Genomic DNA, 72,089 nt, shown 5'->3' on the forward strand with positions numbered 1-72,089 from the left:
TAGCCAATGACATATTCTTCTTAGGAAGGAGAGAAACTTTCCTGGATGGAAATAATGTCTTGAAAAAGCATAGCCTGGACTTTTGCTTCTGCGGTTAGCTTTTCTGTTTTTCCTTACCTTTGAAATACCATGTATTTGGAATTGCATAAAAGACTCTGTATTTTTAATGTCTTTAGAATGGCATTTTGTGTTCAAGTATTTTTATTTGGTTTTGATTCATTTATTCTCAACTGTCATTCTAATTATTTTGAATAAAGTCCATTATAATAGTTTACTTGTTCCAGAAGAAAAGGATTAGCTTTATATTTTATTTGGAAAATAAATACCCAGTATCTCCATGGAGAGCCAACAACTTATTAAAGACTTATTTTACTAGAGTAGGAAATTATCTTAAGACCAACTGGACTAAAACAAGACTGGAAAATACAAGGATCAAAGAAGATTCTAAACATTGAAAGTGTAAGAATGAAAATGTAAAATTAATCCAAATGACCTGGAATTTTTAAAAAGAAGAAAAGCTTTAGTTAGAATAATAAAATATAAGCAATATTCCCAGAGATGACTATGGGAATTTTGCCTGTCTACATGGTGACAATAATCCTTTTGAAACCAATAAGAGATTTTAGACCACCTAACCCTTGACTCACTTATGTGTTTTGTTTTTTTATGTACATTTTTTACTGTCAATTGATATCATCTCATGTTCTTGCCCCTTTCTGCACAGCTTTTACATTTTTCAGGTCTAAATGGTTTGGTGTTGAGGCAAAAAATACAATTTAGGAAACTGATGAAATTGCCAGTACTAAAAGAGTGGAGCAACTTTGCATTATCAAAAAGCTTCATGAGGCTGGGCAAGGTGGCTCATGCCTGTAATCCCAGCATTTTGGGAGGCCAAGGTGGGAGGATTGCTCAAGCCCAGGAAACCATCTTGGGTAATACAGTAAGATCCTGTTTCTACAAAAAATAAATAATAATTTTTTAAAAATTAGCTAGGCATGGTGGTGTGCACCTGTACCCAGCTGCTCAGAAGACTGAGATGGGAGATGGCTTGAGCCTGGAAGTTGAAGCTGCAGTGAGCCATGATTGTGCCACTGCACTCCAGCCTGGGCAACAGTGGAATCTGTCTCAAAAAAAATCTTCATGGTTATTATATATTTCATATCATGCCATATAGCTGCTTAGCCTAGTTGATTTGGCCAGTGGTTCTCAAAGTCTGTTCCTAAGATTAGCATTGCCTGGGACCTTGTTAGAAATGTAAATTATCTGGCCCCACCCTAGACCAACTGAATTAAGTCATTGATGTGGGGCCTCACCATCTGATTTAGTAAATCCCCCATCTAAAAAGGATGCATGCTAATGTTTCAGAGCCACTAGATTAGCTGTAGGGCCAATAAACCCAAGTTAACAGGCTCAATAGCTGTGTGAACCAGTTAGCATAGCTTTATCTCAACATCACTAACTATACTATACTGTAACTATAAGTTACAGACTGAATTGCTTCCAGCCAAAATTTATATGTTGAAGTTCTAATCCCAAATCCTCCAAATGTGGCTGTTTTTGGAAGTAGGATCTTTATAGAGATACTTATTAAATAAAGCCACTAGACTAAACCCTAATCGAGTGACTGGTGTTCTTGTACAAAGAGGAGATTGAGACATAGACACACACAGAGGAAAGACCATATAAAGTCACAGGGAGAAGATAATTATCTACAAGACAAAGAGACAGGCCTCCAAAGAAACCAAACCTGCCCACACTTTGGTCTTAGACTTCTAGCCCCCAGAACTGTAAGGAAATAAATTTCTGTTCTAATCCACCTAGTCTGCATTACTTTGTTATGGCATCCCTAGCAACCCAATACAGCTACTAACTACCCCCACTTAGCCATCTGGAAACTCAATGGTGTTGGTCATAGCAGACATCTGGCAAAAAGGGAAAATGGTATTGCATAAAATTATGTTCTTTACTAGAAAAACCTATGATAGGTCTTAAGGTCAATGTTGAATACTAAGGGTAGTATTATTTTTATTATTTTATGGTCTTTCTAGTGTTTCCCAATCTGAGTAAATAACAGAGGCCAGATGAGATAAATTCAATATTTCAAAAAGACTAATGGAAACTTGTTGGAGGCCGAAAGAATGAGGGTCGTGATCAGCTCAGTATACCACTGGAGGCTATATGAGTAAACAGCAAACTGTTCTCATAAATGCAGAATGTTGGCAAACTGTCAAACTGCGTCTGCCACCCAGAGGGAGTGCTGAGGGCAGTCACGCCTCAGGTGCAAGTGTTGCTTGTGATTAGGCACATCTGAAGCCTGTTAGCAATAATGTGAACAAGTGATCAACCAAGCAGCTGGCCAACCGTTACCTCATCCTCCCTGCTCTTTCTACCCAATAAATACAGAGCGCCATGGAAGCTCAAGGCCTTTGCTCACTAGAAGCAAGGAGCCCCCTGACCCCTTCTTTAAAACAGATTCTTTTGTCTTAAGTTTTCATTACTGCATTCATCCTCTTTCATTCAGTCCAGTAGTAACTGTCACAAGTGGCGTTCGTCCTCCTTTGTTCAGTCCCGTAGTGACTATCACAAAAACCTACCTCATATGATTTGGATTTGAGTCCCTGCCCAAATCTCATGTTGAATTTAATCCCCAGTGTTGGAGGAGCTTGATGAGAGGTGATTGGATCTTCAGGGTAGATTTTCTCCTTGCTGTTCTCATGATAGTGAGTTCTCATGACACCTGGTTATTTAAAAGTGTGTAGCAACTCGCCCTTCTTTTTCTTCCTCCTGCTCCGGCCATGTAGGACATGCCTGCTTCCCTTTCACCATGACTGTAAGTTTCCTGAGGCCTCCCCAGTCATGCTTTCCATATAGCCTGTGAAACTCTGAGCCAATTAAACCTCTTTATACATTACCCAGTCTCCAGTAGTTCTTTATAGCAATGTGAGAATGGACTAATACACTACCTAAAGTAAGATTTCAAGAATGTAGCTTAAAAACTATTGGGGTGTCTAATGGCTATACATTTATGGGAAAACAAAATTTCTAACTCACATGAGACACAAAAAAATAAATTCCATAAAATCTAGAAAATCTAAAGATAAAACTCTAATTGTAGAAAATGACAATGGGGATATATTTATAATCTTTGTGGACAGAAATGTTTTCTAAACAGGAAACAAATCAAAGAATCTACAAAAGATGTCTCCCTTAAAACTTTGTAAAATTTTGTAAAACTCTTACATGGCAAAAAACCAACAAAACACCCTCACTGCAGAATGAAACAGCAGCCTGGAAAAAAAAATTGTAACATATAATGTATTAGTTCGTTTTCACGCTGCTGATAAGGACATACCCGAGATTGGGCAATTTACAAAAGAAAGAGATTTATTGGACTTACAGTTCCACGTGGCTGGGGAGGCCTCACAATCGTGGTGGAAGGAAAGGATAACAGCAGGCAAGGAGAGCTTGTGCAGGGAAATTCCCGTTTTTAAATCCATCAGATCTCCTGAGACTTATGCATCATCATGAGAAAAGCATGGGAAAGACCTGCCCCCATGATTTAATTACCTCCCACTGGGTTCCTCCCACAACATGTGGGAATTCAAGATGAGATTTGGGTGGGGACACAGCCAAACAATATTATATATAAAAAATAAAAGGTCAATATCCTTAATATACATAGTCTTACTGCAAGTCAAAAAAAAACATTAAAAATGGAAAAAAGTCAAGAACAGGAATTCACAGAAGTGGTATAAATGGCTTACCAATGTATGAAAAGATGCCTCAATTTTATTAGCAATGGAGTATACAAGTAACATAAAGTACGGTTTAAATATGATTTAATTTTAGTCTATTAAACTGGTAAAAATAGATTGCTAAAATACACAATGGGTAATACCAAGAAGCAAGCGTTGTTTCTTAGAAGAGAATGGGAGTACACAGTACATATTTTAGCAGTACATATCGACGTTGAAAATGAGCATGTCTAATCTGGTGATTCTGCAAACTGCAAAAATAGAAATACAAGAACATATATATTGAAATAGCATTTTTTGAAAGAGGGGGCTGGGTACAGTGGCTCATGCCTATAATCCCAGCAATTTGGGAGGCTGAGGGGGGCAGATCACTTGAGGTCAGGAGTTCAAGATCAGCCTGGCCAATATGGTGAAACCTCGTCTCTACTAAAAATACAAAAAAACTAGGTGGGCATGGTGGCGGACAACTGTAATCTTAGCTACTGAGGCAGGAGAATCGCTTGAACCCAGGAGATGGAGGTTGCAGTGAGCCGAGATCACAACATTGCACTCCAGCCTGGGTGAGTGAGACTCCATCTCAAAAAAAAAAAAAAAAAGAAAAAGAAAAGAAAAAAGGAAATAACTGGAAACAAATGAAAATTGTTATTTAAATTATGATACATTCATATTATGTAATACTATTGATATGATTTTGCTGTGTCCCCACCCAAATCTCATCTTGAATTGTAACTCCCACAGTTCCCATGTGTTCTGGAAGGAACCCGGTGGGAGGGTGATTGAATTATGGGGGCAGGTCTTTCCATGCCACTCATGAGTGAATGGGTCTCCCCAGATCTGATGGTTTTAAAAATTGGAATTTCCCTGCACAAGCTCTTTCTTTGCCTGTTGCCATCCATGTAAGATGTGACTTGCTCCTTCTTGCCTTCCTCCATGATTGTGAGGCCTCCACAGCCGTGTAGAACAGTAAGTTCATTAAACCTTTTTTTCTTCTCAGTCTCAGGTATGTCTTTATCAGCAGCATGAAAAGGGACTAATACAACTATCTAGCTGTTGAAAAGAATACTTTTATGTACCGACATGGACTATTGAAATAAAAATTTTCAGTACAACAGTATGTCTAGCATGGCCTCACTTTCTAAAACTAAAATTATTTAACTATATACTAGTACAAGATTACCTCATTTAATGTAGAGCTTAGCACTACAACAACACAATGCATTTTGTTAATTTGGGGTTTTACAAATCAGGCATTGAAAATAATTCAAGTTAAATATGAAACACTAAGGTTGAGTTTAGATCCTTGTTAAAATTTAAAGTGCACTTCAAATTTAAGATATAGTTCCTTCAGATTTCAGTAATCTGCCTCTTCTTTATTATAAGATAAATATAAAGTGAAATGTTCATAATTTTCTCATGAACCATCTAGATTGTTTACTGAAAATATACTTTAGCAAATATGAGACTAATAGCATAAAAACCTTCAAATGACTTTCTCATAATCACATGTCATATCTTCATCATATTGCTTTCAGTTTATATTTATGCAGGACAGAAAGACAGCTCTACCAAAAATCCTGTGCAATAACTTTCAGTTGAAGCTTAGAACAGAACATTTGGTTTATATGAACCTACATCTCAAGATTGCTAAGATTTAATTTTACCAAGTTTCTGACTTACTTCATGCACTGTCATGTTTGAGTTCAAAATGAAGGCACTGTTCCCACTTGGAGAAAAAGAAAAGAAAAGAAGTGTACAGTTTTATCTTGTTCCAGTGCGATTATACTTCAGGTTTTCCAATAATTTGATAGAACTCAGTGAATTACCTTTATATCAAGGTAAATGTATGCTATTATAGGGAAATTAAAAGTGCAAAGGCAAAACACATTTTAGTCATTTTCATTTATTAGAAAGGCAACCATTTCAGACAATACTGCAACAATGCTTGGTATTACACAGAAATGTTTCAATTGCCTGAATTTTTAAGAACCAAGATTTCCCTCTTTCTATTATATAGTCCTTTTGGTCACCTAAAATTTCTTTTAGTTCATTTATTCTACCTCATCTTTACAGACTACAAGACCATGCTTGTCAGTACTTACAAAGAGTGAGTCCTAAATGTTTTTATGCCATGATGTTCCTAAATGTTAAAAACAACTTTTAAAAATGGTTTCTGTTTAAATGCTATTAGGAAGACAAGAATGAAATTTTTTTTTTACCTAATGTGGAAACCATTAGTGCTGTCTACAAAGTAGTTTCCGTTTTCCTAACGTATCATAATATTGCGCTTAGCTGCCCCCTGGGAAGTTAGTAAAGCCACATTATTTATGTTAGCTGGAGAAGTGTATGCAAATGTGTGTTGCCTCCAGATGGAAATTCTAACAGCCTGTGTGTGATTCACCATGCTCTGTAGCGTGAGGAATAGCCACATATAATGGTGGCTGTTTTGTCACCTGAGTTTTCTGAGTGATTACAGCAGCAGAGCTCCCCTTCAGAGTGGACAGGAACCATGTGTGAGATACAAACCTTTGTGAAGTTTATGGCGCTGTAATTTGGAGGTTGTTTCTTATTGCAGACATATCAAGGCTTTTCTGAATGATATATCTAAACCTGGAGGCTTGGGAAATAATCAGATTTCTATCTAAATTATGACTTGCCTAGGTAAGTTGAGACACAGGTAAAAGAGAAGATATCACAGAAAAGTGGGCAGGGTGGGAGAGCAAAAGGTAATAATGGAAAATAAGTTGAAATTCTTCCCATCCGGTAGCAAATAAAACGGGAGTTTAGGTTCAAGCGTTTCAAGTTTTATATGGTCCTCCTAAAAATAATCACTCTTGAAAAACATTAGTCCAACTTTATTATAAAATTACTTGTTTGAAGTTTTAAGCTAGTCAAAGCACTAAAATTACATGAGTTGCATACCAAAGCAAACAACAAAATATACATATCACTATTTAATCTCTACACAATCCAACAAGTATGAAGAGCACAACATACATTTATTCACATAACAAAGAAAAACATGTTTCATCTACTATTAAAATGTGCCAGTAATAAGTTGAAGTCCAACATTATTTACCAGGTGGTAAAATCTTTGACACCTAGATTAAGAAGTAATAAAATGTATATTCCCAGCGTTTATATTTGACCCAAAACAGTTATTTAATTTGGAGCAATGATGGTATACAGGTGAAGCTAGCAATAGTTTTAACAAAAAGTACACTCTATATTTAACAAGTGCTCTTATTTGGGTTCTACACTCAGAGTAGGCACAAAACAAAAGCAGATTTCTCAAGTCCAAAAGTGTGCAAACAAGAAACATTTATCACATAACACAAATATCTCTACATATGTGTGTATTAACTTTCAGGTATTTTTCATTTTAGCTATATAGATAATTAGAAGCAACTTTCTGCCTCTAGGGAAAAAAAAAATTAAGGGCACATTTCTTTCACCTAGTTAAACCCATCAGCAAAAGGTCTGATGTTTTGGATGTACCCATAGCTAATTGTGGATCAGCATTATCTATCTTTGTACTCATTGTCATAAAAACCTATGTGTGATATTTTTGCTTTTGTCTCATCTTTTTAGAAAAATTCACTAATACCTGTAAAAATCCTGACATGTTTAGGTTATTTGCCCAGAATAATATAATTACCGAGAAATCATGTTTAAATAGTATTTGAAGTTGCTTGGATAATGCCTTACCCAGTTCAAAAGGAAATTCAGTAATTCTGAAGATTAGTTATGAGTTTTGAAATAGAGCTGAAAACACTCAAATTGGTAAATTTATTGAAACTATTTGTACTATTTATTTTACTATTTATTTCCAGAAACCTGAACAAATACACTTCTACTTTGACCGTTTATATGAAAGTTATTGGTAGATGTTCCAGTCAATTATTCATTATACAGTAAATCGCCAAGCTACATGCAACACGTATAATAACAGAAATAAAACTCTGAAGTCAGATGTGCACATTGTTGCATTTGTTTTCTATAATTTTGTTTTACTCAGAAGAAAAACTTAAAATAATGAAAACACATTCATTTATTTTTTTTTTAATTTTTGATGTCTACTTCTTGGGTTAACACCATTTTTAAGACCAATTTGGTTACCCAAACCTATGCTCAGATAACATAGATAACTCTCCTAAGATATGTACACTTCTCTCTCACTCCTCAAAGCCTCGCATGCCCATACATTCTCACTCATGGCCATGTTGCAAGATCTCCTCAAGTCAGTACACATGGCCAGGGTGACATCATGGCAATACAGCAAGAATTCTGCCATTTATTTAGAAGCTTCAAGGAGAAGGATCCTGGAGCCCCTGAATGAGAGTTTCTTCTCCATGCCTCTCCCCAGTCAAAATACATGGAAATATTCATAGAAGCATTGTACCTAGCATGAAGAGGAAGGATGGAGAATGGTTCCTTATATCTCTGTTCACAAGACATCAACACTCTTAAGTAACTGTATGAAATACATTCTCCTCTGAAAGCAAATAAACCATCTGAAAGGTCTTCTGGGCTTTAAGACTTCTTGAAACAAATGAGAGCATTTATGTAATGTAGTAACAGTCACTAATTGCAGCAGCTTTTTTTTAAAGCATATGCGCTATAGAAATATATATCACACATATTCATACGTGTATATACATACATACACTCATATATACTACAAAAACCTATAACCGTCAGTTTAAATTAAAACTGCACAAAACTTTGCAATTCTGTGTTCATTTTGCACCAAGAGGTTCTTGTCTGTAGTTCAACCTGGCAAGTATTTATCGATCATCTACTATGTGCTCTAGAAATGAGAATAACCTAAATTTGTGTTATTATTTACTGGCCTTAAAATAAGAATATCATGTGCCAATATGTTTGTGTTTCTCTTCTTTAAACTTACTGAAAAATTATTGCCTTTAAATCTTCAATGAGGCTATTTGCTTAATTCCTTTTAATTTACTTATGGGAATTTACAAAAAAATCACTAAAAGTTAACATGACTTCCAATGTAAATTACCAATCAAAAGCAGATATTTATGAGCGTAATAATTTAAGTCTCATTGAATTACACAGATTTCCTAGAGAATCTGAAATCAGCCTAACAGGGAAGATTAATTTTTAAATGAATCCAAGTTAATGAAAGCAAAGTACTGTTATACAGAAATGCATTTCCCTATTACAAAGCAGGACTACCTACCCTAATTTCTGATAGACCTAGGACAATTTGAATGAGTACCGAAATTCTTTTGGTTGAATTATACAAACAAGCAAAGAAAAAGTCTCAATTATTGGAAAATTTGGGGAGAGATTATTATCTCTTCATCTCCTAGTTAATTGTTATAATAATCCCCAAGTGGTTGGCAAATTGCCAGTCTTCCCCTCTTAGTACTGGTAGCACGGGCTAGAGAATATTCCATCTTACGAATTTAATGAACCTGCTCTCAACAGAATTTTCTGGTGTCTATGTGTATATGTGTGTAAAGAAGAAACACACTAGCTGCAGGTAGTCTTTGAATATTATATATTGATTATGTTTCTTTTGTTCTCTGACACAAATAATGGCTCAAGGTAAAGCACCTTTTGCCAATATTCTTTGCACCTATCACTGGCATGTAGCTTCTGTTTGTTTGCATTATCCATGGTAGAGTTTTGAAACTGCTGTAATTCTAGTTGCCCATCAATGTGCTGAGACAGAGCCTTTGTTTCTCTAAAAATTATTTATTGTACAATCACGCACAAAATTTTCAGAGAAAAAAATGATTATTTGAAAATTGCTAATATATGACATGAAAAAACACTTCTAACAACAATCGACCTTAATAATAATAAATGTAGGTAGTCCTATTTGTCAAATATGACAAGAATGGACCCATTCTAGATAGGATTGCAAGATCAGGCAACCTGTCTGCCAGACCTGGAATATGCAGAGGTTGTTATAACAAACCGTCATGCATTCCGGGTGTGATGACCATGCATGTATTAATTGAGGCTACACAATGAGGGGCAAAATAGGCCAGATCAAAAAATAAGAGTGCTTTATTTTATTGAGCCTAGTTTATAAGGATTAGCTACAGAGCGGTGATCTCAAAATAACCATTTCACTATGCAGGCCGCATGAAGATATTCTCTGGCAAATAGGCCAAGTAAAGGCATTAGACCTCAACAGATGATTCACTCAAAGCATAAATAAGACAGATAAGCTCAAAATTGCTTTCAGTGTGACTCCTATGGCATTACTTCATTGTGTCTACTTCCCACTGGCAAAAACAAGTGAAAAATGTACAATTATCCTGTTTACTTGACAAATTTCAAAACCTGAATCTGACAATTATATCTTCAAACTACATGATGAAGTCTGAATTTTCCAGTTAGGCTACAGTTATTTAACTAACTGAAATATTGCCAAACATGTCTTAATTTTTTTCTAGCCCCACACAGACTTACTGTCCTATTAAACTAGGTGCTTGCTGATTTCTCTACAACTGGTGACTCAGAAATAGCAGCAACCTTTAAGGAATTTTTAATGGAGCTAAGCTCCCAGATATGTAAGCTGATGACATGCACTCCGCAGCATCGACTGGCAAGCTTGTAGAGATTCTTGAGGACAGCCTTCCGTAGAAGAATATATACCCAAGGATCTAAGATTTGATTCCATGTTGCCATTCGGAGAGCAAAAAGTGTTGTTTCACAGGTTTCTAGAGAATGATTTCCATTTATTCCAATGTTGGCCATTGTCACCTAGAAAAGAAGAAAACAGGGAAATTAGTTGATGCAGCCTTTTTTTCAATCCTATAATTTTTAAAAAATTAGCTATGCTAGATGACATTCACTTCACTTTCCACAGAGTGATGCTATTGTGCAAAATACTGACAGAAAGAAATGAATGATAGCAGAAACACTGATGGAGACAACTGAATCATTTTAATTCAAATTGACATTAGAACTACAAAAATGGTAACTTCTATAGTAAGTCAAATATGCATAAACAGAATCACCTAAGGGAGAACAAACATTGATATCAGTAACTGACCTTCTCATACTTCTGAGAATAGTAAACGCAAAGCCAACACACATTTGTTTTATTTCAATGAAGTATTTTTTAAAAAATAAATTATAGATAAGCTAACAAATAGTTTTACAAAATGAATTTAGAGCATCTGATATTAATTTGCAAATGGTATATGACAAATGTTACTTTGCGATTTTCTGCTTGTTAACTACAAGGATACCATTCTCTTCAATTTTCTATTTCCCTTTCTACATCTCTTAGCCCTAGTCTTAACTTGGCTAAAACATTCCAAAAAGTATGCAATGGAATTTTCTAAGGATCTTGAGGAAAGGAGTTTCTCTCTACACTACAGTTGTGACTTAAGTGTAACAATGTATTTTGTGATTTCATGTGTCCATTTCCTGACCACCCATGATTTTGAAGAGATCATTTCATGGAATCAGTTCTATAAATTGTCCCGGCTACGTGTTAGAACTAAGCAAATCACTGATCCCAGCTTTGACTTCCAAACAAACAGTTGTGGAACAAATAAGGTGGCTTTGAAAACATCTTGGATGTACAAACAAATAAGAAATAAGTAAACAAAAGGTAAAACTGAAAAGTGAAGCTTGGGCCATTGTGCCACCATTAAAAGATGATGTAACAAAGACCAAAACACAAATACAAAGAAAATCAAGACCCATTACTAGAAAGAAATATATATCTTAATTTGACCCGATGATACCAATGGTTGAAGAATAAATGTTCTTTATCAAAACCTTCATTGTCTACACAATAAGGTACAAACTCCTCAGCTAGCTCCTAGATGATGCATCTGAAGTCTACTTCTGTAATCTCATCTCCCCTGCAAATTCCCTGATACAACCACTGTGAAGCCTCATCTTTCCCAGATGCACCACGCCCTTCTGAGCTTTTGTTTGTGTAACTCCTTTTGTTCTGAGTTACATGGTGCACGCTTCTCTGATTCTCCTATCTCCTCTACGAACAGCAGTGTGGTCACCAGACGTGGAAAGGCATGGAGTCCTCTTCTGAGGGAGCCCAGTGCCCAGGCTTCTTCCCAGAACACTAGGGCACTGCCCAAGCACTCATCATTACTCTCTCCCCACCTTTAACCCCTAACCCCAGCCTTGGAAAGAGGTTATTCCCCAGCCTGACTTGGGAGAAGCACTAATCATTCAGCCACCAATAAATGTGGGGAGAGTATTTCTGTAAAAGAAATATCATTTATCATTAGTATATTAGTAATAACAAATACATTCATAATATTGATAATTCAGGACCACCTAAGTATCCAACAGAAGATAAATTATAGTACTTTCACATAATTGAGATATATGCAGACTTTAATGTTTGTGATTCGGTGTTAACTTTTTAAAAAGCAAATTGCCAAACTGCATTGATTGTGCGATTCCATTTTTGAAAAAAACCCAAATACGTAATTTTGTGCATAGAAAAAACCCTGGAGTGTATGTCATTGTTTTCGTTGGTTAACTCTAGACAGCAGAACTACAGAGACTTTTGATTTCCTCATTTTGTTTGTCTCAAATTCACTAATTTTTTAGATAGATCATGCATTGCTTTTATAAATTATGTTTTTTCCCTAAGAAATTTGTGGAAATATACTATTTTACTAAAGAATCAAAACTAATGTGGATTATTTGTGTACATCTCTATGGATGTGAGTAGGGCAGCACTGAAGTTACCACAGAATCTCCTAGAAAACTGAAGCCCTGATAAGGCTGGCAAGAGGCATGTGGGAGCTGGGGTCAGAACAAGGATGTCTGCAAGTTGATTTGACAAAGGCAGTCGGAAGTCATTTTCTCTGGTCTCTGGCAACAGTCTCCTGACAAGCATTGAGAACATTATTTTCTGTCTAGTCCACCTGCACTTGTATTCCAGACACTTATGTACAGAGTCTCATCATACACATAGCCTTTCATACAGTTTCCAAGAGCTACCCAGTACATGGAACTAAAGGAATATGGGTTATTTTCTAAAATCTCTTCCTGTGAACCTTGGTACATTACAGTTGTATATCTTTGTTGATGATTAGAATTCTGAGAAGTAGACCAGACAAAGTATTTGAATATTCTATGAAAAAATTAATCAATTCACCTGATAACTGTAAAACACTGGACACTAAGATAAGAGAAAGAATGAGATCAAAGAAGCATGGAGGAAGGAGAGTATATGTTCATTGCCAGGTTGCAAAGAATAAAATAGGTTGGTAATACAATGAATCTCCATTCATTTGGGCCACCTAAAACAATTCTATCAACTGTTAAGGTCGCCAAAGTTAATGAATCTGCCAGGCTACTTTACTCATAGATAATAGAGCCCATGTTTGCTAAGGTTTTATTCTGGATGTTATTGCATCATCTCTCCCTCATGTCTGTACATCTGTTGGCCAGAGTCAGGGCTCTGTGGCTGTTTGCTATTCAAAGCAATGGTAAATTCGATAATTACCCTTCCGTTCCTCTGCATATTCATAAAGATAAATAAATCCAGCAGCAAGTAGTTTTGAGTGTCTACTGTATCTGGGCATTCTGCTAGATGGCGCTACCACCAAGACCCAAGTTAATGCGAGTAAAACAGAAATGTAACTGAAGGGATTCTGAGAACAGAAGGAAACAAAATGGGCTCCATTTATTATGCACACAGAGGACTGTCTACATCACCTGTCATGAGAAGACAGAATCACAAATCTTACACAGTGCAGGAAAATGTTATCTAGTCCAGACTTCTATGCACAGCAGAAATTACTTAGGGATGTCATTAAGTATGTGAGAAGAAAGTCTCAGCACTACTCAGGAAAAAATCTTTTCCATTTGAGCTGTATGAGTTGTAGAATGTTTTCTGTTACCAGGAGCTGAAATTTACTCAACATATTTTAATTTTGCTTTCTAGAGCATCATGGGATAATCAACCCATTTACTAAATGTCAGCCTTTCACATATCTTAAAATAATACTAGTCTTACAGTTCTTCAACTGCTTTTCATACAAAATGGTTTGCAAACCCCTACCTCTTATACTCTAGTTTCTCAATCTTTCTTTAAGAAAATACACTGGACAGAAATAAACTAACTCTATATATGGTCCAGTAACTACAAAGCTTAATGGAGCATCATTTCCTTTTGGACAAACTACTCCTATCTGTGCCTCCAGGACTACATTAGCTACTTTCTCCTTTGCATATTCCCTTGTGAATTGATCCTAGTTCATAGTATATTGCAAGAAATAACCTCTTACTTAACATTTTTACTCAGTGAATATGTAGAGTAAGACAGACTTCACTTTTCCCTGCTTATTTTTCAAATTATTCAAATACTTAGAAACTACGGATATATAAATATACATATATATGCAGAGTTACAATGACATATCTGTGACTCGATATTAATGAATTTACTAGCCAGGCATGGTGGCACATGCCTGTAGTCCCGGCTACTCAGGAGGCTGAGGCACGAGAATCGCTTGAACCTGAGAAGCAGAGGTTGCAGCGAGCAAAGATCACACACCACTGCACTCCAGCCTGGGTAACAGAGTGAGACTCTGTCTCAAAAAACAAAAAGGTATATATATGTGTGTGTATATATACACACACACACATATATACACACACATATATATACACACACACATATATATACACACATACATATATATACACACACATATATATACACACACACATATATACACATATATATACACATATATATACATATATATGTATATATCTATAAATGAATTTACTTGATGGCATAAACTTCCAGTTCTGGAGCCTCAGATGTCACCGTCTGAGCCAGCACCCACGTATAAGTTGTTTGATCCACTTTCATGTTGCCTCTCCACCCACACCTTCTTCCTCTGTCCTTTCTCGTTGAGTGTCTTATCGCTTTAAAAGCAAACATCATATTATAGACTCCTAAGTGGTTTTCCAGTCTCTAGTTATTTGTTTTTCTTATTACTTTTTTTTACTCTAGTTATAAAATATTTCACAAATGCCAAAAACATGCCGTGTTCCCTGCCCTTCCGTCACTAAAAATTACCTATCTAAATCCTCCTATCCTTGTCCCATCGTCTGCAGAAAACCTTTCTTGATCTCTCTGTAGGTGAGTAATGTCTCGTTCTATACAGCCATTAGGTGTGACACCACTCCTTTAACATTGATAAACATAATATCAGTATAATATGTAGAACATACTGAAATGAGATAATGTCAGTATGTGTATAATAGTCCCTTGTGTCTTGAGGGTAGGAGCTATGTCTTTAACTTTCTCCAATCCTACTCCTCCACTTTGTACAACATTAGGAAGAGACTCCTACAGTTGAGTTGGGGAAGACAAGAAGAAGAAACAGACAATTACAAGCACAGGAGTTAGGAGGGTTAGACAGAAAGCAGGCCAGGCAACCTCGGGTCCAAAGAGTCAAGTTGGATTTAAGGTAAAAAAATAAATAAATACATAAAATAAAAGGAAAGAAAACTTATATGAACTTTTGTTTCAAGGAATTCCTCAGACTCTCTGTGATCTTTAACTTCTAGTCTGCCCAAAAGTTTCTAATTACTCAAGATAAGAAATCCTAGTAAAGTTAAAGTGAGTTTTAACTTTTTTAATTGTTATGGTGATAAACCTTACATCTCCCCATAAGCCTTTGCTGTTCTTAAGGAAGGGCCACAATTGAAGGTCACTGGGGCAGGTGAAGAGAAGGAGGCAGGGATGTAGAGACTCCTACCTGGGCCAGATCCCAGAAGGGTTTGGGAACCGGGATGGAGGTGGTGGGATTCAAGGTGCTACAACAGAGACGTCTCTGTCTTAGAGGACTTCCTCTTGTTTAAAGAAACTCTGCCATCCCTGCATCTTCTGCATAATAAGTTGTTAATAGGTTGTTATGCAATCTTGTTAAATCAAACTCACTGACTAATCAATTAGTTCGATTCAACTTTAAAGAAGCTTTGACCCACCTACTGCTGGCCATCAAATATACCTGTCAGTATCTCAAACCTCCAGCCACAGGGGTGGTGCAAGAAGACCAGGTCCCCTGGGGTGGCTTAGGCACAGTAGGGATCATGGAATTTCTTTACCCCAAAGTGTCTTTAAGGAAGGAGGAAAGGGAAGGAAAAAGTCGCGTTAACACTTTATATATTTTAATCCATTTCATCCTCCTAAAACCCCCAGAGGTGGTTGCTATCTTTCTGATATTGCCAAAAAGAAAGCCAAGTCACAGACATGTTAACTTGCCCAAGTTCACACTGCTGGTAAGTGGCAAAGGCAAAATTTCAGCCCAAGTCTATCTGGATTCCAAGTCTGTCTTCCACTACACCATTCCCGGTAATGACGCCAGTGGTGCTATGTTACGTTTATGATTAAGATGATAAAAAAATAGCTAACATTTGAGTACTTACTATGTTTCAGGCACTTAATATTTTACATCTATTATCTCATTTAATCCTGCTAACACCTCTGAGAGAAGCAGTATTATCTCTACTTTAAGATGAAGCTGAGGTACAGAGAGGTTAACTTGCCCTAGGTCAAGCCTAACAAAAATGTGGTGGAGTCAAGATTTGAATAGTTGGAGATGATGACTAAGGATTTGTGTGTTAGCCTCCATGGCACTAGGAGAGCTCATTTTTAATTCTCTATGATTCTAGTTCCATCTGCCTATGTCTAGTTGTCTTTCAAGCTGATTCTAGCATGCTCTCATCCAATATTTCTAAAATTATATTTTTACTAGCATCTTTTTAAAAAAGTAGGAACTGGTGCTAATAAATGTTTTGCTCCAAATCTCCTGTGCCCATAACAACAGATGCAACCAACAGGAAAATCAAATGAGTTAAACACCACATAACCAAGGTGTCCTTCAGAAGGATGGCTGTCAAAACAATGAATGTGCAGAGGACAGCTATCTGTTCCAGAATGAACATGTAATTGTAAAAAAGTATCACTAATAGATTCACTAATAGTGATAAATGGAATAAAACAATGCTCAGTACCTTTTATCTTCCTTCTTCTTATCTATCCCATGATGAATGGCATGATTTTCATTTCAGTAGTTCTTTTTCTCTCATTATTTAGACCAGCAGTCCCCAACCTTTTTGGCACCAGAGACCAGTTTCGTGGAAGACAATTTTTCCTTGGAGGTGGAGATGGTTTGGGGATGAAACTGTTCCACCTCAGATCATCAGGCATTAGATTCTCATAAGGAGCGTGCAATCTAAATCCCTCCCATGTGTTCACAATAGGATTTGTGCACCTATGAGAATCTAATGCCGCCACTGATCTGACAGGAGGCAGAAATCAGGTAGTAATGTTTGCTCACCTGCCACTCACCTCCTACTGTGCGGCCCAGTTCCTAAAAGGCCTGGGCCTGGGGGTTGGGGACCCCTGCTTTAGACTAATATTCAGATGTCCTTTTGGACCTTGTTTTTACTTTTTTAATTCAAACTTTTGTATTCACCCAAGAGTTATCCTTATTTTATCGTTTCTATTCCTTGGCAGTGGTGGAAATTAAAAAATCAGTAGGCAAATTCAAAGTCTTAGAAGAAGAAAACACATCTATAAAATCTTATGTTTGTATATATGCCTGGCTTTGGCACAAAAGGAATCTGAGGCATTTTGCTTCATGCTTGTAATATCATCATAAACTCCGGCTCATTCCAGATATGATTACCTACAGCAAACACACAATTACACTAAGAAATATTAGTTATGCTCCAAATATTGGTACTAATAGATGCATAAGACATTTTCATCCTAATAAAAAATGTTTACCTAAAAATATCAAGACTGAAGTCTTGAATCTATGAATTAAAGAAAAAAACTAGTCCAGTCATTAGTTGTAATATTGGAGGTACAATGATTCAGGAATAAATGGCTACTTTATTTGACCGCTGGCAACATTGTTTTAATAGCAAAAGCAGACTGTACCAGTTAGGTGTTTCAGTAAACCATCCCTCCTATAACACATTATGTTTTTTCCAGCAAGAAATTTCCAACTGGCCCATTTAATTTATTGTTACAGTAGTTTGGAAAGATTTTCCAAAGCATTCTCAAAGTTGTAGTACAATAATCAATTATTTAATGAGAATTTTTTTCTCATCTATCTACTTATTGAAATGTGTGTATAGGCTTTTTGTGCCTGGGCATCTATCTATCTATTATTGAAATGTGTGTGTTGGTTCGCTGTGCTACAGCCTCTATCTGCTTATTGAAACTGTGTGTGTTCACGGTCTCAGCATCCATCTACTTATTGAAATGTATGTGTTAGTCTTCTGTGCCTTGGCATCTACTTATTTACTGAAATTTGTGTGTGTTGCTTACTGTGCCTGGACATCTAACTATATATTAAAATGCATTTGCTGGTTCACTGTTTCGGGATCTACCTCTTTACTGAAATGTATGTGTTGGTTCCCTGTGCCTTGGCATCTATCTATTTTATTTGATGGGAATTTTTAATGAGAAGAGTGTCCTTTCAAAAATAAAAGATATCCATACATTTTAGAGAAAATTAGTCTTTGAAAAAGCCAATCTAAACCTACAGACAAAATGCAAAGACACTACAAGACCAACAAATTAAGGCACACGGAACACACAGAAAAGGACTGAGTCAAAATTAATAAAAAATGTCTATTTAACCCTAAAGCATAATATGAGTCTAGTTAAAGATAAAATCCATACATACTTCTGGTCGGGACAAAAAATCAGCCATTCCTGATAATCCAGTCAATTTCATTAAAATTAGTTCAGTTTAATGGTGGCACTTGAGTCAATCTGGTTGTTTGGTCCCAAGGATAAGGCAATTTGAGTGTTGTGGGTTTTTTTTGTTTTTTTTTTTTTGGTTAACTTTCTGAACTTACTTCTCTGGAGTTACACTTTTAATTTTTCTTCAGCATACCTAAGCAGCAAATTGAAATTCATCTTTCTTAGTTATAGGTCAATGTATACGCAAACATTCTCTAGGTAATAGCCTATGGCTTAAATCTCTGATCATATTTACTCTCTCCCATGTAATTTTCAGCTCTTCGAATACATTTCCTATCTCGTGGCCTAAAATATTAGTTACAAAGTTCAGTGCCAATCTGTCTCCTCTACAAAACAATCTAGTGCAATGGTTATACCCCACATAATTTTCTCCTGACAATTTTCTGTGTATTACTCATCCTTCAACTGTTTCGGAAGCATATGCTATGACTCCATTAAACCATCAACTCCATCGAGAAAAAGATTTTGTCTTCTGGACACCCTTATTCCCAGTGCCATGCTCAATACTTGGTACATACTGGCATTCAGTAAATACCGAGTGAAGGAATTAATTAATGAGAAGAAATGTTAGGATCCACGGAGGTCACAAACCATGACTCTTATTTCTCTCTGTGCTGGGCACATAGTGGCTGTCTATTTATTAACTGGCAAACAACCTTCTCTGTAATGCACAAAACTATACCAACTGCTTCAGCAGCCTCATCATCATCATAAATGAATAACCAACTTTCATCAAGTTCCTGATACTGTTATGTTCAACATGCAACAGAAAACAGATTTAATGTGTTGTAAGATTTGGGGAGAGAGGGAATCTTTTTTTCTCTCTCTCTTTTTAGCATAAGTATGTCACTAATGTATCTCTTTGGCATAATTTGGGTGATACAATTACAATTACACTTTTATGCTTCATTAATCATTACTTCCCTAAGATCTCAGAAGGCAGTCGTTTACTGGAATATTTGCATAACACTGATAATCAAAAAATTGCAGTAAGTCCTTTTGTTTAAGATACAGTCAAGAGAGGCCATCAATCATTGTCTAAAATTCAAACAAGTTTACTACTATATGAAAACTTGCTGCCTTTATGCCATTTAAACTTTTAAATGAAGACTCGCATTACTTTTTTAAATCACAAAAATCCAACTTTTAAATAAAAATAAATGTTACAATGCAGTATATAACCATTAGGTTGAGCTGATTTTCTTTCTGAGAAAAAGTACCAATCTCCAGATTTCTGACTAACAATCTTTTAAGAAGCATTTCATCTTACCTAAAAATTCATAGTAGTATGTATTATATTTGCTGCCATTGTAACTGAAGTCTATGTCTTGTGGTAATGTATACAAATAAAACCTTGAGAATGTGTCAAAGTGGTCCACTAGAGAGAAAATTTCAGCCTGCTGACTCTCATCTATCCCTAACAAAGCTACAAGGCCCTGCAAGATATGCCTTCTATAAAACAGATCGCCTCCTCTATCTATTTTATGGACAAGTCACAGTTAATTCTACAATCAGCACAGTTGTGTTCTAGCCCTTTTAATGAGTGACTGTAGCCCATCTTTGAAATGGCTCCTTGACTCACTATTGGACCCAAACCTTTGCTTCACCAAGGCACCTCATTCACAATACAGGTCAGTGTCTGTCTTGAGTATTTCCTTGTCACGCCACTGACAGGATTGCTCACTGTCTCACTTGTCACTTGCTAAACAATGATACATATGGTGACTCCTTTTTATTTGTTCATTCTTGAGAGCTATATTATGAAGAGCATTAAAAAAGGTTATTTGTCTTGGCTTCATTCCAATAAAATCACTGGTGTTCTCATCCTGCCCTCCAGGTTCAGGAAGATCTAAGAGAAAATGTTAGGAGACCTGGATGTCTGTGGCTATGGTGTTAAAACTGTATAGGTTCTCTCTACTCTGTCAATTTATACCTCCCATTTCAACCATTCCCTGCTGACGAATGACACCAAACATACAGCAAAAGGCAAGAGCACTAGAACATGCTTAGCAGGATCCAGTGATCTCATTTAACACTATCTCTAGAAATGCACCAAATCTCAGCTCTCAGTGTGTTGAACTTGATGCCACAGCAATCCCATACTCCACAGCCTCTCATAAAGAAAGCATTAATTATCTTCAGTTTTCTGTTGCTGAATAGGAGACCACTTTAAAATAAAGATCTAGCAATAATGTTTTAGTCCCGGTGAATAGCATAAATTGTGTATAATTCTTGCAGTGTTGGGCAGGACCTTTTTTTCACTTGTTTGTTTTTGTTTTTAAAGGCATACTGTAAGTCTAGTACAAACCAGTCTCAGCAATCAACCAAAATCAACTGTGTTTTCTTGGTATGATCATTATGTGAAGAATTAGTAATATAAGAATATGCTAATTCCAGAAGACTACTTCCAATTGGAACCGTTTCTAAGATTTTAAAACAAACAAAATATTCTGATACTACTTTTAAGTCTTACTGTGTAATAAAGAATTTGACTGGTCATTGTCCCTGGTTCCTGGAAGGGAGCCTCTAAGCCCTTGGAATTTCGTTAATGATAGGAGTGTCTTTATTAGTTCTGGTGGACACCTTGGACCATGTCTCAATTTCTGTTAATGAGGTGACTCATTGTGGAGCCCTAAATAATTTCAGGATGGGGACTGGCCATACTTGAAAGACCAACCATGTGATTAGAGGGTCAGGGCTTTGAACCACATGATATCAGCCTGACCTTCTAGAGACTGAGTTCAATCACATGATCAATTATTCAATCAATTATGCCTACATACTGAAACCTAATTAAAAACCCTGGATACCTACAATTCAGATGATCTTCCCTGGTTGATGATACCCATTAACATAGTAGGAGGTGAAACATCCTAAGGACATGGAAGCTCAGTGTTTGGGACCCCCCCAGACCTTGCCATAGGAGTCTGTTCTTTTGACTGGTCTTAATTTGTATCCCCTATAATAAAATTGTAAATATAGTACTACAAGTCATTCTAGTAAAACACCAAATTCAAGAGGATAGTGGGAAACCTGAATTTGTAGCCAGTTTGTCAGAAATGCAGGTGGCTGGGAATCTCCCAGGCTTGCAGATGTTGTCTGAAGTTAGGGCAGTCTTGTGGGGGACTCTGCTGTGTATCTATGATACTTGAACTAACTCCATGTAGTTAGTGCCAGAATTGCCCTGCTGGTTCCTTGTTACATCTTTGAGCATGGCAGTATGACAGAGGTTAAGTAGGGCGGGAAGTACTACAATAGTCTTGGGCTGCTTCAGTTTAGGCATCCTGATACTCATCTGGCACGTTGGGATTGGGGATGGGGTACCAGTTTCATACCATTAAGAAGCAGTTGGATGATTTATGTGAACTTTTGATTAAGCCAAGCTGGTTATCTTAGGTCAAATACATTAACAGTAAAACAAAAATCTTGCATTTATCCAAAGTGTAGAGCTTTAGATGAAGTTATTCCACATTTCTCTCTGATTGGTACAAGAAAAATATTTTATTAGAGAAAGATATAGAAGGTTAGAACTGGAAAGAATCTAAAAATTGTGTAGTCTAATTTGTTCATTTCACAGGAGAAAAAATAACCAAAGCAAGAGGGATAGATGATTTGCCCAAGATAATAGCCATTTAGTATCAGAGCTGGGACTGCATAAGATCTATAACATCTAAAATTACACTTTGATTCCCAAGCTGCTTTAGTTAGGACATTGTTCACTAGCTAAGGTGGATAAATTACAATCAGGTTGTATTGCCAGTGAGAAAGAAAACATGCAGGATATAATCAAATGTCTTGCCTCTCTTTTATTGGTCATTGAAATAGAACTTTCAATGTCTTTTTAAATTTTTTGCTGACTTGCATAACTAAACAGTTGGCCTGTGCAAATATTCATTCCATAAGCATTTATAAGGCATCTATTATAAATCAAATCTAGGTATTTTGTTCTGAAGTCACTTCAAGAACTAACAGAAGTCTAGTATCCTCTAGATAACATGTATTTATCCTCTTCCTCATTTTGTTGCTACCAAATGGATTACTCTTGCTCCAGTGCATTATGAAGCCAACAAACTCATCAAGCCCTATGTGTGTGCAGTTGTTGAGTATGGTGTGGAAGGGATGGAGGTTTAAAGAGGAAGGATGCATACGGGGACAGGTTCACACTCTTGAACAAGTGGCCTCATCATGTGATGTCGTTCTTTTCTAATGAGCTAATGAATATACTCAATAGTAGCGACTACACCAGCTGCCCAAAAGGCACCATTAAGATTAAGCAATCCACACATTGTTGTATTATGTAAGTTGCACTAGACCTTTGTGTTCCAAAGGAGTTACTGAAATTTCACTTCTTTATTTTCAGAAATCTAGTACTGAGATATTTGCTGGATTAGATGCTACTTTCAGACATGCTAGGCATATAGTTCCCAAGAGTTAGGAATGTATCATTCAACATTTAAACTAAGGAATCACCAGAGTATGTGAAAAACCCTTTGAGTCTTTTCTTTAAACAATGAAATGCAGACTGACCCCAACTAACAAACTTTTAAAATATCACTCATTTACAAGTTATCACTTAAACCACAGAATATGGTTCACCATAATAATGTGGCATCTCTTTATTATATAAGCTAGTTTAAAATATTGTGCTAGTTTAAAATATTATTTAAAAATTAGCTAAAATAAAATTCTGTTTCCGTGTTAATAATCCTTACCTAAAACTTTGTCATATCTGAGAGCTACATGTAGATCCTGTCCACCCTACCTGTGCCAGACTCCCTATTTCCTGGTTAGTCTAAAAGTATTTATACATGTTTTTCACGTTCTCCTTTCCCACAAAACTTATTCTTCAGCTCAGACTTCTTTTCATGACCACTTCCTCATGAGTTTTGACTTGAATTATTTCTCCTTTTTCTTCTACTGTCCCAACGTACTGACTACCTGTGACTCATTCTCTAAAGATATTATTCTATAATATAAAAAGTGTCTTTAAAAGTAAATGAGATTTCTGGGACTAAGAGGAAGGAAATGTGCAAATTAATTCAATCTTTCTATAGGACAATTTGGGCAATTTGGAAAAATATATCAGTAAGCCAGTTCTCCTTGAATCAATTCCATGTCTATGAATTTATTCTAAGGAATCAAATAAAAATAGTGTACAACAACCTACAAGTTGTTCATCTCAGTGTAGTTTATAAAATGAAAAAATATATAAGCAATCTCCAACAAGCAGGGATTTATAAAAAGAGATTACAGTACACCTACACAATGAAATACTTTGCAGCCATTAAAATGACGTCACCTAGGAATGCTTGCATATAAGGGAAAATAATTATAATGTAGTTAAGAAAATAAAGAAGATTACAAAGTAATAGTGTTTTAGTTTGGTTAACATAATAATAATTACATAGCTAAAACTTATTGCATAATTCCTACGTACTTTCTGACATAGATACCACTAATATTCCCATTTCAATAACAAGGAAAAGGAGACAAAAGGAAGTTAATTATCCTGAGTAAGGCCAAACAGATAGTAAAGATAAATTGGGTTCACAAAGTCAAACTGTTTTTTTAGAAAAAAGTAGATTTTGCAGGGGTGTCCAAGGCAGAGAATACAGTCATGGGTTCTTAGTTTCTGTTTCTTGTTGGGCCAGTAGAGCCCCCTTCCTCATCCCTCTTTTCTGCTTATCACTAGAGACAGAAACTGAAAACCATGGCTTCAGGCTGCTAAAAGCCTAAAACAAAACAAAATAGAACAACAATAACAAAATAAGTCTGGGTGGACAAGCTTTGATAGAGCCTCTCTAATACATGTTTATATGCTTTGAGAAAGGAGTAGAAGAATATGAACAAAAATATAACAGTACATAACAAAAGTTGAGTATGTACTTGTGTTAGGCAGAATTTCAAAAATGACCCCTTTAATATGCCCAACCTAGTCCCTGGAACCCGTGAATATAATGAGATATGATTCCCATGATTATGTTATATTATATGGCATGGCCGACCTTAAGATAGTGAGATTATCTAAGTGGACCTAATTTAATCACGTGAGTCCCTTTAAAGACAGAGAACTTTCTCTAGCTGGTAGCAAGAGAAGCCAGAGAGATTCCCAGTGTGAGAAGGATTCATTGCACATTTTCTGATTTGTGCAAAGAGGTGCCACAGGAGAAGGAATGCAAGCTGCCTGTAGGAGCAGAGGACAGCCCCGACCTGAGGGCCAGTCAGGAAACAAGGACCTCAGATCTACAGTCACAAGGAAATGGATTCTGCCTGAATGAACTCTGAAAATGATTCTTCCCCCAAGCCTGTAGGTAACAGCCCAACACTGCTCCTACCTTCATCTCAGACACTTGTTGAGACCCTGAGCAGAGAACTCAGTTGAATGCACCTAGACTTCTGACCTACAGAACTGTGAGATAAGATGAGTGCTGTTTCACGCTGCCAAGTTATAGGACTCTGTTATGCAGCAATAGAAAACTAATACAGTATTTATGAGTGATTTAAAGTTAGGAAACAGTGAAATTTATATATAGTAGATCAAAAACCTACAATGGCCATTACACTTACTGGAGAAAGTGTAGATGCATTTTAAAATCTGGAACAAGACAAGGGTGCCCACTATTACTACTACTGTTTAACATAGTATTGACAATGCTATAAGAAACAAAAAATGAAGTATAAGAATCAGGAGAAAAGAGATAAACTTTTGTTACTTAAAAAATGATTAGACTCAATAAACGATTGAAACCAATGAGTTCAACCTGTTGCTGAATATATGACCAACTTAGAAAAATCCAAGTCACTTCCCTATACTAACAATACCAACTATAGAATAAAATAAAACAATTATTTCTGTATTTTTCAAATTTTATATAATGAACACATATAACTTTGTTAGTAAGTACATGCCCCATCAATGGTCATAGTCAAAATATTTAGAACACTGTTATCGATCAATCAGAATGGCACAGGAGATAATCAAGTAGTTCAACCATATACGTATGTACCAGATGAATGAGAGCATCATACCTTATAATTGTCAAGTGATTATTATATTTCTCTTTTTGAAATCACTGAGAAGGGTAAACTTTAGCTACCCACTTTTGCCGAGGAGAATTTCTCTCAATAATTGTTTTTCCCATAGTCAGGGGAAAAGGAATGTAATTCCTTTGGAGTATAATTAAAGCAACAAGGCAAGATGGCTTACTTAAAAGATTGCAGTGAGCAAAAGTCACAGCTGATACAGAAGGTAGTGGAGTGTCTGTAGAGCTGGGGGATGGGAAATTAAGAGAGAGGAGCCAGCCGAGGCAGCCTGCATGTGACCGTACTATCCTACCTGAGCAGACAGGATTAAAAAGTGTAGCTCAGATTTCCTCCCCTGCATGAACTCAGAGTCGTTGCAAGCATGTGAATGCTGGGGGCCTTGCCATTACTTGCCTTCAAATTATGAAATGACAAGGTTAAAAGTCCCTCATGGAACTTGATTCTCACACCCCAAGTAACAAAAAACAGCAATTAAAGCATATATACCTACCTACTTAACAAGTACTTGACAAAGTCCACCACAGTGGTAGGTGAATTTTAACATAAAAAACAGCTTACTAGATCAAATTATTTTTACTTTGTAACACATTCAAGATAAGCAATGGAGACATGCTCTGTATACTTTAACCATGATCAATCCCAAACCGACGGCAAATCATCACCAAATTATACTAATGACTCACTCACATAACTAAGAAAGGTCTAAGTCATCCCAAGAGTAGATCTGAAAATGACCACCAAAGACTGTCCTTCTGCTCTTAGGAGATTGTCAGCAAAAGCTCCAGAAATGTCTTTATTACACTGCTGTAAAACTGCAGCTCCATTTCCACTATTCTCTTTCCAGTATATAAATTATCTTGTTTTTTCCATTAAGCTACCAAGTTTTGTGGTATTATTTCCAATGCCAGAAAGCCAAACCCATTCTCTGTGGTTATACGGAAGATATTGTATTCTTAAGAGGTTTCGCAAATAATACCACAAAAATGGCCTCACTTAAAAGAACACGACTTTTTAAAGAAATATGAGGAGATAAATACATACGATCAACAAGTATATATTTGTATTCAGGTAAATTGTTTCATAAGGAAGATGGGCTGAACTAACTTTCAGATTTCTCTGGTTGTTTAACCAGGGAAAGACACAAGACCCAAAACCCCCTATCTGAGAATGGCACAAACCCAAAATCCCAAAAGGTAATGGTGTCTGGTTGGCATCTTAGAGGAGAACTGACCTTATTAAACACATTCATGTTAGGAAGCACAGCATGAAAAGAAAGGGAGTGGTATAAACCTGAAATGACATTTACTACAAGTTTATGGAAAAGAAATCAGTGTGAAGAAAAGATGAGATAATTTAACCCATGGAAAAAAGAAAAAAGGAATTTATAAATCAACAATTAAGTCAAAAGAGAAGAGTTGCAATTTTAGAAGAGAATCCACTCTCATAATTGGTAGGTAAGAACCTACTCCACTAAGCCCAGAGACCACCAGACACCACAATATATATGAACTCAGGAGCCCTTTGGTCCCGAACTCTTTTAGTTGCTTGGCATAGATTAAACATAAATGAAGTTTCTTAGCAAAGCTGTTCCTTGGAAGGCCATGGGCACTTGTTCACAGGATTCTTTTGTAACAAAACTGGTTCTGTTCATGCCTCCCCAAACAAACTACAAATTCCTTTGAGGTTAGTATCCCATTTTAGTCATGTTTGTATCCCCTGTAGCACATGTGCACAGGCCCGTGGTAGGCACTCACTGAACGTTTTCATACGTTACTATTGAGTTTTACTGGAGTACCAAATGGAATCATGGCCGTAACAGTAACAATCACACAGCACCTTTCATTGGATGCTTACCAGATACTATGTGAAAACTAAGGTTACCTGATTAAATCAGTGATAGAGTCAAAAATATTATCTATATTTTACAGAGGTTATTATCTATTGTCTAATATCTATATTTTACTGAAGCTCACAAATATCCTTAATAATTTGCCAAAGGACACGTGGCTACTATGTTCAAACTCAGGTAGTGAGAAATTTCTGCATGCTACAATAGGCTATATGAACTTATTTAATTAGGAGGAGAGGTTCAAGTATAGACTTGGGAGATAAGCTTTTCACTCTCAGAGATGGTTTCAGTGTAGTCACATATTGTGGAGTAGCCACTGATGAAGATGCTTATTGATAGAGACAAAAATCAAGGTATCTTTGCATATAGTAAGTGCCTTATAAATATTTGATAGGCGATTTCAGGGCCAAATTAGGAAACCTAAACAGTTTCCCAAGTCAAGGAATTCTATTCAACTGGGAATGAACACTGATCCTCTCTTCCCAGTAACAGAAGCGGAACAGTAGTTAAGCACCTTACTCAGACAAGTCAGAATTCACTGAGGTTAGCTACGGTGGGGCTGTCTCTTTTACTCCCGAGAAAGATTTGCTTCTGCAGGGTACTCAGTTTTTTAAATATTTCAAGGCCTTAAGGAAAAGCTCTGCAAAATAAAATGATAATCCCTGCTCATGTTTTTACACATTTGAAATGATGGGAGCTGTGATATTAAAATCAATTGTGAAAAAAATGATTTTTTTAATTCCAGAATTAAACCCTAACTGAACCCCAAATAAGGGGTGTCTAAATTCCTAGTTCATGGTCTATCTAACGTGCAATACATGCTCTGCTATAAATGCGTGTGTGTGTGTGTGTGTGTCTTTTATACTGTAATGACAAATGCTGTAGTGGTGGAACCTTTCTCTTATGTATTAAAGTAATTACTAGGGCACTTCAAAACTGATTCTCTAGGGTCAAGAAATAGAACAATTTGTAACTAAAACATGGAGTTGCCTAATTTGTTGTGTGTATAAAGCTGTGCAAAACCAAAGCCAAAAAGAAATAATAAAAGAGTAATAAAAAGAGACAACTCCACCTCAAAAAAAGAAAAATGTAGATACATAACTTTATATTCTCAGCCAAATGAATGTCTATCAAAATGTTCTTTGCTAAACCAACAGAGAAGTTATATTGAGATTATTAACCAAGTAGAATAGATAAGATATAACCGCATGTTCTCACTCAGAGGTGGGAATTGAACAATGAGAATACATGGACACAGGAAGGGGGACATCACACTCCAGGGACTGTTGTGGGGTGGGGGGAGCGGGGAGGGATAGCATTAGGAGATATACCTAATGCTAAATGACGAGTTAATGGGTGCAGCACACCAACATGGCACATGGATACATATGTAACAAACCTGCACATTGTGCACATGTACCCTAAAACTTGAAGTATAATAATAATAAAATAAAATTAAAAAAGATATAACTAAATGTTTCCTTTATAATTTTTCCACAAAACATAATTGTGTTTTAAGCCATAAGGAAAATTATTTTGAAAGTATTTTCTTTTTTTTTAATTTATTCTACTTTAAGTTTTGGGATACATGTGCAGAATGTGCAAGTTTGTTACATAGGTGTGTACATGTGCCATGGTGGTTTGCTGCACCTATCACTCCGTCATCTAGGTTGAAAGCATTTTCTTTGTTATTTACAAACTAATCTTGGCATAATAGTAATTTATTATTTGCCTTACTTCCTAATATAAATTCCAGAAAAGTAATCACTTGTTACTCATGCATTAAATGAAATTTCTAACAAAAGAATTTTCCAAAATAAAACTTTCTGCTATATTCTATTCCATTATAATCCATTCTCTACAAAGCAGCCAAAATGATCTTTTTAAATCATGCATTAGATCACACCTTTCCCTTGTTAAAAACCCTTCCAATGGCTTCCAAAACAATTTTAATTGAAACTCACCATGGCTTCCAAAGTCCTAGACAATCTGACTCCTACCTTCTTCTGTGTCCTCAAATTCTACCACTTTCATCTATGCTCCCCTTGCTCCAGTGAATGACCTTTGCTTTGTTCCTCATTACAAGAAGCTCATCCCTGCTATTCGGTTTTTGTGCTGGATTTTCCCTCTGCTCAACCACCCTGCCCCAATAATTTCCCATGGCTGGCTCCTTTTTGTCACTCAGGACTAAGTTCATGGTAAGGATGTCCTTGAATATCTAATCTAAAATAGCCCCATTCCCACCCACAATCACAGCACTTATCAATCTTTGAAATCATCCTGTACATCTATTTTTTACTTATTATCTACCCCTTTCCAAACCGTCCTTACCCCACTTCGACCACCACCTTCAGAAGACTGTAACCCATAAGAGAAGGGATATTGCCTTGTCCAGCAACACAGCCAGCACCATAGCCCTAGCACCTAGAACAGTATCTTGCACATGGAAGGCACTGATAAAAGATTTTATTAAATAATTGAGTGAGTATTTCTAAACGCATTATGGTACATTTTATGGTATATTTTAAGTGCCTTGGTATGGTATTTATGGTAATATTTGAAGTGCCTTCATATAGTGAATTTTTACTAAAGACATTTATCTTTGGCTCTTTAAAAATCAAGAACTATGGTACCCTGCAGCTGCAAATATGCCTAGGTAAGACTGCAAACAGTAGTGTTCTCATAGAAAACACATCAGATTTTGCAAGACACTTAGGATAAACAGGCTGCTCAGTGAGAGATGAACACATTTTCAAGACAAAAGTTTGTTTTGTTGTCATCAAAATTCTGGAACTGGCTCCTTCTTGCACCCTCTGATTTTAATCAAAGCCTGAAGACTGGTTCCTTGCAACCCTCAGCAGTGACCTCTCTCTCCCCTGGATGTGGTTTTAACCTTTCAATGACAGAATAGGAGAGAAAAACGACTTCTCAAAGGAAAAAAAAAATTCTGTACAAATCTAGTTTATTTTTAATACTCATTGCCAACTAACATAGCTGTCCATTTTTAAAATTTTCAATTCTAAAATTTACTCAGATAAATTAAGACCGATTTAGGTTGGAGACAGAAAAAGATATGAGGCTGAGCGCATTGTCAATGCTCTGGAAGGGAGAAGAGAAGCAAAAATTACTTTTAAAACATTATTAAAGGCAGCCTTGTTTAGCAAATTTGTTTAAAGATTGCTCTCAATCAGTCCTGTGTCAGCATAACAACAGAGTACAAAAATAATCCTCCTTTTAAGGTTTACTTTTCTCTACATATCACGACCATCTCAACGTCTTTGTGTTTCTTCATGTCAGAGCTCTTCTCCATGAATATTGACTTAAATCTGAAGACATTTTAATTTTAACTAAAATTTCAAATATAATATATGGCCAATAATGTTGGGCAACTGCTCATAATGTTGTGTTATATGATTGCATCCCTTAGGTAAACCCTCTGAACATACATAGTCATAAATATTTTCCACATCTAAGGAAATCTACGTTCTACAAAATGTCATGAGGATTCAGTGAGTTAACATCTGTAAAGCACTTATAGTCTTGTGTGGCATATAGTAGGAGTTATGCATGTGTTTTCTTGTGTGTTTTTTTTTTTTTTTTTTTTTTTTTTTTTGAGACGGAGTCTCGCTCTGTTGCCCAGGCTGGAGTGCAGTGGCGCAATCTCGGCTCACTGCAAGCTCCGCCTCCCGGGTTCATGCCATTCTCCTGCCTCAGCCTCTCCGAGTAGCTGAGGCTACAGGCGCCCGCCACCACGCCCGGCTAGTTTTTTGTATTTTTTAGTAGAGACGGGGTTTCACCGTGGTCTCGATCTCCTGACCTCGTGATCCGCCCGCCTCGGCCTCCCAAAGTGCTGGGATTACAAGCATGAGCCACCGCACCCGGCCGCATGTGTTTTTTTAAAAAAAATTAATTGGTTCTTACACTACAGAAAAATTCTTAAGCAAGAACTTTAAATTTAAAACAATTATCACAATTACAGTTTTATAGTTACATTTCGAAAAACTTGACTCTTTTTACAAGGAATAACATTTTAAATACAAAATCCTTATGTGACATTCAAATGCAATTAATAACCACAGCTATTAAGATGTTGTTTCATTCACCAATTTTATTTGTAGTGAAAGGATTCTAAAGGATCCTAAAGGATGAGCTGCATTTTTCTTGAACTTTTCCAAGTAGTGTGTGAGGCAGCATAGGAAACAGAGTAGAAACATATGACATTCACTCTGTCACTGAGGAGCTTTCTAGCCACTTGAGAGATTAGTCACAAAACAAACAGCACAAAATCTATAATCATATAGAATGAGATGCTATATTTTATCTACAGAAAGAGAGATAAATACAAGGTAGAATAATCACAGCAGATTGCTTGGAGAATATTACATGTGTAAGTAAAGACAAAGAATGTCCAGAATTATAATTTCTCTAATAAAAAACCTCAGATTTGAATCAGTGTAATGTGCTATAGTAACGTAATTTTTTTAGAGAGATGATTTTTAGACACCAGCCACATGTACATTTGACTACACTTCATGTAAAGCCATGTAATTTTGGCATTTCATTTACAAAATAGTGGACTTTAAGAAAATTTGGAAGGAAAATGTCAGTTACTTAATCAGTATCCATATTTGAGTCTTCTGATTTTAATTATAAAATAATTAGTTAATAAATGGTATTTACCTGTTCCTAAAGTCGTGATAGCATGTTAATCCCCCTCCCCTCTTCAGGTTGGGTGGTATAGGCCAGTCATTGAGTAAGGAAACCTAAAACCAGTTTTCTCCCTCTACCCACCACAAAGAAGCCTCCTGACTGTTTCCCACACATTCCAGGGTGCTTCAATTGACAGAAAAATGAGATTAATTCCAAAAGAGAAAACTTTATCAGTATAGTTTAGATGTTTGTCCTCTCCAAATCTTATGTCGCAATGTGATCCCCATCGTGTTAGTCCATTTTTACACTGCTATAAAAAAAAAAATACCTGAGACTGTGTAATTTATAAAGAAAAGAGGTTTAATTGGCTCACAGTTTTGCAGGCTGTACAGGAAGCACGGCACTGGCATTTGTGTCTGGTAAAAGCCTAAGAAAGCTAACAATCATGGCAGCAAGTTAAGGGGGCGCAGGTGCATCACCTGGTGAGGAGGGGAGCAAGAAGGAGAAGGAGGAGGTCTCAGACTCTTTAAACAACCAGATCTCATATGAACTAACTGAGTGAGAACTCACTTATCACCAAGGCATTGGTGCTAAATCATTCACGAAGGATTCGCCCCCATAATTCAATCACCTTTCACCAGGCCCCACCTCCAACTTTAGGAATCACATTTCAACATGAAATTTGGAGGGGAGAAATATCCAAACTATGTCATTCCACCCCTGGGCCCCAAATATTATGTCCTTCTCACATTTCAAAATACAGTCATGCCTTCGCAATAGTCCTCCAAAGCATTAACTCGAAAGTCCCAAGTCCAAAGTCTCATCTGGAGATGAGTTTCTTTCACCTATAAAATTATGAAATAAAAGACAAGTTATTTAGTTCCAAGATACAAGGGTGTACAGACATTGGGTTTACATTCCCATTCCAAAAGGGAGAAATAGGCCAAAGTAAAGAGGCAACAGGCCCCACACAAATCCTAAACCCAGCAGCCAGTCATTAAATCTTAAAGCTCCTAAATGAATCTCCCTTAACTCCACATCCTGCATCCAGAGTACACTGATGCAAGGAGTGAGCTCCCAAGGGGAAAAATCCACCCCTGTGGCTTTGCAAGATGCAGCCACCGTGGCTGCTCACACAGGTTGGAGTTGAGAGCCTGTGGTATTTTCAGCCACGGGGTGCAAGCAAACAGTGGCTGTACCATTCTGGGGTCTAGGGGATGGTGGCCCCCTTCCCACAGCTCCACTAGGCAGTGCCTCTCTGGGGACTCTGTGTGGGAGCTCCAATTCAAAATTTTCCCTCTGCAATACCCAAGAAGAGACTCTCTTGGGGCTTCTGCCTGTGGATCCAGCCATCCCCTTACATCCTCTAAAATCTAGGCAGAAGCCACCAAACCTCCTTCACTTTTGCATTCTGTGTGCCTACAGGCTTAACACCATATGGAAGATGCTAAGGCCATAGGCTTGCACACTTGGCAGTGGCAGCCCAAGATCTGCCTGAGGCCCTTCGAGCCACAGGTGGAGCCAGGGCACCCTGGATATGGGAAACAGCATTGCAAGGCTGTGGAGGTCCTCCTAGGTCTCTGGGCCTGTGATGCGAGGGGCTGCCTCAAAGACTTCTGAAATGGCTTTCAGGCCTTTCTTCCATTGTCTTGGATATTAGCACATGGCTACTTTTTAATCATGCTAATATCTCCAGCAAGTGATTGCTCCACAGACTGCTTGGATTCTTTCTCTACCAGAGGACTAAACTGCAAATTTTCCAAACTTTTACACTCTGCTTCCCATTTAAATATAATTTCCAACTTTAAGTCATTCCTTTGCTTCTCTATCTGATCATAAGTTGTTAGAAGTAGCCACGCCATTTCTTAAATGCTTTGCTGCTTAGAGATTTCTTCTGCCAGATACCCTAGGCCATCACTCTTATATTCAAATTTCCACAGATCCCTGGGTCATGAACACAATGCAGCCAAGTTATTTGCTAGGGCATAACATGGATGACTTACACACCAGCTCCCATTAACTTCCTCATTTCCATCTGAAACCTCATCAGCTTGTCCTTGTTTGTCCATATTTCCATCAGCATTTTGGTCACAACCATGTAATCAGTCTCTAAGAAGTTTCTAACTTTCCCTCATCTTCCTGTGTTCTTCTGAGCCCTCCAAACTCTTCCAACCTCTGCCTGTTTCACAGTTCCAAAGCCACTTCCACATCTTAAGTTTGAATTTTTAGCAACCATGTAAAACAACCCAAGAAGTCCAAGAGAAAGGTGGCACCAATGCTGTGGTTACATTCTAATGTCAATTCATACCTGAGGGAGGTGTTTAAGATGAGAGTATTGATACACGTAAAACAGGTCATTCAGTCACCTTTACCACCAAATATAAAATGGCTTGCTAAATCAATGATGTGTAAATCCACATAAATGTAAAACTATATGAATAAGCAGGCCAGCTTTTATATTATGACCATTTAGTTTATACAGACAATCTAAACTGGGCAACTAGCAGAAAGTCAATAGCACACAATGGAAATTACTGCTAGATAGATTGCTGTCTTCTCTGCTATCCAGGAAAGCTAGATTTCAGTAACAAAAAAAGCCACCATTATAGAAACATTTAAAAATTAAGATGCATCAGAAACTATCTTTTCACCACAATGAATGCAAGCATAATGATACAGACATCAGTCGCTACTTTTTGTTGAAATTTGGAAATAAACTTTTATACTAGGAAATAAGAAACAAGACAGCACTCATACTGTTCTTTATATGCAATTCTAGTCCAGCATTTCCCCAAAAGATGCATTTCTAATATAAGCAGACACAAAGGATATGCTAGGTCGGAGAAATAGTCTCAGAAGTTTCTTCTTAATGCACAGGTACTGAGCAATTCCAAACCACAACTAGACTGGTCTGGATGAGGGTTACGCCAATTACAGGCGTTGATGACCACTATTGTCAGCATCATATTCCTGGTGCCAGGCAGAACGGGCCTACCTTCTATAGTGGAAATTTAGCTATACTCTTCCATCCACTGATTCCTTTCTGATTTAGCAGAACTGAAACCGCTACCAGAATACAGGCGGGAGAATGTAAATAGTAAAGTTACTCTCCACATTAAAATTTTTTTAATGTCAGAATTCTGGAGTCCAACCAAGAGGCACTGCAAGCATGAGACAGAATGAAAGAAAATCTCTGTTTGGTCTGTTCGAACATGATGGTCTATATTCCACTAATAAGAATGGCACTAAAAGTTCCTTAGACTATACCAAAATACCCACACATCTCACTAATTCAATTTTGAAAATCACCTCAGTAAAAACAATTGACTGTAACATTCATATCAGTATCTTGTAGCCAAAATAACTAAAATGAGAAAAATTATATTCTAGATTAATTTTCCACTTTAAGGCTTGCCTTTATAATTTATACAGAATATTATGAGAAATACACATTTTAAAGTAACAATGACCCCTCTGGGTTAAGAAGGTGATTTTACCTTTACATTTTGCATTCTTCCTGACCAAATTCCCATTGGAACAACTCAGTTAGAAACACCACATATACCCACCAATGCTGGAAAAGGCAGGCCGGACTGTTGTGAGTGGATCAGAGATAGAAGTCAGGGGAGAGTTTGAACCATACGAATTTCTCTGAGGTGCACAGCAGGGAGCTGGCACTTACTATGGGGACAGTGACATTCATTCCTAGGCTGTACTTGGAGCAGTAAAGGGGGTCATGACAGCTACACACTCCTAATGAAGGGCAAGATGATTCAAAAGAGAGCAGTGCCTCAGGTAACTTTGGACTACAGTAATACTCATGAATAGAAGCTGTTCAGCAAAACCATGAAGTTTCCAGCCACATACCAAAGGAAAAATAGTATTACTAAATTTCAAAATATAAAGGAGGCAATAAAAACAGAATACCAAATCCACCTAGGCAATTTTTGTAGAAAAGAATAAAAACATACATATGATGCATGAAAAGATAAGTATTATGAATAATAGATCAAGAAGCTCTGATATATTTGTAATAAGTATTTCATAAGGAAAAAACAAAGTAGCCAGAAGCACAAACAGAAAAAAAGAAAACAGAACATTTCTGTGAGGTTAAAAAAAATCAGGTTAAAAAAGTATCCTGAGTATAAGCAAAATGTAATAAAAGTATTCCCACACTGAAACAAATTCCAAAGATAATCCTATAAGTAACCACACAGGAAGGAAAAGACTTAAATTGGTTTCAAACTCCTTCTTTATAGAAGTAAATGAAGAAAACAAAATCGAATAAAGTCAGCAAGGCCTTTAAGGGAAAATAATTTTGATATAACAACTCAATAACCAGCAAAACTATTGACCAAGATAAGTACATTTTCAAACATTCTAGTTTGAAGGCAAGCCTCATCCTTATTCTTCACATTAAGAGTCTGATTTCATACTTCAGCAATCTAGAAATCAATCAAAATACCAAACATTAGAATGGAGACAATATGATCAAAAGGAAATTGCAGCAGTAACAAAGCCAATAAAACAAAATGTCAATCAAATCCTACATAATTTTTCAATTGTTTATAGTATGGTTATGAAACTTATTTTATTCAACATTTTAGAAATTTTCTTGAATACTCACTGTGTGACATGTCCTGTGTTAGGCTCTGCAATTACAATGATTAGCAAAGCAGACATCGACTATATCCCTATGGAACTTCCAAAAATGTCAAAAATAATTTTAGAAAATGGAGAGGCATGAACGTTTCTAAAAAATAACAATTCAAATCTAAAATCTAAATGTGGTATTTCATTCCAGTATGGCCAAATAAGCTCCGATGGAACCAAGCTTCACTCAACAGCTATAAACTCTGTGCCAAAAACAAAAACAAACACACTGCCTAAAGACACTGGAGAATAACAAAAAGCAGGCAAATTCTAGAGAATAATCAATTATTCTCTGGGAAAAAGGATGAGTTTCCTATTCCATAGTTTCTGGTCTGAAAACATACCCCAGTCTGTGCCGTGCAGAGTAGCTAAACTCTAATACTAAACCCACAGTCTTTCCAGCCTGAAGAACCAGAGGGCAGAGTTCTCCTGGAAACAAAAGAGCCAGAGAGGGGAAGCTCCAAATATTATATATAAATTCTGACAAAATCTTGGGCTGACCTTTGAACCATGCATGTTTAGGGTAGATTCCATGTAACCTAGTTAAGGATAAAATAATTTAACTGGTATTTGAGCTGCTGTTTGCAGTTTGAGTCTGGTCCAGTTCATTTCCTGTTAAAACAGAAATATTAACACTCTTCAGAGGAATACAACAGAATGCAGAGTCTCCCTAACATAACATTCACAATGCCCAAGATACAATTCAATAATGTTCAATAAACAAAGAAACAGGAAACTGTGACTTGCTCTCAAAAGAAAATAGAACCAACAGAGACTGACTCCAGGATACAGAAATGCTGGAATTAGCCCAAAAAACCTTTATATTCTTAGAATATTAAGATATTATATCTTATTCAAATATACTATTATATTTATTAGGTTATTATATTTTATTAGAATATACTCAGTATCCTTGAGAGTATACATTTAGTAGCAAATTTTTACTGAGAATTTACTTATTAAAAATAGAAAAAGATATAAAAATCAAACAAACCAATCACTAGGAATAAAACTAAAACTGTCAAAAAAAAAGTGCTGAAATAATGTCAAATCATCATAAAGCAACTAACAGCCAAATTACTTAAATTATTCTAGACCTGGAAAAATAAGAATTTCCCTACTGGTTTTTAAAACTGGAATAATTCTAATATTAAAAGTAAAAGAATAAAATAAAACAGGGAAATTACAGACCAGTATAACATTTTACACACAAAAATAAAAATAAAAGATTTTTTCCAAAAATAGATACAAATAGCCAACAAGCACATTAAAAGATGCTCAACATTAAGAAAATGTAACTCAAACTACAGTGAGTTACCATGACATCCACTAAAGCCATTATAATAAAATATAAATATAAATAAAAAGAGAAAATAAAAAGTGTTGGCAAAAACTGTAGAATAATTGGGACACTCACACGTTGCTGTTAGGAATGGAAAATGGTGCAGCTGCTGTGAAAAGGTTTGGTGGTTTCTCAAGAAGTTAAAAAGAATTACTATATTACCAACAATTCCACTCCTAGTTATATACCCAAAAGAATTGTAAACAGATGTTCAAAAACTTATACACAGACGTTCATAGTAGCATTATTATTCACAATAGCCAAAAGATGGAAATAGCCCAAATGTTCATTGACTTCTGAAAAGATAAACAAAATGTGGTATATTGATACAAATGAATTTATGCAGCTACAAAAAGGAAAGATGTACTGATTTTGCTCAGTATAGATGTAGATGAACCTTGAAAACCTTATGCTAACCGAAAGAAGCCAGACACAAAAGGTGACATATTGTAAGATTCCGTTTATGCAAAATAACCATAATAAACAAATCCAGAAAGAGAGAAATTAGTGGTTGCCACGGACTTTGGGGTGTGGGGAGTGACTACTGATGGATATAGGGTTTTCTTTTGGTGATAAAAAAATGTTCTGTACAAGATAGTGGTGACAGCTGCACAACATTGTGAATGTACCAAGTGTCAGGAATTGTACACTTTAAAATGGTTAAAATGGTAAATGTTATATTATGTAAATTTTCCCACAATAAATAACAAATGTATCAAGATCAGTGCTTTCTTATATACTTGTATATGTAAAAGAAAGTAATGATTATATTTACAGTAGAAACAAAAATTTTAAAAAGTTAGAATAGGCCAGGCGCCGTGGCTCACGCCTGTAATCCCAGCACTTTGGGGGGCCGAGGTGGGTGGATCACCTGAGGTCAGGGGTTTGAGACCAGCCTGGCCAACGTGGTGAAACCTCATCTCTACTAAAAATACAAAAATTAGCCAGGTGTGGTGGTGGGTGCCTGTAATCCCAGCTACTCAGGAGGCTGAGGCAGGAGAATCACTTGAACCTGGGAAGCAGAGGTTGCAGTGAGCCAAGGTCACGTCACTGCACTCCAGCCTGGACAACAAGAGCAAAACTCCATCTCAAAAAAAAAAAAAAAGTTAGAATAAAAGTGCTATAAAACTAATGCAACTAATTTGCCTCACTATTATGAGGAAAGTTACAAAATTTTTGTTCAAAACATGACTTTGATAAGATAGTGATCAAGATAAGAAACACTCTATATTAAAATTGATAAATTGTACCCAAGTCTAAATAAAATATAAAGATGATAATTGTACATAAAGCTAATACTAATTGTACATAAAGATCAATAGGATGAGATAAAGGATCCAAAAATATCCAAGCACATGTTAGAATGTTATATACAATAAAGGTAGGAATTTAAAACAGGTTGCAGGAAGAGCATTCAATAAATAATTTGAGGACAACTGGCTAACCATTCAATAGAAAATTCAGATCATTAACTTGTAAATTAAACCAAAATAAGTCATAAATGTATTAAAAACATAAATACAAATGATGAATGGGGAAAATTGCTAGAAGAAAAAAAGAGACAAATACTGATATCATCTCAGCCTGAGAAAAGCATTTTTTAAACATGAAACAAAGCAGTGACCACAAAAGAAATTATTAATTCACTACTTTTGTAAACTCAAATACTGAATTAAAAGGCAAACAATAAACCTGGAAAAACAACTGCTTTTATAACAGTTTATTTTATAAGTATTTTTATATATCAGAATTATCTGTTCTTTGCTATCCAAAGAGTTCTCGAAAATCATTTAGAAAAATACAAATACCTTCACATTCCCAAAAGGGATAATGCCCAACAACTGTAATAAAAAATGTTTAACTATTAATCAAAGAATTAAAATAATGTATTTTCCCCATTAGCTAGGTAAAAGGATAGATGCACTCAGAATACTAACAGTAGTTATCTTTGGATAGTGGGATTTGGAAGATTTTTTTTTAAACCTTAATGTATAGTTTGTTACAATTTTTTACAATAAAATTTTATAGCTAAAGAAAATGCTATATTTTTTTCAAATAGCTTGGGGAATATAATACATGAAATTTAATATTCCTCAATAAAGGAGAAGATGTCTGTGAAAATAAAAGAAGTTCTCATCTTTCCAACAGAGTTCCCAAAACATGAGAGTGCCTCTCTTCACCCTCATACCACCAGCTTTCTGCTGCCCTAATTGCCTTGTTTTCACCCTTGCATTCTGTTTCTCCTTCACTCATGTGACTTTTATTTTTCCTTCTATTTTCTGGTCCACAGCCACGGTCATAAATGCAAGAAGCAAAATAAAGGAATATGTAATAACAAAAACAACCAATATTGCTGCCACTGATGCTACAACAATGTTCTTGCTGTGTATTTAGTACTTACTAATTCACCTTTGTGATCAGAGGTTCCTTCAGTATTACTGAGCCATTACCTCCCTGACCTGCTCCAAAGCAAAGCCAGAAAAATATAAATAGCTATATTTACTCCACAGTAAAAGTGGAAAAAGTAGGCAGAGGAAGCATGTGGAGTTTGGAGAAGAGAATGCAAGGTCACAGACAAAATGAAGGAGATAGAAAGCGTGAGTCTTCGAATTTGTCTCAGGAATCTTTTCCCAGGTCATGTCTGTCTCTATCCTTTACCCTGCACCTGGAGAGACACCCACCAGTTTCCTCAGCAAAGTCTGCTGAAAGAATAAATCAATGAGTAAATTATTCATTAGTAAATGAAAACATAAATGAACTTTTTTGTTTTCTTTCTATTACTCATATTCACAGCAATTTAATTGTTTTTCTTTATTTCTAAAACTTCCTTGAATTCTTAGAAAATGTTAGGAGCTTCTGTAATGCTTCATTTCACCCAAAATTTATTTCTCTTCTACATCATCCTGAGTCACTTTCCTTATCAAAAGATAGTATAAAATGCTAATTTGAATTATTAAATTTTTATTATCTGACTTAATTTTTCTACTCATATTTTATTACTTGAAAAATTTTATTTTAATATTAACTTATTATAACCTGCTGTATTCTAATCCTGTTAAACCCTGACCCAAATACTAAAGAGTTTCTCTTCTCGTTTTCATACTTCTGTATCTCTGGGAATTATATGCATTATTTTCTCATTGGTTCTTACAGCTTACATTAATTGACTTTCGATTACATTTATTTCCAGTAATTTTTCTTTGTAAATGATAGCCCAGAGAAATTTTTTCCTTTTCATAAGTTGTCACAAATAATCTCATCCACAAACATTCGTAATAAAATACGTGCTATTCTGTTGTAACAAAAGATAGAATCGTTATATTTCAGTTTCCTGCGTATCTCTTCTCTTTTTATCTTATAAGTACTATTGTTTAAGGCCACAGACATTATGAACAGTTAAATTACAGTTATTATTATTCTAGTATCTAGAACAGTGCCTGACATATGTTAGATGCCCAATAAATATTTGTCAAATCAATAAACAAATAACTACTTCTGGATCACCAAATTAGAAGTGACAAATCCCTCTTATAATTCCCATTATCCATTTAATAATTTTAAAGTGTCTTTGATCATCTCATTGAGAAAATGATTAGTGGGCAACATTGTTATTTAATAGTAACAGCAACAACAATGAGAATAGTATAATAACTGAAGCATATGGTACTTGTTATATGTCAAACACTATTTTAAGTGCTTTACAAACATTATTTAATTCTCACAACCACCCTATGAAGTGGGTACTATTACTACTTATTTCACTTTATTTTACTTACTTTACTTTGCTTTATTACTACTTAATTATGAGGAAACAGAGGCACAGAGTGGCTACAGACACATGGCCAGGAAGTGAAAGAAACAGGACTTGAACGCAGATTCTTAAACCACTACACTATATTGCTTCTTCAAAGGCTAATATCTTACATCTGTTTTTTATTATTATTATACTTTAGGTTTTAGGGTACATGTGCACAATGTGCACGTTTGTTTGTCTTACATCTTTTGCTTCAACTAAATTATAAGTTCCTTGAGGAAAGATCTTTATCCTTTACTCCCTGGTACCACTCACAACTCTGATCTAATAATTAATACCTTACAAATTATCAGAATATTTAGGAGGTTAGCGGGCAACATCTTTACTTTTGATGAGATAGTGAAATAAGGACCTATAATTTGAAACTTGCAGTAGAAACGTTCAAGTTTTCTGAAGCTATGAGCTTCTTCTCTCTTCCTTTCTACTGCAACCAATCCTTCTTAATGGAAGAGAAAATGGAAAATATCTGAACTAAACATAGATGATTATTTTTCATTGGGATGGTGGGCAGCATTAATACCAATAAACTTTTTGAGTATTTTTGGATTTTGTTGTACATTTACTATGTGCCGATCACTCCGTGATGAGATTTTAGGGAAGTCAAATTATTTAATCTGATAGTACATCTGAGTTTACAATTATTATAATCACGGATATGCACAATTGTCTTAGAGTAACTCTAAGGTCATAGCTAAGGAGTGGTGAGGCTGAGATTCACGTTCCCCGCCTATACTCTGAATAACTACACTATTCTCAAAGGAAGCCTTGACTTGGGACTATGCACAAAAAGCTAAAATAATTCATTTCACATAATCCAATTTTCTCTGTCTCCTTCACCGTCACACCACAGCCACACTCCATTTCAGCATTCCACAGTCTGAATTTCATTTGGGATACAATAGCTGAGGAGAAGTGAGAAAAAAATACCTCCCTGCCTATGTAAAACCACAGTTGTATTCACTCTTCTATGGCATTAGCTGCGTTACACCCAGAAAAGTGGACAGACAGGAGACAGGTTTACACAAGCTCTGAAAGGTATATTTACAAGTATCACAAGACAAATTTATCCTATTGGATGAAGTCCTCGCTGAGTACAGATAAATGACACTGATGTATCAGGTTAAATTGGGGTGGCTCTATATGCGTTCCAAAACAAATATGAATGGAATACATTTTATATACTTCCTATAAAGATAAGTCTTAAGCAAATAAAGCTAAAACTGGCAACCCAGAGAGCTTTGGGACACATCAACATCTTGAATTGTTCTTCAAATGTTTTGGAGCTTAGTGAAAAGCCCAAAACGCTTTAAGCCAGGAGATTTTTATATCCTTGAGGATATAAATTTAATACACATGTTTCTGATTCGTTTACACTTAAGTCATTCAAGTAATGTTTTGTAAGTGTCGTCTCGATGTCTACGATATCTTTGGGCATTTTTATAAGTCTTTCTTCTTAAAAAAAAAAAAGGTCATGTTTTTCTAAGAGTAAATAAATTTAAAATAACAAAGTATTCCAGATCACTGTGCTCATCCAAAGCAACAAATTCTTGAGTAAATTCTCATCCTAGCAATGTCTTTTAAAAATGGATTGACATTTGCCAATTTTACACCATACACTTTTATGGAGGGAGATAGTTTTATACTTAAATGAGCTCAATTCCATATACATAGCCTACACATAGCTCATATATTTATCAAATAATACTGTAAACCAATGTGTGATGCACTTTATATGCAGATAGTACATGAACAAATAAACTTCTGGAAGGTTGTCCTAAGGTAGACTCTGGAGGCAATAGACTTTGGGGCAGAGATCTGCACGCAGGAAGCTTTCCAGAGAGAGTGTGAAGTGGACAAGGAAGCAGGATTGGGTAGGAGAGGAGCTGCAATGCAGTCGCAAGGAGACTCCTCAACAGACACCTCAGCAAGCCCTGAAGCATGAATGGACCTTCGGAAATATCCCAACAAGGCAAAGGAACAAGTTCCCTGTAACCCCACATCCACCAGTCACTGCACATAGACTGACCCCAAGAGACAGGGACACAACCTTGGACAAAGCAGCTACTTTCAGCTAAAGGAAATTCCCTTGAGAAAAGGAAGATCTGGGAGGAGTACCGCAGTGTCCACTAAAAAGGTCTGTCGGATTTTTTTGAGAATTAATCCTCTGTGAATATAAAACCTACCTAATCTTTTAGTCTGATAACAGTACAAATTAAAGCATATACATTCACTTAATCGGCTGGTAAAGACACAACGTAAGCAAGCCTATTTCAGACAAATTTCCACATTTACCATAGAGCTTTCATTTTATGACAAGGAACATGCAATATCTGGAGGTCTTTACTCAAAGTAAGTTCTCCTCTTGTCCCCTGACATGATTCTGTGAGAGATAAAATACCAATAAAAAATAAACACATTATGACAAAAATGTATGGCTGTAGAGAAAACATCAGTGTTAAAGACTTTGGGGTGAAATTAATACAAATTTCCATTACCTAATATTTTCCTTTGCCTTTGATACTTCCCATTCAATACTTGATTCATTATCTTATTCATTCAACAAACATTGATTAATGGCTCATTATATTTGAAATTAAAACATAAACTAATAATGTAGAGTAAAGCCACCAAGCACCATTTGGAATAACAGAGAAAACATATAAACAAATCATTGTAATATCATAAAATAAAATACTAAGCCTAATATGTCCATGAAATTCTTCTAGATGCTGACAGATTTCCTAAATTCTCATTCTGGATTCAAACTTCAGAAAGTCCAAGATTCTTCAGGACATTAATTCCAACTTACATTCTTAGGGAGCTCCTGAACACAGAATTTCTCCCTCTCAGAACTCTCCAGCTCAAATCACAATTCGAAGTACTGCAAGTATTCCCAGGGGCTGTCAACCAGGTCCTGACCTCCTCAGCAGAGCTAATCCGAAGTGGAAATGAGGTAGTCAACAACTGGGCCCTCCTTGACATAGGATTCATTTGGCAGACTCTTACTGACGCCAACTATATGCCAGGCACTGGTCTAGGAGCTGAACACAGAACAATCAGCAAGGCCCCTCCCTCAGGAGCTTACGTGCTAGGGGCAAAAGCCCAGCAACAACCAGATAGACAGAGAAATACGTACTATGTTATCACACCCTGCTAGGTCCTATGAGGGAGATAAAGCAGAGGAAAGGAAAAGAGGAAAAGAGAACAGGAACTTTTTAAGATAGCCCAGATAGAGGAGGGGATATTTGAGAGAACAGAGAAGAAAGAGGGAGAGAGTCATGTGGATGTCAAGAGGAGAGTGTTCCAGGCAGGAGAACACCAAGGCTCGGGAACAGGAACGTGCTCCCTGATCTCTCAGAGCAGCCCCTCTGCTAGCTATGGTTGGTCATTCACCCCATGGCACTTACTTCATGCCTTCCCCAATGTGAGAAAGCCGCCTGAATTCCCACGATTAAATTACATTAACGTATCTCTAAAATATGTCTTTTCTGCTAGATATGAATTCTGAGTTGTTTAGGTCTAAGTTACAAACTTCACAGGAGTAGAACCCAGGTGTCATCAGTCCTGTATCCGGACAACCTCACTGCTGCTTCCACGTTCCAAACAGAGGGACGCTCCCGCTTCACAAAGAAAACTAGCTAAAACAATTTATGAAAATATTGCCTCTGAAATCAGCAGAAATCCAAGAGTAAACCTGAAAGAGCTAATATTCCAAGACCTAATATAAGATTATAGAACAGTCCATTTTGTTTGTTTTTGTTTGTTTGTTTGTTTGTTTGTTTTTGGTTTGTTTTTAGAGTCAGGGGATACATGTACAGGTTTGTTGCATGGGTATATTGCACGATACTGAAGTTTAGGCTTCTAATATCACCCAAGCAGTGAACACAGTATCTGACAGCTACGCCAACCGCTAGAATCTCTCTTATTTGATCCAATGGCGATTGGTTATTTTTTAAATTGGGGAAATAATTTAACATTTATGTGTGTATTTGTATATATACATACACACACAGGTATGTATGTACACATCTACACTTTTATGTATGTACCTACATACATAAACAATATATATACACACTACATATATATGTACACATTTATATTGTACCTGTGCAATTTTCCACATTATCTCTTCACTTAAAATATATAAATGTACATCCACTCACCATCCTCTGGGTATTGAGGCAAGTGCTCAAGACATATACATAGATTTCCATTACACCATTCTTAAATATGATGATGGGGGTCAGACTTTCAAAGAAAATAATCTTCACTAATAGTCAAAATGTGCTATGATGTCATGTTACTCCATCATTTGTCATTAGCCCTTTAAGACCTGGTCATTATGAAGCCAATACCTTTAGTAATTTCAGTCAAAGTTCAATTAGCCACCCAGTTCTTTGATCTGTATCTAACAAACACCTTAGTGACCAAACAATGTTTAACTATGTTGACTAGAAATATTAGCATAAGAGTAACCTCAGGAAAATCAAGCTCCAACTCTACATTTGCAAGAGAACACATTTCTGGGGTAAACTCACCTACATAAGAAATCACTTTGCTTTTCATGTACTTTATATTTCCCTTTCCCATTCAAAATTATTCTTTATCCCTGAAGAGAAGGTAAAACAAACATATGGCCTTCCAGTAAAAGACAGCTGAAGTTTAATAGCGTCCTAAGTCTACTGTTGGTGATTAGGGAACAGATTAAAATTACCATTTGGTTTCAGAGTTTGCTTGGCTGTTAACCTACAAAACTCAGAATCCATATACTGGTCAATCATTTCCAATCTTTTGACATTCATACTACTTAAGTTACAGTCAACCAGTCAACAAGTATTTATTGCTCTGCCAAATAGGTGAACTACGCATAGCACTAATAATTAATTCCTTTTAGGCTTGCATATTCTAGAAGTGGAGCGTTAAAAAGAATCATTACCCATATAAAAGTATAAACAAAAGAATATTGAGAAAATGTTTCTCAAAAGTGCTGGTGAATCTCTTTTTTCCCCTTCACAATAGAGACATCAGGAGAATGTGTTCAAGATTTATTTATTAAGGAAAAGTGATTCATCTAGGAAGAACACGAGACAATTTTATAATTGCTGTTTCACTTTCAAAGATGTTTAGAATTAACTTGTTGCTAAATGGAACTGTAAGATAATAAGTGTCGGTTGTAGTTTCCTGTATTTTTTGGTTAGCATTATAATTAAATGAATGTGAATGAATTAACTGTGTTTAAAACTACAAAACTCAGATATTATAAAAATTCAAGTAATTAACAAGTTATATTTTAAACAAACGTTATGTTTGTACTACATTTCTACATTTCAATTGCTAGGAGGAGGAAAGCACATTTTCCCCTTTTGGAAAAATAAAACACGTTAAAGGTTTTAATTTAAAACCTTAATTCTGCATGATACTATAATGGTGGACACGTCATTCTATGTTTTCAAAACCCATAGAATGTACAACACAAAGAGATAGCCCTAATGTCAACTACAAACTTTAGTTAATAATAATATAGCAGTGTCGACTCATCGATTGTAACAAATATGCCACAACAAAGCAAGATGTTCATAATAAAGGTGATGGGGTGGGGGAGGGGGAGGGAGTATTTGTAAATTCTCTCTCTTTCTACTCATTTTTCTATAGACCCAAAACTACTCGAAAAAGTAAAATAGAGTCTATTAACATCAGAGAGAATTCAAACATTATGATCATTTTACCTTTGTATTGATTAAAACTCAACAAATTAATAAAGTATCAGCTTTGACATAAACTTGAATATAAATTTCAATTTATACATTTCAATGATTTTAGAAATTATGCCACTACTGACAAGTTTTGACGCAGTAGTTCCTGTCAAGCACAAACACCTTACTCCTTTCCTCCTTTTAGTGCATGTACCTCTACCTTCATTCCAGTTTGAGACTTGAAAATGACTGTGAACACTGGTCAAAGAGTGTGTGCAGATGTTCATTCAAACACAAATCCAACAATTCACACTTAATCAGAGAGAAAAGGCACATGGTATGAAATAGGTCATTGACCTGGAAGCTGTCACTATTACAGTGCAACTATGGGAATCTAAAAGCTTGGTTTCAGGGGTATTTTTAAAAATCAGAAGCTTTTAAATTACAAGTTGGGCAGGAAAATGATGGCTCAGTAATTAATATCTATTAAAATCCTCCTAGATATGTGAGAGAGAAAAAGAGAAAATTTTCAACTGAAGTATTAGTACTGGATGTTATTCTGAGATTCTTAAGCCTGTATTTTTATAAGGTTGTTTATACCTGTCTGAGGACCCTAACTTAATCCCCAAGGCACTTGTGTCCAGACCACCAAAGTTCTGACAAAATCTTTCAGTCAGAAATTTTCATGAAGACTCAACTCTCCATAAAAGAAGCCAGGAATGCAAAGAATGCTTAAAACAACTCAAAATATCAGCCCATTAAGTAATACCTGTGGTGTATCTACTACCCATCTAACACAGAAATAATTTTCATGCTAGAAGTGTTGATACGTTGGTGACACAGATATATCAATAATTCATAGTTAAAGAGAAAGTGGACCTCGGAAAATGTTCTGTGAAAATGAAACTTTGTTTCCAATAGAAAATATGTTTAAAATAGGAATTAAATTGTAATATTTATTCCAAACCAACCAAAAATCTAGGAATGGAAATTAGGGAAAAACATACATTCAAAATATCCATGCCAAGAGTCTGAAATTTTGCTTCCTTCCACAGTCTTGCAGGAGTAAGTCTATGACTCCTATTCCTCAAAGTAGAAACGCAGTAACTAAACAGAATTTTTAAGATGCCTCAGAATAAACAAAAAACAAAATACAAGTGATTACCCCAGTTGTCCGGATTATGTCTCTCATTTATTAACACTTCACTATTTCACTGTTTTGAGGTATTCTCCAGAGACACAACCTTCATTGTAAAAGTTTATTTAAACATTTTTAGCCACTTCTTTTCTCACTTTCTTTGTATTTCTTTCGCCACCCCCAAATTCATTTCAACTCACTCAGACTCACTTTTTAGTTTTAAAAGCTACTTTACTTCAAAGCTTAACTACAGAAAAATAAAAACCATTACACTCAGGAAACTTCTTTAGTCGAGTGACATACATTGACCTCCTCAAAAATAAACAATGAAGTGGTTCCAGTGTTGTTAGAAAAGGTTTCTGTTATTCAATTCATGCAACTATACTTTAATCACAGATCAGACTCTAACTGGGTTCACCCAAGGCCTCCTCAGTTGACAATTATCAGGTCTCCAAAGGTTGACTTGCCATTGATAGACCCACTCTCCCCTTGGATGAACTCTTGTGACCTGGCCAACTCAGGAGCAACACAAAAAATATTTAAATAACTTAGCCATTCAAGAAGCCAAATTCAGGTTGTGTGGCAATAATATGAATAGAAATGTTTCAAATACTAGAGAAGTAGAACTCCCTTTGTAAAATAAACTCTATCACAGGATCTGTCTGCAGTAGCAGCTATCACAAACTTTTATGTGTATCAAAATCATCTGGATCGTTAATTGAAACTGCACTAGTGGGCCGGGCGCAGCAGCTCCCGCCTGTAATCCCAGCACTTTGGGAGGCTGAGGCGGGAGGATTACGAGGTCAGGAGTTTGAGACTAGCCTGGCCAACATGGTGAAAACCCTTCTCTACTAAAAATACAAAAATTAGCCGGGTTTGGCGGCACACGCCTGTAATCCCAGCTACTCAGGAGGCTGAGACAGGAGAATTGCTTGAACCCGGGAGGCGGAGTTTGCAGTAAGCCGAGATCGCACCACTGCACTCCAGCCTGGGTGACAGAGCGAGCCTCCGTCTCAAACAAACAAACAAACAAACCTGCACTAGCAACAATTCTTGGGCAATGAGCCTGTTTGGAGCCTAGGAAAACTGCATTAGTGACAAGCACCTTCATTCTACCGGGTAAGGTACGACCACTACCTTTGTCTTACCTCTACCTTTGCCTTACTTCCATCCCACCTGGATTGCTATCTCTGGATGCCCTCCCACTTCCCCATTGTTACAGACGAGGGAAAAAAGAAAATCTTTGCTGTCACTTGCTCCCTACAGAAGGGTTTTTTGTTTTTGTTTTTGTTTTGTTTTCGTTTTTGTTTTCTTTCATGGCATGTTGTCACTTCTTACATTATAAAGCAAAATGTTAGAAGGAGTTAAGGTCATACTTTATCTATCATAAATATGATTTTTGTCTTCTATCTGGAAAGTGATATGATTTATGTTTGTTTCTAATAGCTTCACTTTAGCTTTCATTTCCAGATTAAACTATCAAGGTATCACATATAGATGCTGGTTAAATTAAAATGTTAAATGAATGAAACAAAAAGTGAGGAATCTCTGGCCTTCCTGCCAAACATACCTCTCCCTGGACTAATGGCATTTTTCCTGAGCTAGTGAATTACTGATTTCTTCACTTGAACTATCCATGCAGTACACCTGAACTATCCAGCCACCTCAGTTCAGCACCACCCTTTGCAGTTCTGGTCATTACCTGCTTTGGAGAACCCAGTAGCTAATATGCCCTGTTTACAAGTTGAAAGTTCATGTGACTTTCTATCAAGACTTACTGCAATCTGTTCAAATGTTGTTTTGTAGTTGGTCATTTTGTTCATATTTTAGAAATAATCATATTCAGTATGTTAAAAATATGCAGCTTCTGTTAGAACTACACTGCTTTGCAAGCAGCTAACACTATGGTTAGAATTGTTTAACAACATTTCTTTCACTTCAGGGCTTGTGGGAAAGTAACCATATGTGTCATATGTCATGTAATTCTAAGCCAGAGCTGAGTGCTGAACTAAATTTTGAGTAGGGGTCATTCTCAGCATTTAAAAAACTGAATTTCCAGATAACCTTGAATTGAACATGGATTAACCCAAGAAAGCAGAAGTCAAAACTTCAGGCTCTTACCAGAAATGGGCTCCAACAAATACAGGAGACACACATTATCGCCAGGAGCTGGATCACCATTTCCAAATGATGAGATCTGCCTTGTCTGTGCTGCTGACTTTTAAATTTAACTCTTAAAAGTGTAATTCCTGTGATTGCATTGCACAACAATGAAACACCGAGGGCTAAGAGCCCCAGAAAAGAAAAAAGTAGAAGATAAAATCTATCTTCCCAGTCTTTGATGTCTTCCGTGTTGTAGAAACACCAGGTCCTCGACGCCTGAATTTTATAGTCTCGATGTCCAAGGATGGGCAGCAAAGCTATAAAAACAGCAAACAAGCACACACCACTTAACATCATTTTCACATGCTTGGATGTAATTTTCGTAGAATGAAATATTGGTTTTGTGACTCCAATACACCGCTCAATGGCCATCACACTGCCTAGAAGAAGTGGGCACAGACCAGAAAACACCATGCAGATACCAAAAATACTACAAAGGACATTTGATTGGTCAAAGCGGATCCAGTCTTTATCAGAAGCATATACAAATACTGCTATGGCTCCATTGATGAGATGGCCAAAGAAGTCGGTGATTACCAGGCCACTGGCCAAAAGCAGAAACGATGCCTTGGACTTCTGTCTAAATCTCTGATATGCCTTCATGAGAATGGCGATGGCAAGGCTGTTTGACAAGATTCCCACTGTCATGAAGATTACTGAAAAAAATACGGAAAGCCGGTTTTCCGTCTGGCAGGTTGTGTTTGAAAGAAGCCCAGCCGCAGGAGACACTGGCTGTTTGGAATTGTTCATGGACATTGTTGTGGAGATAAAAGCCAACCACTCAAGTCATCTCCCTCTCAAAACTGTGCAAGCTTGCAGTCCAGACATCTGTAGGATAGAGGGAGAGGAATTATGAACACCGCATTACTGCTCATCTGAGGTTTATGACTGACGTGCCCCAGCATCCTGTGGTGGGATGGGTTTTATCTGGCCTATCATAAGCAAGGTTGCATCATACTGAAAGCAGCTCATATCTGCCTGCAGTTCCACATTTCATTTTCAAGGTGAAGAAGCTGTCGAAATTGAGACCCCTTGGTTAACTTCTGTGGCCCCTCTGCAAATAAGCACTTCTTCCTCCTCCTGAAGGTCCCCCTGACACGTCACTGACACCTTAAAATTTTCAAGTTTTACAAAATCGCTACCAAGATTAGATTTAAACCCAATAAGGTTTTTAAAATCGTAAGTCTATTAAAAAAGAGAGAGAGACCTTTTAAAGTGTCTGCTCTTTCGTCTGGTGGGCTTTGTCCCCAAACTGCAGATTATTCCTCAGTTGAATGACCTGCTTGTCAGGCAGACATAACAATCTCCAAACTTTGGAAGGGGACCAGAGAGTTCATTGATGTTAAATGCAGATTTTCTGAATATGTTTCTAAGCATAAATCAAATAACAGCAAACCACACACACGTTGAACCCATGAAAAGCAGAGTGGTGAGTCTCTCGGAAGGTTTTCTGGTCTAGCTGCCCCTGTGTAGAAATTCTGATTGGCGATGAGGCAGGGGGCGGGCCACACTCACTGTGCACCTCGGCCAAGATACTGTCCAGTTACAGCTTCAGAGTAGCAACATTCAAGGCGAAGTATTTACTTGTCACTCTCTCCCTAGGGAGTTGAAGCCTGAGTCACAGACACTGGATACACAAGGCCACAGCCACTCTCCTCCGAGCCAATTTGATTGGCGTTTCCCGAGCAGCTAGCTTTCCCGGAGGCTGGGCATTCCGGAGCCAGCCTTTCCTGCGCCCAGCCCGAGTGGGACTGCCTAGGCTGCCCCCAGGATGGTCGCCTCCTCCAGGTCTTACTCACAATTCGACTTTCGCCCGTTACTACCCCCGCCGCCCTTCGGCCTGGCCTCTCAACATCCTCTCCAAACTAACAAACTCGCTGAAACTTTCTGCAATTGCTCAAACGCCAAAGGGCTGTTTTCTCCCTCATCCCGGGCACGGGGAGTGCGGAGGTCCCCGGGTGAGGAACTCGAATTGCCGCCCTCAGGGAACCCCGCAGCGACGAGAAGGGGAATCTCTGCCCATTTCCCTCTTCTGAGACCCTTTCTACCCAGTCTCCCCCAGAGCAGCTCAGAATGGAGATGAGTTAGCTCGAGACCCTTCTTTCTCTACGCGTCTCCCTAGCTTGGGGAATCTGGTCCAAACTCAATGTCAGGCGCAGCCAGCAGAAGCTGTGGCCGGGTATCTCACGGGGTGAGTTGGTTAAATCTGGGTCTAGATAAGCGAAGCCCATGCATTGGGATCAGCCTCTGGAAGGGTGGTACCTTGTCATCCCAGGCCGCCAGCCGGGCTCTCTGAGGAGCAGAAGACGGAGCCGCTCGGTGTGCCATGGCGCCCCGCGCCGCCGCCGCCTCAAGTTCCACCGATCCCAGCGCGGAGATCCTGATCGGGCGCCGGCTGTGGTCCCGCCACTCGTCCTCTCCGCGCACTCGTTCCCTTAGCGTGGAACCTGCCGGGCGCCCTCTGCTCCTGGGATCCCTCTGCACCTAGCTGCGCTCGCAGCCTGGGAGGGATGGGGCGCGCGAGTGACCTCCGCCTCTTCCTCTTCTCTCTCGCCTCCGCCCCCTTTTCCATGGGCACAGAGCAGAACTGGGAGAGAAGAGGGCACCGTGCTCGGATGCATCAGAGCTGCCCTCAGCCGCTGGACCAGCTGAAGAAAGTTTTGTTTTAAACTCATATTTATCCCCAAGCCATCTCTGGGGATGCAAGACAGCAGTCTGGAGAGCCGAGGAAAACCTAAGATGGTGTGTTAGGTTGTCAGATGGTAGCTTGCAGACAATTCATTCCAAGTCCACCTCAAAACGCATAAAGACACCAGATAGAAAGAGGTTGTGTGCTTGAGGGAGAATTCTGTGGCAAATATCTCCAGGGAGTTAAAAACAGGTATTCAAGCCCAGTGTTGTAAATGAGAACACTCGCAGCCTTAGGGTTCACTGTCACACAGAGGACTGGGACTGTTTCCAGCTTTCTAAGGAATGTGAAAAGGAAAAGGGGTGAGATGCCTTCTTGAAGTACATCTGCAGATAAGGGATCAGTAACATTTAAGTGATTTTACAAGTCCACTGCAGAGAGAATTTCTAGTGATATGTATACCCCAAGAGATGTGCATCTAATAATAAATTTTGTGGAGATAAATTTATGATGAAGTAATCTATTTTTTCATTAGGAATTATAATTTGAGGCATTTTATTCTGTAATTGCTTTTATCTAATACTGCTTCGACACATACCCATTAGCTGTGTCTCATTTTTCTAGCAAAACACTTATGTGAATCCATTACTGACTTTTGCTCTTTTTATTGTAGTAAAATGTTGCCACTACCTATGTGAAAAATCACTACCACATGGAAACGAACACTGTTTCTCCATTCTAAAATCAGAAGGGATCTCTAAATTCCCGGAAATTGGAAGGGATCAAAAAATGAAAAAGCGGGATAAAATAAATTAGCCATTAACTGTAGAAAAGAATGATTGCAGTTTTCCCCTGTGGTAGATATTGAGATTTTTTTAAATGATATGATCATAACTTGTAAACTAAACTGTTACTCAATTATGGTGAGGGAATTAAACATTTTGGTTAGATAACCTGGTTACTAGAGAAATATTATATGTGAATGGCCAGTATCCAAAGAACAATTATGTGATAAGCTGTACTGAAAATATGAATGACACAGAGTACTATTCTTTTCTTTATTTTTAAAATCTGTAAGTGCATATATAATTTTTTCTTTTTTAAAAACATGAAATTTTTGCACCTATTGACCCGCCCTCTAAGTTCCCTCCCCCTGCCCCCCACCCCCTAACAGGCCCTGGTGCATGTTGTTCCCCTCCCTGTGTCCATGTGTTCTCATTGCTGGACTCCCATTTATAAGTGAAAACATGCGGTGTTTGGTTTTCTGTTCCTGTGCTAGTTTGCTGAGGATGATAGTTTCCAGGTTCATCCATGTCCCTGCAAAGGACATGGTCTCATTCCTTTTTACAGCTGTATAGTATTCCGTGGTGTATATGTACCACATTTTCTTTATCCAGTCTATCATTGATGGGCATTTGGGTTGGTTCTGTGACTTTGCTGTTGTAAATAGTGCTGCAGTAAACATATATGTGCATATGTCTTCATAGCAGAATGATTTGTATTCCTTTGGGTATATACCCAGTAATGGGATGGCTGGATCAAATGATATTTCTGGTTCTAGATCCTTGAGGAATCACCATACTGTCTTCCATAATGGTTGAACTAATTTACATTCCTACCAACAGTGTAAAAGCATTCCTATTTCTCCACAGCCTCACCAGCATCTATCGTTTCTTGACTTTTTCTTCTTTGAAGGTCATTAATATTTTATTTTACCTTTTTTTAAATTATTATACTTTAAGTTCTGAGATACATGTGCAGAGCGTGCAGGTTTGTTACATATGTATACACGTGCCATTGTGGTCAACCCATCATCTACATTAGGTATTTCTCCTAATGCTGTCCTTTTCCAAGCCCCCCATGCCCCAACAGGCCCTGGTGTGTGATGTTCCCCTCCCTGTGTCCATGTGTTCTCATTGTTCAACTCCCACTTATGAGTGAGAACATGCAGTGTTTGGTTTTCTGTTCTTGTGTTAGTTTGCTGAGAATGATGGTTTCCAGCTTCATCCATGTCCCTGCAAAGGACATGAACTCATCCTTTGTTATGGCTGCATAGTATTCCATGGTGTATATGTGCCACATTTTCTTTATCCAGTCTATCACTGATGGGCATTTGGGTTGGTTCCAAGTCTTTGCTATTGTGAATAGTGCTGCAATAAACATACTTGTGCATGTGTCTTTAGAGTAGAATGATTTATCTTTTGGGTATATACCCAGAAATGGGATTGCTGGGTCAAATGGTATTTCTGGGTCTAGATTCTTGAGAAATCACCACACTGTCTTCCACAATGGTTGAACTAATTTACACTCCTACCAACAGTGTAAAAACATTCCTATTTCTCCACACCTCTCCAGCATCTGTTGTTTCTGGACGTTTTGATGATCGCCATTCTAACTGGCATGAGGTGGTATCTCATTGTGGTTTGATTTGCATTTCTCTAATGACCAGTGATGATGAGCTTTTTTTCATATGTTTGTTGACCATACAAATGTCTTCTTCTGAGAAGTGTCTGTTTATATCCTTCATCCACTTTTTGATGGCGTTGTTTGTTTTTTTCTTGTAAACTTGTTTAAGTTCTTTGTAGATTCTGGATATTAGCCCTTTGTCAGATAGAGAGATTGCAAAAATTTTCTCCCATTCTGTAGGTTGCCTGCTCACTCTGATGATAGTTTCTTTCGCTGTGCAAAAGCTGTTTGGTTTAATTAGGTCCTATTTGTCAATTTTGGCTTTTGTTGTCATTACTTTTGGTGTTTAGGTCATGAAGTCTTTGCCCATGCCTATGTCCTGAATGGTATTCCCTATGTTTTCTACTAGGGTTTTATGGTTTTAGCTTTTACGTTTAAGCCTTTAATCCATCTTGAGTTAATTTTTGTATAAGGTGTAAGGAAGGGATCCAGTTTCCGTTTTCTGCATATGGCTAGCCAGTTTTCCCAACATCATTTATTAAATAGGGAATCCTTTCCCCATTGCTTGTTTTTGTCAGGTTTGTCAAAGATCAGATGGTTGTAGATGTGTGGAGTTATTTCTGAGGCCTCTGTTCTGTTCCACTGGTCTATATATGTTTTTGGCACCAGTACCATGCTCTTTTGGTTACTATAGCCTTGTAGTATAGTTTGAAGTCAGGCAGTGCAATCCCTCCAGTTTTGCTCTTTTTCCTTAGGACTGTCTTGGCTATACGGTCTCTTTTTTAGTTCCGTATGAAATTTAAAGTAGTTTTTTCTAATTCTGTGAATAAAGTCAATGGTAACTTGCCGGGGATAGCACTGAATCTATATATTACTTTGGCAGCATGACCATTTTCATGATATTGATTCTTCCTATCCATGAGCATGGAATGTTTTCCATTTGTTTATATCCTTTCTTATTTCCTTGAGCAGTGGTTTGTAGTTCTCTTTGAAGAAATCCTTCACATCCCTTGTAAGCTGTATTCCTAGGTATTTTATTCTCTTTGTAGCAATTGTGAATGGGAGTTCACTCATGATTTGGCTCTCTGTATGTCTATTATTGGTGTAAAGGAATGCTTGCGAGTTTTGCACACTGATTTTGTATCCAGAGACTTTGCTGAAGTTGCTTATCAGCTTAAGGAGATTTTGGGCTGAGACGATGAGGTTTTCTACATATACAATCATGTCATCTACAAATAGAGACAACTGGACTTCCTCTCTTCCTATTTGAATAGCTTTATTTCTTTCTCTTACCTGATTGCCCTGGCCAGAACTTCCAGTACTATGTTGAATAAGAATGGGGAGAGAGGGCATCCTTGTCTCGTGTTGGCTTTCAAAGGGAATGCTTCCAGTTTTTGCCCAATCAGTGTAAAATTGGCTGTGGATTTGTCATAAATACATTCCATCAATACCTAGTTTATTGAGAGCTTTTAGCAAGAAGGGGTGTTGAATTTTATGGAAGGCCTTTTCTGCATCTATTGAGATAATCATGTGGTTTTTGTCATTGTTCTGTTTATGTGATGGATTACGTTTATTGATTTGCATATGTTGAACCAGTCTTGCATCCCAAGGATGAAGCTAACTTGATCATGGTGGATAAGCTTTTTGATATGCTGCTGGATTTGGTTTGCCATTTTATTGAGGATTTTCACATTGATATCTATCATGGATATTAGTCTGAAATTTTCTTTTTTTTGTTGTTGTTGTGTCTCTGCCAGGTTTTGGTATCAGGAAGATGCTGGCCTAATAGTTTCAGAAGGAAGGGTACTAGCTCTTCTTTGTACCTCTGGTAGACTTCAGCTGTGAATCTGTCTTCTGTGGGCTTTTTTTGCTTGGCAGGCTATTAATTACTGCCTCAATTTCAGAACTCATTATTGGTTTGTTCAGGGATTCGGCTTCTTCATGGTTTAGTCTTAGGAGGGTGTATGTTTCCAGGAATTTATCTATTTCTTCTAGATTTTCTATTTTATTTGCATAGAGGTATTTATAGTATTCTCTGATGGTAGTTTGTATTTCTATGGGGTCAGTGGTGGTATCTCCTTTATCATTTTGTATTGTGCCTATTTGATTCTTCTCTCTTTTCTTATTAGTCTGGCTAGCTCCTGGATTCTTTGATTTTTTTGAAGGTCTTTCGTGTCTCTATCTCCTTCAGTTCTGCTCTGATCTTACTTATTTCTTGTCTTTTCTAGCTTTTGAATTTGTTTGTTCTTGCTTCTCTAGTTCTTTTAGTTGGGATGTTATGGTGTCAATTTTAGATATTTTCTTCTTTCTCTTGTGGGCATTTGTTGCTATAAATTTTCCTCTAAACACTGCTTTGGCTGTGTCCCACAGATTCTGGTACATTGTGTCTTTGTTCTCATTGGTTTCAAAGAACTTACTGATTTCTGCCTTCATTTCATTGCTTACCCAGTAGTCATTCAGGAGCAGGTTGTTCAGTTTCCATGTAGTTGTGTGGTTTTGAATGAGTTTCTTAATCCTAAGTTCTAATTTTATTGCACTGTGGTCTGAAAGACTGTTTGTTATGATTTCCTTTATTTTGCATTTGCTGAGGAGTGTTTTACTTCCAATTATGTGGTCAATTTTAGAATGAGTGTGATGTGGTGCTGAGAAGAATGTATATTCTGTTGATTTGGGGCAGAGAGTTCTGTAGATGTCTATTAGGTCCGCTTGGTCCAATGCTGATTTCAAGTCGTGAATATCCTTGTTAATTTTCTGTCTCATTGATCTATCTAATATTGACAGTGGGGTGTTAAAGTCTCCCACTATTATTGTGTGGGAGTCTAAGTCTCTTTGTAGGTTTCTAAGAACTCACTTTATGAATCTGGGTGCTCCTTTATTGGGTGCATATATATTTAGGCTAGTTAGTTCCTCTTGTTGCATTGATCCCTTTACGATTATGTAATGCCCTTCTTTGTCTTTTTTGATCTTTGTTATTTTAAAGTCTGTTTTATCAGAGACTAGGACTGCAATCCCTGTTTTTTTGGTTTTTTTTTTTTTTTTTGCTTTCCATTTGCTTGGGAAATATTCCTCCATTCCTTTATTTTCAGCCTTTGCGTGTCTTTGCATGTAAGATGTGTCTCCTGAATACAGCACACCAATGGGTATTGACTCTTTATCCAATTTGCCAGTCTGTGTCTTTTAATGGGGGCATTTAGCACATTTACATTTAAGGTTAATATTGTTACATGTGAATTTGATCCTGTCATAATGATGCTAGCTGGTTACTTTGCCCATTAGTTAATGCAGTTTCTTCATAGCATCGATGGTCTTCACAATTTGGTATGTTTTTGCAGTGGCTGGTACTGGTTGTTCCTTTCCATGTTTAGTGCTTCCTTCAGGAGCTCTTGTAAGGCAGGCCTGGTGGTGACAAAATCTCTCAGCATTTCCTGTCTGTAAAGGATTTTATTTCTCCTTAGCCTATGAAGCTTAGTTTTGCTGGATATGAAATTGTGGGTTGAAAATTCTTTTCTTTAAGAATGTTGAATATTGGCCCCCACTCTCTTCTGGCTTGGAGGGTTTCTTCAGAGAGATCCACTGTTAGTCTGATGGTCTTCCCTTTGTGGGTAACCCGACCTTTCTCTCTGGCTGCCCTTAACATTTTTTCCTTCATTTCAACCTTGGTGAATCTGACGATTATGTGTCTTGCGGTTGCTCTTCTCAAGGAGTATCTTTGTGGTGTTCTCTGTATTTCCTGAATTTGAATGTTGGCCTGTCTTGCTAGGTTGGGGAAGTTCTCCTGGATAATATCCAGAAGAGGGTTTTCCAACTTTGTTCCATTCTCCCCGTCACTTTCAGGTACACCAATCAAACGTAGGTTTGGTCTTTTCATACAGTCCCATATTTCTTGGAGGCTTTGTTCATTTCTTTTCATTCTTTTTTTTTTCTAATCTTGTCTGCATGCTTTATTTCATTAAGTTGATCTTCAATCTCTGATATGCTTTTTTCCGCTTGATCGATTCAGCTATCAATACTTGTGTATTCTTCATTAAGTTCTCGTGCTGTGTTTTTCAGCTCCATCAGGTCATTTATGTTATTCTCTAAACTGGTTATTCTAGTTAGCGATTCCTCTAACATTTTTACAATGTCCTTAGCTTCCTTGCATTGGGTTAGCTTTAGCTCAGTGGTGTTTGTTATTACCCATCTTCTGAAGCCTACTTCTGTCAATTCGTCGCACTCATTCTTTGTCCAGTTTTGTTCCCTTGCTGGCAAGGAGTTGTGTTCCTTTGGAGGAGAAGAGGCATTCTGTTTTTTGGAATTTTAAGCCTTTTTGCACTGGTTTTTCCTCATCTTCATGGATTTATCTACCTTTGGCCTTTGATGTTGGTTAGCTTTGGATGGAGTCTCTGTGTGGACGTCCTTTTTGTTGATGTTTATTCTATTCCTTTCTGTTTGTTAGTTTTCCAACAGTCAGGCTCCTCTCCTTCAGGTCTGCTGGTGTTTGCTAGAGGTCCACGCCACACCATGTTTGCCTGTATCACCAGCAGAGTCTGCAGAACAGCAAAGATTGCTGCCTGTTCCTTCCTCTGGAAGCTTCATCCCAGAGAGGCACCTGCCAGATGCCAGCTGGAACTCTCCTGTATGAGGTGTCTGTCAACCCCTGCTGGGAGATGCCTCCCAGTCAGGAGGCACGGGGGTCAGGGACCCACTTAAGGATGCAGTCTGTTCCCTAACAGAGCTCAAGCGCTGTGCTGGGAGATCCACTTCTCCCTTCAGAGCCAGCAGGCAGGAATGTTTAAGTCTGCTGAAGCAGTCCCACAGACACCCCTTCCCCCAGGTGCTCTGTCCCAAGGAGATGGGAGTTTGATCTATAAGCCCCTGACTGGGGATGCTGCCTTTCTTTCAGAGATGCCCTGCCCAGAGAGGTGGAATCTAGAGAGGCAGTCTGGCCACAGTGGCTTTGCCAAGCTGTGGTGGGTTCCGCACCCAGTTCACACTTCCTGACAGCTTTGTCCACACTGTGAGGGGAAAACCGTGGACACTCCTCCCCCAACCAAGCTCAAGTCTCCCAGTTAGACTTCAGACTGCTGTGCTGGCAGCAAGAATTTCGAGCCAGTGGATCTTAGCTTGCTGGGCTCCATGGGGGTAGGAACCGCTGAGCTAGACCACTTGGCTTCCTGTCTTCAGCCCCTTTTCCAGGGGAGTAAACGGTTCTGTCTCCCTAGTGTTCCAGGTGCCACAGAGGTATGAAAAGAAACTCCTGCAGCTAGCTGTCTACCCAAACAGTTGCCCAGTTTTGTGCTTGAAACCCAGGGCCCTGGTGACGTAGGCACCAGAGGGAATCTCCTGGTCTGCAAGTTGCAAAGATCATGTGAAAAGCATAGTATCTGGGCTGGAGTGCACCATTCCTCACGGCACAGTCCCTCACAGCTTCCCTTGGCTAGGGGGAGGGAGTTCCCTGACCCCTTGTGCTTCTCCAGTGAGGCAACGCCACACCCTGCTTTTGCTCACCCTCCATGGGCTGCACCCACTGTCTAACCAGTCCCAATGAGATGAGCTGGATACCTCGGTTGGAAATGCAGAAATCACCCGCCTTCTGCATTGATCTCACTGGGAGCTGAAGATCAGAGCTCTTCCTGTTCGACCATCTTGCCATCCACCTTGTTTCTTGACATTTTAATAATCACCATTCTAACTGGCATGAGATGGTATCTCATTGTGGTTTTTATTTGCATTTCTATAATGATCAGTGATATTGAGCTTTTTTCATGTTTGTTGGCTGTGTAAATGTCTTCTTTTTAGAAGCGTCTGTTCATATCCTTTGCCCACTTTTTGATGGGGATATTTGCTTTTTTCTTGTAAATGTGTTAAGTTCCTTGTAAATTCTGAATATTAGACCTTTGTCAGATAGGTAGGTTGCAAAACTTTTCTCCCATTCTCTAGGTTGCCTGTTCACTCCGATGATAGTTTCTTTTGCTGTACAGAAGCTCTTTAGTTTAATTAGATCCCATTTGTCAATTTTGGCTTTTGTTGTCATTGCTTTTTGTGTTTTTGTCATAACGTCTATGCCCATGCCTATGTCCTGAATGGTATTACTTTTGTTTTTTTCTGGAGTTTTTATTATTTTAGGTTTTACATTTAAGTCTCTAATCCATCTTCAGTTAATTTTTGTATAAGGTATAAGGAATGGGGTCCAGTTTCAGTTTTTTGCATATGGCTAGCCAGTTTTCCCAACACCGTTTATTAAATAGGACATCCTTTCCCCATTGCTTGTTTTTGTCAGGTTTGTTGAAGATCAGATGGTTGTAGATGTGTGGTGTTATTTCTGAGGCCTCTGTTCTGTGCCATTGGTCTATATGTCTGTTTTGATACCAATACAATGCTGTTTTGGTTACTGTAGGCTTGTAGTATAGTTTGAAGTCAGGTAGCATGATGCCTCCAGCTTTGTTCTTTTTGCTTAGGATTGTCTTGGCTATATGGGGTCTTCTTTGATTTCATATGAAATTTGAAGTAGTTTTTTCTAATTCTGTGAAGAATATCAATGGTAGTTTGATGGGAATAGCACTGAATCTATAAATTATTTGGGGCAGTATGACCATTTTCATGATATTGATTCTTCCTATCCATGAGCATGGAATGTTTTTCCATTTATTTGTGCCCTCTCTTATTTCTTTGGGCAGTGGTTTGTAGTTCTCTTTGAAGAGGTCCTTCACATCCCTTGTTAGCTCTATTCCTAGGTATTTTATTCTTTTTGTAGTAATCATGAATGGGAGTTTATTCATGATTTGGCTCTCTGCTTTTCTATTGTTGGTGTAAAAAAAAAATGCTTGTGATTTTGCGTATTGATTTTGTATCCTGAGACTTTACTGAAGTTTCTTGTCTGCTTAAGAAGCTTTTGGGCTGAGACAATGGCATTTTCTAAATATAAAATCATGTCCTCAGCAAACAGGGACAATTTGACTTCCCTCTTCCTATATGAATACCCTTTATTTCTTTCTCTTGCCAGATTGCTCTGGCCAGAACTTCCGATACTATGTGGAATAGGAATGATGAGAGAGGGCATCCTTGTCTTGTGCTGGTTTTCAAAGGGAATGCTTCTAGCTTTTGCCTATTCAATATGATATTGGCTGTGGGTTTGTCATAAACAGCTCTTATTATTTTGAGATATGTTCCATCAATACCTAGTTAATTGAGAGTTTTTAACATCAAGGGATGTTGAATTTTAGCAAAGGCCTTTTCTGCATCTATTGAGATAATCGCGTGGTTTTTGTCTTTTGTTCTGTTTATGTGATGGATTACATTTATTGATTTGCATATGTTGAACCAGCCTTTCATCCCAGGGATGAGGCCAACTTAAACATGGTGGATTAGGTTTTTGATGTGCGGCTGGATTCAGTTTGCCATTATTTCATTGGGGATTTTTGTATTGATGTTTATCAGGGATATTGGCCTGAAGTTTTCTTTTTTTGTTGTGTCTCTGCCCAGTTTTGGTATCAAGATGATGCTGGCTTCATAAAATTAGTTAGGAAGGAGTCTCTCCTTTTCAATTATTTGGAATACTTTCAAAAGGAATGGTACCAGCTCTTCTTTGTACCTCTGGTAGAATTCAGCTATGAATCCATCTGGTCATGGGCTTTTTTTGCTTGGTAGGCTCTCTTCCTATTTGAATACCCTTTATTTTATTTATTATATAGGCTCAATTTCAGAACTCATTATTGGTCTATTCAGGGATTTAACTTCTTCATGGTTTAGTCTTCAGAGGGTGTATGTATCCAGGAATTTATCCATTTCTTCTAGATTTTCTAGTTTATTTGCATAGAGGTGTTTATAGTATTCTCTAACGGTAGTTTGTATTTCTGTGGGGTCAGTGGTAAAATTCCCTTTATCATTTTTATAGTGTCTATTTGATTATTCTCTTTTTTCTTCTTTTTTAGTCTAGCTAGTGGTCTATGTATTTTATTAATTTTTTCAAAAAAAAACAGCTTCAGGATTCATTGATTTTTGGAGATTTTTTTATCTCCATCTCCTTCAATTCTGCTCTGATCTTAGTTGTTTCTTGTCTTTTGCTAGCTTTGAATTAGTTTGCTCTTGCTTCTCTAGCTTTTTTAAATTGTGATATTAGGGTATTGATTTGAGATCTTTCTAGCTTTCTGATGTGGGCATTTAGTGCTATAAATTTCCCTCTTAACACTGCTTTGGCTGTGTCCCAGAAATTCTGGTAGGTTTTCTCTTTATTTTAATTAGTTTCAAAGAACTTCTTGATTTCTGCCTTAATTTCATTATTTACCCAGGAGTTATTCAGGAGCAGGTTGTTCCATTTCCATGTAATTGTGTGGTTTTGAGCAAGTTTCTTAATCCTGAGTTCTAATTAGATTGCACTGTAGTCTGAGATACTGTTTGTTATGATTTCAGTTCTTTTGCATTTGCTGAGGAGTGTTTTACTAGCAATTATGTGGTTGATTTTAGAATAAGTGCCATGTGGCACTGAGAAGAATGTATATTCTGTAGATTTGGGGTGGAGAGTTCTGTAGATGTCTACTAGGTCCACTTGGTTCAGAGCTGAGTTCAACGTGGGATGTTAAAGTCTCCCACTATTATTGTGTCAGAGTCTATGTCTTTGTAGGTCTCTAAGAACTTGTTTTTTGAATCTGGGCATTCCTGTATTGGGTGCATATGTATTTAGAATAGTTAGCTCTTCTTGTTGCATTGTTCCCTTTACTTTTATATAATGCCCTTCTTTCTTTTTTGATCTTTGTTGGCTTAAAGTCTTTTGTCAGAGACTAGAATTGCAACTTCTGCTTTTTCTGGCTTTCCATTTGCTTGACAAATTTTCCTCCATCCCTTTATTTTGAGCCTATGTGTGTCTTTGCATATGAGATGGGTCTCCTGAATACAGCACACCGATGGGTCTTGACTCTTTATCTAATTTGCCAGTCTGCGTCTTCTAATTGGGGCATTTAGCCCATTTACATTTAAGGTTAGTATTATTATTGTGAATTTGATCCTGTCATCATGATGCTAGCTGGTTATTTTCCACACTAGGTGATGCAGTTTCTTCATAGTGCCATTGGGCTTTATATTTTGGTGTGTTTTGCAGTGGCTGGTACCTGATTTTCCTTTCCATATTTAGTGCTTCCTTCAGGAGCTCTTGCAATGCAGGCCTGGCAGTAATGAAATCCATCAGCATTTGCTTTTCTGAAAAGGATTTTATTTCTCCTTCAGTTTTGAAGCTTAGTTTGGCTGAATGTGAAATTCTGGGTTGAAAATTCTTTTCTTTAAGAATGTTGAATATTGGCCCCCAATCTCTTCTGGCTTGTAGAGTTTCTGCTGAGAGGTCCACTGTTAGTCTGATGGGCTTCCCTTTGTAAGTGACCTGGCCTTTCTCTCTAGTTGCCCTTTACATTTTTTCCTTCATTTTGATGTTGGAGAATCTGATGATTATGTGTCTTGGGGTTGATGTGCTCATGGAGTATCTTAGTGATATTCTCTGTATCTCCTGAATTTTCATGATTGGCCTGTTTTGCTAGGTTGGGGGAGTTCTCCTGGATAATATCCTGATGTGTGTTTTCCAGCTTCTTTCCATTCTTCCTGTCTCCTTCAGGTACGCCAGTCAATCCTAGGTTCAGTCTTTATACGATGTCCTATATTTTTTAGAGGCTTTGTTATTTCCTTTTCATTCTTTTTTCTCTAATATTGTCTGGATGCCTTATTTCAGCAAGGTGGTCTTCAGACTTTGGTATCCTTTCTTCCACTTGTTCGATTTGGCTATTGATACTTGTGTATGCTTCACAAAATTCTCGTGCTGTGTTTTTCAGCTCCATCAGGTTATTTATCTTCCTCTCTAAACTGGTTATTCTAGTCAGCAGCTCCTCTAACCTTTTATCAAGGTTCTTAGCTTCTTTGCATTGGGTTAGAGCAAGCTCCGTTAGCTCAGCATAGTTTTTTTATTACCCATCTTCTGAAGCCTACTTGTGTCAATTCATCCATCTCATCCTCTGTCCAGTTTTGTGCCCTTGCTGGAGAGACATTGTGAACATGTGGAGAAGAGGCACTCTGGCCTTTTGGTTTTCAGCATTTTTTCATTGATTCTTTCTCATCTTCGTGAGTTTGTCTAGTTTCAGTCTTTGAGGCTGCTGACCCTGGGATGGGGTTTTTGTGAAGACTTTTTGTTGATGTTGATGCTGTTGTTGCTTTCTGTTTGCTTGTTTTTCTTTCAATGGTCAGGTCCCTCTTCTATAGGGCTGCTGTGGTTTCCTGGGGATTCACTTCAAGCCCTATTCATCTGGTTCACTCTGTGCTTGGAGATGTCACTCAAGGAGGCTGGAGAACAGCAAAGATGGGTGTCTGCTCCTTCTTCTGGGATCTCTGACCTCGAGAGGCACCGACCTGATGCCAGCAGGATCACTCCTGTATAGGGTGTCTGACAACCCCTGTTGGAGGCTCTCACCCAGTTGGGTGGCAGAGGGAACAGGACCCATTTAACAAAGCACTTTGACTGTCCCTTGGTGGAGGGGTTGTAATTAACTAGGGGGAAACCCACTCATCCGGGCTGCCTGGATTCCTCAGAACTACCAGGAGGAAAGGCTAATTCTGCTGGTCCACAGACTGCGGCCACCCCTTCCCCTAGGGGCTCAGGCCAAGGGAGATTGGGGTTCTATCCCTGAGCCTCGGGTTGGAATTTCTGGAGTTCCTGCAGGAAGCCCCACCCAGTAAGGAAGGATGAGTCAGGGTCAGGCCTGAAGAGGTGCTCTGGCTGCAGTCTGTCACAGCTGGTGTGTAAGGCTGTGGAGACACCTTTTGGAACCAAGCCATCCAGCCTCACTGGCTCCAGCAGGGGAAAAGTGTGGTCTGGAGCTATAGAGATGGATGCTGCCCTTCCCCCACCCAGGGAGCTTAGCGTGTTAGGCAGTTGTGAGTCCCAGTGCTGGCTGCTGCCCCTCTCCCAAGGAGCTCAAATGGCTTAAACAGCAGGCAGCTGCAGCTCTGGTGCTGGTTGCTCCTCCCACCAGGAGCTTGGCAGGCCTAAGCAAATTCCAGCTGAGAGGCTGTTGAGAATCTGCATGGCTCCAGGATTGGGGCCCTAGACCCTGGTGGTATTGGCTCACGAGTGGGATCTTCCAGTCCATGGGTTGCACAGTTCCATGGAAAAAGCACAGTTGCCCCAGCTGTGTAGCACAGTCACTAACCACCTCCCTTGGCTGGAGAGTGGGATCTCCCCTGCCCCGTGTGGCTCTCAGGTGGGCTGCTGCACCACACTGCTCTTCCTCACTCTCCGTGTATCATGCCAGCCACCTAGTCAGTTCTGATGAGAGAACCTGGATACCTTGGTTGCTGGTGAAAGATTCATATACTTATTACAGTTCTTTTCAGTGGGAGCCTCCAATCACCACTGTTTCCAGTGGGCCATCTTGGCCCCACCTCCTATTCTTTCCTGTAATGATTAATAGCACTTAATGACATGACATTGCAATTGTTGGTTTACTTATGTCTCCCACTGAAATGAATTACTGCAGAAGTTTTGTTCATCTCTTCATTCTCACCTAGGACAATGTCTGGCCACTCATCAAATGTTGCTTAAATTAATAAATGCTATAGTCAGTATTTCCAGTATTAGAGTTTAGGATTTTGAAAATTTTCGGGCTCTCACTGGAGCATCTCACTAACATCAGCTGCTCTAGCTATTGGGTATTTAAAAAAAGAAAAAAATTCACATAAATACAATGTCAAATTGTAACATTCATTATGTAATATATTCAAAACAGTATTAATTTCTTTTTCAAAGTACTAGGTAAATCCGATTTCAAAACAATATCTACTTTGTATGTATTCTTGGTGTTCCTTTTTTAGAACCCATTCCTTAATCAAGACACATTTCACCTGAGCATTAATAAAAGCGTCTACAGCACCTCCATCTCTTCTCTGCATGTTACTAGTCTAAAGGAAAAATAACTAACTATCTTCAAAAGAAAAAAATAACTCACATACACAGACAAACATGTGTGTCTGGTCTTATGGCCCCAAATCTGATCCCTATTCAAAGTACCCAAAGACAACCCTTGAGTGCTTATATACAAAAGGAAAACTGGGGAATCCACAGATGAAAGGAGCTAACAGATCAAAATATTGTAGAGAGTGGGAGATGCCTGATAAACCCTTCTGAAAAGTAGTGCAGCTTGTATTGTTTCAAAGAAGTGGACACTAATAGAACCACTCATTCATACATTCTTCAGCAAATTCATTGAGCATCTACTTTGTGCCACACTCCGTTTCTACGAGGCAGAAACACAGTTGTATGAATAAGGCATCTTAGCCTCTGCTCTGGTGTGGCTTCTAGGCTAGGAGAAAGCTCTTACTTTTGTAGCGCACATGCTGGAAATCTTGATGTGATTTTAGATGTCCTTTTTGTGTTAAATAGAGGCAGAGCTGATGTCAGCCTGTCTACAAGAAGATAACCTGCCTTGACAGGTGTGTGCTTGCCAATCACCTTTATTCAGGATTACAGGCAAGACACTTCTCTCAGAAGATGGGCACACTATAATTACAATCAGAGAAACAGGGACTCCATGTCACTGAGGTTGAGATAAAAGCTCCATAAAAATCAAGAGGAGTTCTGGAAGTTGATTTTATAGTTTTCATTAAATTGCCTAGAAAAGCTTTATTGGAATTTGCCATGAAGATTAATAGTGGAGGCTGGGCACAGTGGCTCATGCCTATAAGCTCAGTATTTTGGGAGGCCAAGGTAGGCATATGGCTTCAGCGTAGGAGTTACAGACCAGCCTGGGCAACATGGTGAAACCCCATCTCTACAAAAAAAAATATACAAAAATTATCCAGGTTTAGTGGTACATGCCTATAGTCCCAGCTACTTGGGAGGCTGAGGTGGGAGGATTACTCGAGCCTGGAAGGCCAAGGCTGAAATGAGCTGTGATTGTGCCACTGCACTCCACCCTGGGCAACATAGTGAGACCTTGTCTAAAAAAAAAAAAAAAGATTAGTAGTGAATACATGCCACTGTTTCATAGTGATAAAAATAACTTTGTCTTTTCATTTTTATTATGTAACTACTTGAAATATAAAAAGTAATATATGTATACATTTGTGAGTTATAAATTATAAAATAAACATTATGAACCTGCCACTTTATTTAAGAACTGTATTCATTTTATAAGACTGCAGTAACAAAGTACTATAAACTAGGCAGCTTAAACAACAAAAATGTATTGTTTTAGAGTCTGGAGGCTTGAAGTCCAAGATCAGGGTGTTGACAGGATTGGCTCTTTCTGAGAACTGTGAGAGAAAATCTATTCCATGCCTTTGCCTAGCTTCTAGCTTCTGGTGATTTTCTGGCGATCTTTTACATTCTCAGGCTTGCAGAGGAATATGACTGTAATTTCTGCCTTTATTTTCATATACCCTTCTCCCTGTGTTTTTGTCTTCATGCAGCTGTCTTCTTATAAAGACCTCAGTAGTCATGTTAGATTAGGGGTCTACCCTACTCCAATATGACCTGATCTTAACTAATTTTATCTGAGCTACCCTATTTCCAAATAAGGTCACATTCTGAGATTCAAGGTGTTAGGAGTTCAACAAATCTTTTTTGGAATGGACACAATTCAATCCATAGCAAGGACTATATTAGAACATTACTAGTATTACATCTCCCTATATGCTTCTCCCTCCATTTCATTTCTCTATATCTTTCCCCCGGATAACCACTATCCTGAATTGTGTCATAATTCTCTTGCATTTTTATATTGCTTTGTTATATAAATATGCAGATGAGCCAGTATATTAATTATATTGGTTTGTAAATTTTCTGCAACTTGCTTTTTTATGCAAGATTTTTTAATGCATGTATATTGATACATGCAGCAGTAGTTTACTCATTTACAAAGTTCTATAATATCCCAATATTAGGACATTCAAATTTTAAGACAGTATTCTGTTAATAGCTAAGAAGTTATTTTCCCAGGTTTTGTTCTTATGAAATATTATACTATGAATGGTCTTGCACCTATCACCTTGTGGAAGAGTTTTTTTAGAATATATACCTAGAGTGAAATTACTGAGTAATAGAGTTCAACTTTGCAAGATAATGTTAAGCTATTGTATTAATTCACATTCCCTCAAGCTGTGTGTATGAGCTCCCCTTCATTCACATTCATGACAATGCTTGAAATTGTCTAGCTTTTTAGTTCTTACCAATCAGATGATTATAAAATATCACATAGTAGGCATAAATTACATTTCTCTGTCCATTCCTGTTTCTTCTTCTATGAAATGTCTGTTTTCTTTTGTCCAATTTTTATTGGGTTGTCTTCTTATTGATTCCTTACATGTTCTGGACACTAATCTGTCACAAATTATGTTTTTCAAATGTATTTATCCAAATTATAGCTTGCTTTTTCATTTTCTTAATGCTCTCTTTTTTTACAGTCCTCAATTTTAAAGTAATCACATTTAAATATTTTAAACCCCATCTTTCATGTTACATTTCAGCGTTTTTGTGTTGCATTTTAAAAGTCCCTCCAGGTACTAGATTATAAGTATATTCTAGCACATATTTTCTAAATATCTTACCATTTCTGCCATTCACATTTAAATCTTGAGTCCTTAAGATAATGATTTTTAATATGATGTGAAGTAAGAATCTAGATTTTTTTTCTCCATATGATAACCAATTTTTGTGGTCCCATTATTAAAGAATTTTTCTATTGTGAATTGATTTTTGCCTCAAAAATTTACGTGTTGAAGTGCTAATGCTCAGTATCTCAGAATATAACTGTATTTGGACATGGGGTATTTAAAGAGATAATCGAGTTAAAATGAGGTCTCTACGTGGGCCCTAAAATAATATGACTGATGTCTTTCTAAGAAGGGGAAATTTAGAGACAGATACCCATACAGGAGAACACAGTGCAAACCTGAAGGTAGCCACCTGCAAGTCAAAGTAAGGAGTAAAACAGATCCTTCCCTCATGGCCGTCAGAAAGAACCAAACTTACACCACCTTAATCTCAGACTTCTAGCCTCCAGACTGTAAGACAATGAATTCCTGTTGTTTAATCTACCCAATTTGTGGTGCTTTGTTATGGCAGCCTTATCCTGCCTTCTCCACTAATCTGGAATATGCATCTTTCGTATATGAATTTTCCCTATATGCATAGGAAAACTATCATTTTTGACTGCCTACCATATAGTAGAAACTAAAATGGGTGCCTTAAGCATATTATAGTATTTAATTCTCTAAACAAATGTATGAAGCCCAAGTGTACATCATCTCTCACCCGAATTAGAACAATCTCCTCCTAGTTGTCTCCCATCTTGTTGGACTCCAATCCATTGTTCTCATGCAATCCTCTGTTGAGTAGAGTCTCTGAAGCAGGCTGACCAAGCTCACTCACACTTAAGCCCTTCCACTTATATCCAGTTCTGTAACCTTAGGAAATTAACTTATATATGCATTGGTTCACTCATTTTCATAATGTAAAAATAATACTTCATACCTCATAGACTTGTTATGAGAATTAAATTAGTTAAGTACTCTGAAGAGTACTTGGAGCTCCACAGAGGTAGATGTTATTATATCTTTATAAAATGCAAGTAAGATTATGTTGGTTCCCAGCTTACAACCCTGAAATGTCTTCCCATTTCTCATCATTTCACCCCAAGCAGGTTCTTTGGAGCCTCAGTTCATAAGAGGGTAATACATATTTTAAATATTAATTAGGTTTAGGGAAGCTTTTAAACAAACCTTAAATAGAATATTACAGAAAATTAATAGACACTAATGTGACTGTGAATCTTCTGGAAGGAAGAGAATGTTCAGTGAGTCCCAGCGGACTCTGGTCTCATCAGAAAGTGCTATTCGGGAAGCTCTATTGTCATGGTTAGAATAAACTGAATTCTTTAAAGTGGTATTCAGGGCCCTTCCTAATCTATCCAGCTGCTTCGTCCTCAGCACTTATCTCTCTTTCATCACTCCTGGAACTCTCAGAGGTAAATGCCTCAGCAGCACTGACATGCTCGGCTCCTGAATCTCACCTCTCGGCCTTCACGCACTCAGTTTCCTGTCTTTAACAATCACACATTGCCTGACTCTTCCGCAACCTTCAGCACCCCACAAGTTTGTGTGCTTTCTGTACCCCACACTAACTGCAAGCCTGTAATCGTCATTGTTCCCAGCACCTTCACAT

The 72,089-nt window shown here is 37.6% G+C and overlaps 1 protein-coding gene across 2 annotated transcripts; it reads right to left on the reverse strand.

Moving 5' to 3' along the window:
• Window positions 1–10,207: 10,207 nt before the first annotated feature.
• Window positions 10,208–53,337, reverse strand: PTGFR (prostaglandin F receptor). Of its 2 annotated transcripts, none has more exons than XM_032155507.2 (3): window positions 53,146–53,337; window positions 50,842–51,711; window positions 10,208–10,499 (listed from the first exon to the last, which is right to left on the reverse strand). In XM_032155507.2, exons 2-3 carry the CDS (start codon window positions 51,637–51,639, stop codon window positions 10,218–10,220), a joined length of 1,080 nt encoding a protein of 359 aa, XP_032011398.1. In that variant the 5' UTR covers window positions 51,640–51,711; window positions 53,146–53,337; the 3' UTR covers window positions 10,208–10,217. The 2 variants fall into 2 exon arrangements, with proteins under 2 accessions (XP_032011398.1, XP_058295856.1); XM_058439873.1 differs by lacking the exon at window positions 10,208–10,499 and adding an exon at window positions 32,823–32,922.
• Between the last annotated feature and the right edge of the window lie 18,752 nt (window positions 53,338–72,089).

The sequence above is a fragment of the Hylobates moloch genome, unplaced genomic scaffold (genome assembly GCF_009828535.3).
Source record: "Hylobates moloch isolate HMO894 unplaced genomic scaffold, HMol_V3 SCAFFOLD_5, whole genome shotgun sequence".
NCBI classification, from domain to species: domain Eukaryota; kingdom Metazoa; phylum Chordata; class Mammalia; order Primates; family Hylobatidae; genus Hylobates; species Hylobates moloch.

Bases quoted from the DNA above. Each gene is read 5' to 3' on its own strand.
- PTGFR (XM_032155507.2), bottom strand. From the start codon at position 51,639: ATGTCCATGAACAATTCCAAACAGCCAGTGTCTCCTGCGGCTGGGCTT. The intron at 10,500-50,841 runs GTAAGAGCCTGA...CTTCTTTTCTAG, and splicing joins TTTGTTGGAGCCCATTTCTG to GTGACAATGGCCAACATTGG.